Source organism: Eumetopias jubatus, unplaced genomic scaffold (genome assembly GCF_037043125.1).
Source record: "Eumetopias jubatus isolate StellerSeaLion01/CBP00866 unplaced genomic scaffold, mEumJub1_p1.0 scaffold_23, whole genome shotgun sequence".
Classification (NCBI taxonomy): Eukaryota; Metazoa; Chordata; class Mammalia; order Carnivora; family Otariidae; genus Eumetopias; species Eumetopias jubatus.
Window position 1 is genome coordinate 712,504 of NW_028274829.1, and position 72,089 is coordinate 784,592.

The 72,089-nt window shown below is 36.3% G+C and overlaps 1 protein-coding gene across 1 annotated transcript; it reads left to right on the top strand.

The window, feature by feature from the left end:
• The first annotated feature begins 2,349 nt into the window (after window positions 1–2,349).
• Window positions 2,350–27,111, top strand: LOC148162056 (AP-1 complex subunit sigma-2-like). The gene is made up of 5 exons (XM_088020296.1): window positions 2,350–2,641; window positions 4,506–4,684; window positions 12,419–12,527; window positions 13,337–13,474; window positions 26,611–27,111. The coding sequence occupies exons 2-5, from the start codon at window positions 4,506–4,508 to the stop codon at window positions 26,656–26,658; spliced, it is 474 nt and encodes a 157-aa protein (XP_087876422.1). The 5' UTR covers window positions 2,350–2,641; the 3' UTR covers window positions 26,659–27,111.
• Window positions 27,112–72,089: the final 44,978 nt, after the last annotated feature.

Genomic DNA, 72,089 nt, shown 5'->3' on the forward strand with positions numbered 1-72,089 from the left:
CCACCTTCTTACAACATACACAAAAATAAATTCAAAATGGATAAAAGACCTAAATGTGAGAGGAGACTCAGAAATGTAGGTATTAGAGAACACAGGTAGTAAACTCTTTGACATCAGCCTTAGCAACTTCTTTCTATGGATGTCTCCTGAGACAAGGGAAATGAAAGCAAAAATAAACTATCAGGACTACATCAAAATAAAAAGCTTCCGCACAGTTAAGGAAACAATCAACAAAACTAAAAAGGAACCTACAGAATGGGAGAGATATTTGCAAACAACATATCTGACAAAGGGTTAGTATCCAAAATCTATGAAGAAATAATATAACACCCAAAACCCAAATAATGCAATTAAAAAATGGGCAGAAGACATTAACAGACATTTCTCCAAAAAAGACAAGCAGATGGCAACAGACACATAAAAAGATGCTCATCATTACTTATAACAGAGAAATGCAAATCAAAACTATAATGTGATATCACCACATATTTGTCAGAATGGCTAAACTCAGAAGCACAGGAAGCAACATATACTGGCAAAGAGGTAGAAAAAAAGAAACCCTCTTTCATTATTGGTGGGAATGCAAACTGCTGCAGCCACTCTGGAAAATAGTATGGAGGGTCCTCAAAAAAGTAACAATAGAACTACCTTATGATCCACCAATCCCATTACTAGGTATTTAGCTAACAAACAGAAAAACACTAATTGAAAGGAATACATGCACCTCAATGTTTATAGCAGCATTATTTATAAAAGCCGAGTTATGGAAACAGCCCAAATATCCATGAATGGATAAAGATGTGATGATGCATATATGCAATGGAATATTATTCAGTCATAAAAATGAAATCTTGCCATTTGCAACAAGGATGGAACTAGACAGTAGAATGCAAAGTGAATAAGAGAAAGACAAATACTGTATGATTTCACTCATATGGGAGATTTAAGGAACAAAATAAAAAGAAAAAAGAGAGAAACGAACCAAGAACCACCCTCTTAATTATAGAGAAACAAACTAATGGTTTCCAGAGGGGAGGTCAGTGGGAGGATGGATGAAATAGGTGATGGGGATTAAAGGACTTATGATGAGCACTAAGTAATGCACAGAATGGTTAAATCAGTATATTGTAATCTGAAACTAATAAAACACTAGTTGTTACTATACTGAAAATAAAATAAATGCGTAAAAAAAGAATTACTTGTAATTCACTCCCTTAAATATAAGTAAACTTATGATGATGAATGAACATCTACTAATGTATAGAATTGTTCAATTGCTATATAGTACACCTGAAACTAATATTAAACACTAAATATTCATTATACTGTAATTAGAATTAAATGCTTAATTGAAAAAGGATCTAGTTTTGAAAAAAATTCTAATTTATTTTTGGGATATTCAACAAAAAGTTTATGGGCCAACAAGGTCAGCTTTTTGCTTCCTTTTTAAGAAGCATTGATGGGTAATTAGCATTCCACATGGGAAACCTCATGTGTATATAAGGCTCCCCTTTCTTCATGTGTATAAGACAAGTTAGACTTGAGGGATCACACATTTTTCCATTAAAAAAGAAGAGAGAAAAAAGAAAAAAAGAGCACCCATTAGGTAAAAGGCACTATGCTGAGCATTATGGGTTTTAACAAGTCTATTAATTTCATGGTCCTTGTCAGTCAACTGATTTTTTAAAGTTTTTTCCAAATAGTGTAGGAGGCTGAGGTTATAAAATGAATGGTCAAAATGATGTGGTACATAGAGAGAAATGGGAAGTGGGTGAAAAAGAGAGTTTTACAATGTTTGGACAGAGTTTTACAGTGTCTGGATTCACCTCCAAGTTGGACTGAAAGCCAGCATGGCCGTGTCCAGTGCAGAAAGGAATGGGATTTACCGCCGAGAAAAGCCGCTGTTTGGGTTGTCAGTAGAGACCAGTCCGTCACCAGGCAGGACGGGCGAAGCCATCCATAGAAGACGTTTTGTCTCACGTGCAAAACGTACAGCAGTACACACGGGTCGGAGGGGGCTTCCCATTTTTAGTTTCAGGCAGTTTTGTAGCAGAAAAACTTGCAAAAGACACTTCTAATGCCGGCACTAACTACACGAAAGATCTGAGTTCTTTCACCCAGGATAACAGCGCCCTCTCTCCTACCATTCCATCGGGGATAAGCTGCTAGTCTTTTGGGGGCACGGAGAATTACCCGGCCTTGAAACTGTCTCTTCACTTGCAAAGGTACGAAAACCTTCCACTTGAACTAGGACAAATTCCCTCTGGGTCTCCTTAGAAAGAAGTGCGCAGGCGCCCTCCCCCAAAGCTGTTTCCGGGACATGCCTCCTTGTCATTCCGGATTCCTCGGATTGTGAGGTCCGTGCGCAGGCTCCCGAGCCATTGGGGACAGCGGAGCTGCGTCCCGCATGTAGTGCGGTGCTCCCCTCCGTTCGACACAACTCCGGCCCTTCTCTCATCCGGTCCTTGGGGCGGGTTTGTAGGCCCGCCTTCTCCTGGCTGCCAAAGCCTTCCTTCCGCCAACTGGGTCCGCTCCTGACAGCAACACTGCTTCTCTTCCACAGCTTGGCGACAGGGGCTTCCCCTCAACTGCCGCGGGTGCGGCAGAACAAGTTACGGAGAGCCCGCGGCCCGCGGCCGCCGTAAGTCCTGGGGGGCGACTGGGGCGTCGGGGGCCGTAAACGAGTGTTGAGCACCTTTTCCATCCGCGTCACCCCGGGGGATGTGGAAGCCAGTGACTGATGCGGTGTGGCCTAACCCGTTATCTTTGGTTCTGGAATCATTAAATTTCGTGGGTCATATTTGGGAGGGGCTCGCGAACAGGGACGCTGTCGGCTGATGCCTTTATTGTGCACCTTGCCTATCATCTCCCCTGGCGTCCATCATTGGTGAAGCATAGGAGACGACCCGTCGAGGAGAGTTGGACGGCGGCCCAGCGTCTTGGTCGAGCCGGTGTGTTTAATACCAAAATCAGAGTTCCGGTATGCTGTCGTTTTCGGCAGAGTAATAAAAGCATTGCTTTTTAACAAGGCGGGTTATGAATACTTGTATGTTGCAAGTAAGTACCTGTCCATTCTAGGAGAAAATGTATATTTAAAGAAGAGTAAGTTATTACTCCTATAAAGAATAGCTGGGGTTGGTGTGGAGGTGCGGAATACCGGTACCCTACAAGCAGTCTTAGGTGCATACCCTACCTTTCCAAAGCAAATCCGCACCCTCACTTCTGTTTCAATATCCACGAATTTAGGCTCCATTCTTTTCCGAATTCCGGTAGCCAGTTTGCATTTGTATATTGCCTAGTGACACTTATTTGTTGTTCCTTTTCAGAGCTGCTGTGTACAATATTAGGAAGCGAGTTGATGTATACGAATGTTTGTAGTTTGTGCTAATGAATCATTTTCAGTGAAATAAAATGGGTTGGATCGTTAAGACAATACTTAATGTCGCTTCATAAATTTCCAAATGTTTGCTTAATGTTTCTTGGATTATGTGGAAATCTTCGGATTTCTTAGTAGCTTTGCGATTTAGGAGTCATTCTTTTTCTATTCTGGTTGTCTAATTCACCCTTATTCAAATCTAAGATAGTGTGGCAAATATTAATATCAGGCTTGAATTTTATTTTTTTAAAATAAAGAGAAATTTCAGCAAATGAAAAGAAAAGATTACCTACGTAAATTCTGCCTTTAATCTTTGTAGAAATATCACTTTCTGTTTGCAGTTGGTACAACCAGTTGAATTACAACAGGCTTTCTTCAAAAACTAACCATGAAGATAAATCAGATTGCTTTCTAGATTCTAAATAAATATAAACGAAATATTTTATAAATTTGCTAGATTTCAACACCCACTCCATCTGTAGAAGCTGCTATTTATTATTTTCAATGAAGAATTTTGTGTAATGCTTCCAAATTTATATCTTTTGCCTTTTAAAGGCTTATATACTTTTATATTGCATCAACTCAGTTCTTTATTGTATGCATATTTTTTGGATTTTTTTTTTAAAGTGAGATGAGAAAAGGTACCTAAAAATTAGCTTTTCAAGAAAAACCTGTATGTACATTTGGGTTTTTTCATTGATTTTAGATTTTTAATGTTTGCTTAAAATATGCTAGCTAGCATTAACTGAAGAAAGCATTCTAAATGAAAGTCTAAATGATTCTTTCTGGAAGTGGAAAGACCCAAGTGTCAAAAATTGTGGGTCTCTTTTTCTTTTAAATTTGTCTAACTAATTGATGTATACAGTTCTCTTTTGTTTAAATAGAGTATGGAATGTACAGAAAAGATAGAAAATAGTTTTTTAAGTTGCAAAGTTGACTGCAACAGGCAATGCTTTTCTCTTTTCCCCATTCATTTCTTTCCGGATTTAAGCAGACCAAAGTAGGTTGGGAAGATTTTTTTCTACAAGAATTATCTATTTTCATTTTCTTCAAAGGCCTTTTATTTTGTAATCTTAACTTTACTGAATGAAGTCATCAAATGTAACTTTGGTTTTATTTATCTTAACAGATGCAGTTTATGTTGCTTTTTAGTCGTCAGGGAAAGCTTCGACTGCAGAAATGGTATGTCTCACTATCAGACAGAGAGAAGAAAAAAATCACAAGGGAAATTGTTCAAACTGTTTTAGCACGTAAACCTAAAATGTGCAGCTTTCTTGAGTGGCGAGATCTGAAGATTGTTTACAAAAGGTATAATTTTTATTTATCAGAAATTTGGAAGTAGAATCAAATGTTAGGTCATTTGTAGTGTGGAAATTGTAGACTTTTGAGGACGAACATTTATAAATAGTAAAATTTTTGATAAACCTATTTAGGTAGAAACTTTGTTTTTTAAAATAACTTTTTTATTACCCAGATTAAATCTTAAAAGCAGGGGAATACTTTTAACTCAGTTTACAAATAATGTTCATGTTTACCTTCTAGAAAAATTCAGTGAACTCGTTTTCTTGCAAATTATGTAGGGTCAATATTTTAAGTCATCAGTTCTTTAATTTAGGTAAGAATAGATAAGAGAATGTAATAATGCATTCTCCCACTCCACTCCACCTCTCCTTATGACTCTGTAATGATTGATATTGATAAGGCTTTTTTCTTCATTTTCAAGTCTTATTCAATTATAAACACATCTTAAATATGATGTTCAGTCATTTAGTTGTTTAAATACATTTATTTTGTAACTTACGTTTGTGTACAGGATCTGGTTTTTAGGTAGGTTTATTAATTTGAAGTAAAATGAAGCAATGGTAGAAGTGTGAATAATTATCAATTTTGCCACGGATAACTTCTTTAAAATTTGATCTCATAGTCCATCTCATGGATTTCTCTTAACACTGAAGTTACCAAAAATATGCTATCTTAATTATTATTGGAAATAGCATATTCTTTATTAGTATCTGAAGCTTTAAAAAATTTAGAACGAATTTTTAAAGATTCTTCTGAGAAGGTTAAAAGAAATGTAATTTCTTTTATAGAACATCTGGGCCATATTTACTTTGTTTCTTCCCCATTCCTATTCCCTTTAAGCTCTTTAATTTAAAGATAAATAACTACCTTAATGGTTCGGCGGCTGCCTTCGGCTCAGGTCATGATCCTGGAGTCCTGGGATCGAGTCCCGTATCGGGCTCCCTGCTCGGTGGGGAGTCTGCTTCTCCCTCTGTCCCTCCCCCCCCATGTAGTCTCTCTCTCTCTCATTCTCGCTCTCTCAAATAAATAAAGTCTTCAAAAAAATGTTAAAATTAAAAAAAAAATAAATAACTACCTTAATGAGTTCAAGTAAAGACAAGACAGTTTCTGTATGTAAAAAATTGTTTCTTACATGGGAAATGTGCAGGAAACTAATGGTATGGATGCTGTGAGGATTAAAAAGAAGTTTGATTTTTTTTTATCTGCTTTCATTTATTTCACTCGATATGGTTGGTGATATCTTTGTTGGAATGGTGGCAGAACAAATGGAGATTATAGAACATACAGTTTAAATATTCTAACAGAATGAATTTGATCATTTTTGTTTTTTTTTAATATTCAGTGTTATTTTAGTGTTTACTAAGAAAATATCATAGAAAACCATAGAAATTTAGAGCTAGGAGATACCTAGTTAAGATAGAACCTAATAAGTAGAACAAGTAGAAGTGGAGCTGCGATTGTAAAGTCAGGAATAGGGAGCCTGTGCCTTTGTTCAGTTGGCTTCTGTCTTCTGCATAGAGTTTCTCAGAAATCTGTTGCTGTTGATCAAACCTCAAATTCAAGGAGTCTTGTCTGAAGGGTGAATGACATGCCACTAAAAGTCAAATTTTAATCATAGAGATAAAAAGACCTCACAGATAAGGGATCAGATTTATATTTCTTAAAAGATTATTGTAATAAGAAAATAATTGAAGTTGTATACTTCTGAGACTGAGTCCTAAGAGATAACTTAAGAAGATATTATAATGAGGTCCTGAACAAGGACAGTGGCCCTCAGCAGGTGGAAAGGAAAGTTCTAATAAAGGTAAATTTTGTAAGACTTGGTTATTCATAGAAGTAGGGAAGGCAATGAATGAAGGAGGGTAGAGGGGTGATTTCTGGTTCAGCTCAGTAGGAAAATGATAAACTGGAGAACTTGGCTCATTTTTTAGGTGGTTTGTGATGCCTGTGTGACTTGCATTTGCCAGTGTTTAGTTTTCTGATGGAGTGAGTATGCTGAAAAGTATGTTGAAATTTTTGATATAAATTGTTAATTAGCAGCATTTAGCATTTGGCAAAAGGAATAAAAGAAAAAAACCTCCAGAGTGGAATAAAAACGAAAAACAATGAGCATATAATCAGTGTAAAGTCCTGGACTCCCCAAGATTATCCTCACATCTGACACCAGATATAAAATCAGGGTTTTCTAAGGCTACCCTCAGGTTCATAACTCACTTTAAGTTAATTTCATCATAATTCACAAAACTTATTGAAAAGTAGTATATTCATGGTTACTACGGGGAAAGGATCCAGATTACAATAAGCCAAGAAAAGAGGACCGTAGCATACAGTTCAGAAGAGTTCCAGGCTTGAACTTTCTGACTGGTTTCTCTCACTGGAATTATGTGACCTTCTCTATGCTGTAATGTCTAAAAATACATATAAACATTCTAACCAGGGAAGTCGTGGTGACCAGTTTTTATTGGGGTTTGCTTGGTCACATAAACATAACTGAATGGCCTACTTCAGCTGATATATGGTGGCCCAGAACCCCCACTGTAAATGATTCTCAGCATAGACTATGTGGTACGCCCAATGCCTCCAGGTAAACAAAGATACTCTCGTCGGGCAGGGAATTGCAAGATGTTAGATATTAGAGATAATCTTCTAGAACCCAGATGTCTTTTTGGGCAAGGCTGTTCCTCTAGTATACAATCAAAAAGATAATTTATTTAAAAATAAGATTACTAGTTCAAATATGGCTCAAAATGTCAGATAAAGTTCCCAATTAAAATGAAGAAATAATCCATTAGATTTTACAGTGGGGCATTTCATGAATGTCTTTTGCCAAAACATTTTCAATAGAGTAATAGAGGCAGAACTCTCCATGTAGTGAAATGCAATGTGAAGAAATGAAGAAATTTAAAAGGCAAATGTAGACTATTTGGGGGAACTTTGCCATGAAAGAAAAGAAGAAGTAGTATCCACCCATACTCCTAGGACTGGGAGATAGGGCTTCAAAAAGGATTGAGAACCTTAAGCTTGTTTATACATAGAGGGAGTCCCTGTTAAAAGAGGAAGATTTGAAAGTGCTTTCAAGAGAGTAAGTCCCATGAGTCAAAGTTCCTGTATTTGAAGTAAAAGGGCTGTTAAATGGATGAAAGGAGAAGCAGTACACATATCAATCAGCCTGTCCCTTCCTTTTAATAGCTATAGTATGTAATCTATTGTGATTGATACTTGAATTGAGGGAAAATTCACATGAAAAAGTTTTGTGTCATTTGTAATCAGTGTACCTATTAAAATCCCCTCCCCCTGTTTTGTATTGAAGACTCATTTATGCTACTACTTAATGAACTATTTTTTGTTGATATAAACAGGTGATTTGTTTTCTCTAGCCCCGCTGGAAGAGGAAAGATCTTTTAAGCAAGAGAATTACTTTTGAGCATCAGAGAAATTCTGATATTTTGCTGTTCACATCAACAAGTGGTCTTTATATCTTCATTAACTTATACATTGTGTTCTGTCTCATCCATATTCTTATCCTGAATATCTCTTATGCAGATTTTCCCTATTTGGGAAAGAAAGATAAGAGACTAAGGACAATACAGTTGAAAAAAAAAACAACACATTGAAAAGTGTAGAGACTTCAGTTTTATTCCGTTTCTACCACTAGCATTTTCCCTTTGTTTCCTCCTCTCTACAGAAAATGTTCTTAAAGATTGCTTGAAGACAGAATATTGAATGCTTTTTTTTGGGCTGGGGGGAAGAGGCGCTGAATTTACATTTACTATAAAATAAACATACTTCCAAATTATCATTTTGAGAATTTGTTAAAGAATATTGCTGAACAGATTTTCTTTAATAGCAAAACAATTTTTATTAATATACCAGTGGGTATGACATTCAGCTATATTCATGGACAGTCAGTCTATAGATATTTAGCTGACGGAGAAGTCAAGTGTTTTGAATATATGAATAGATACTTCTATATGTTTTTGAAAGCTAATAATTAAAAGAAGCTGTGTTAAAAACAACGCAGATAATTTCTTACTGCTCTGGGTTTTTTTCTTTAACAATTTTGAGATATAACTAGCATATCAGATAAATCAGTCATTCAAAAGTGTATAATACGGTGGCTTTTAATATATTTAGTATATTCACAGAGCTGTGCATCCAGTATGATCAATTTAGAACATTTCCAGTACTTCTCCCCAAAAACCATGTAGCTTTTAGCTGCCACACTACCCAAAATCCATCCCCCTTGCCTTATGTAACTAATCAACGTACAGCCTTATAGATTTACCTGTTGCACACATTTCATGTAAAGGGACTTCTAAAACATGTGATCGTAAAACATGTCACTGATTTCTTTAACGTAGCATTACTTTTCAAAGATTTATTGTAGCATGTATTAGTATTTCATTTCTTTTCCTTGTTACATATATTCTGTTATATGGATAGGCAACATTTTATGCATTAATTAGTTGATGGACATTTAAGTTGTGTTTACTTTGGGGGTATTATAGGTAAAGTGAGCATTTGTGTACAAACTTTTTGTAGACCTAGTTTTTATTTCTCTTAGGTTTATACCTAAGAGTAGAATTCCTGGGTCATAAAGTAACATTTTGAGGAACTGCTAAACTGTTTTCCAAAGCGTATGTACAATTTTACATTTCTAGTAACAGGTTGTGAGGATTCCAATTTCTCCTCACCTAGGCCAACAGATGTTATCTGTCATTTTTTATTATAACCATTCTATTAGGTATAAAATGGTATCCCATTGTGTTTTCCTAGGTTGATATAAAATTCACATAAACCATTAATCCTTACATTATTCATTATTTTTACTGTATTTACAGAGTTGTGCAATTATCACCCAGCTGTATCACCTCTATTTTCATCATCACCAAAGAAACTTCACACATATTAGCAGTGGCTACATATTTATTTCTGTCCATTTCTCTTGTGACCTTAATTTTTTCTGTCAGGGTAGGTTTATCTTCTTCTGGACATTTCAAGTAAGTGGAGTCATGTGAAATGGGCCTTTTGCATATTACTTTTTTCATTTAAAATAATGTTTTCAAGATTTGACCATGCCATAGCACATATCAATAATTCAGTCCTTTTTATGATGCATAATATTCCATAGTATGGATTTACTACATTGATTATTCATTCATCTGTTGGTTGACATTCGAATTGTTTCTAATTTTTGGCCATTATGAATAGTGCTACTATGAACATTCATGTACAAGTATTTTCTTGACTACCTGTTCTCAGTTCTTTAGCGAGCTAGGAGTGGAATTGCTGAGTTGTAAGATAATTTTGTGTGTATCCTTCTGAGGTTATGCCAAATTTCTGTGATGGCTCTAGTAGTTTACATTCCTACTAGAAATGTACAAGAGTTCTGGGGCACCTGGGTGGCTCATTTGGTTGTGTCAGATTCTTAGTTTCAGCTCAGGTCATGATCTCAGAGTCAAGAGATGGAGACCCATGTCAGGCTCTGTGCTCAGCAGAGAGTCTCCTTGAGGATTCTCCTCCGCCTTTGCCCTCTGCCCCTACCCCCTCAAAAAATATTTGTATGTATAAATGTACAAGCTGAGTTTGAATTTCTCTGTAAGTTTGCCAATACTTAATTTGCTTTTTTCCCTTATTATAGCCATCCTGGTGAGTGTGAAGTGATATTGTGGTTTCAATTTGCATTTTTTTAATGACTAATGATATTGAGCATCTTCTTGTGCTTTTTGGTCATTCATTTATCTTCTGTGGAGAAAAGTCTACTCGAGTTCTTTGCCTATTACTTATCATAAAAAGGTGCTGGATGCTTTGTGCATCACTTGAAATGATTATGTGGTTATTATCTTTCATTCATTCTCTTACTGTAGTGTATTATAACAATTTTTTTTTCTGTATGTTGACCACCCTTGAATTTTTTGAAACCATATGTGGTCATAATGTACAGTCCTTTTAACATGTTGATGGATTCAGTTATTCTGTTGAGGAATTTTGTATCTGTATTTATAAAGGAAATTGATCTTTAGTTTTCTTGTGAAATCTTTATCTGGCTTTGCTTTCATGGTAATGGTTGCATCCCAAACTAAGTTAAATTCCTCCTCCTCTCTCTTTAGGGAAGAATTTAAAGATTGTTATTAATTGTTCTGTAAATATAGTAGGATTTACCATTGAAGCAGTCTGGTCATGGGCATTTCATTGTTGGGAGGTTTTGCCTACCAGTTCAGTCTCTTTACTTGCTAGAAATTTATTCAGATTTTCTGTTTCTTTAGTCATTTGACATTTTGTGCATTCCTTTGAATTTTCCATTTTGTCTAGATTGTCTAATTTGTTGGTATTCAGTTGTTTTTAGTGTTCTGATATACTTTTTCATTGCTGAAAGTTAGTAGTAATGTTCCCACTTCTATTTCAGATTTTAGTAACCAGGATCCTCTAGTTTCTTGGTTGACTCTGTTGTTCTTGTTGTTGCTTTTTGCACTTTACGTATGTAGTACCACTGCTGGCTTCCACAGTTTCTGAATAACAATCAGCACTTAATATTATTGAGGATCTGTGTACTTGGTGAGTTTCTTCCCTCTTGATGCTTTCAAGAATATGTCTTTGTCTTTGGCAATTTGAATATAGTCTGTTTCAGTATAGAGCTCTTTGAACTTTTCTGTGTGGAATTGCTAGAGAATATTGAATGTGTAAATTCATTTCTTTGATCACATTTGGAAAGTTTTTGGCCATTTCTTCAAATATTCTCTAGTGTCTGTCCAGGCTTTTTCTGAGTATGTGTCCAGCCATGGACATACATGTGATGTTCTAAACTACCCAAAATACCTCAGGAATCTTAAAAACTCTCTTTCCCCATCATGTCTCCTTTCCCACTCTCTCACAAGCCTTTAGGTCTGCTTTGCTCTGTATTGCTTCTCCCAGCTATTATCTCCTGCCCATTGTTGGTGCAGCCAATAATTTTGCATTTAAACACTTTGGGTAAAAGCTGCCTGTGAAGTTATCCTAGCCCTGTGAATGCTCACAGCTGGGAGAAAAAATCTTTATTATATTACTTACCCTGGGCCCTTTACTTAACTAAGCCTTGTTCTGTGGTTAGGGTCATTGTGGTGTTTCAAATGACAGTATCTTCAATAAATCCTCTATTTTCTTCTTTGCTTACTTGTCCTTTGAACTAATCATGGAGTGTATTTTGTTTTAATTAAGTAAGCGCAAGAAAAAACCTGGATCAGGGTCACCTGGGTGGCTCAGTTGGTTAAGCAACTGCCTTCGGTTCAGGTCATGATCCTGGGATCGAGCCCCACATCGGGCTCCCTGCTCTGTGGGGAGCCTGCCTCTCCCTCTCCCTCTCCCCTGCTTGTGAGCTCTATCAAATAAATAAATAAAATCCTTAAATTAAAAAAAACCCTGGATCAGCTGTGTTTTAAAATACTCATAGAAAGGAGCCTGAAAGAAAGTATAAAAAAATATGTTAGCCTTAATTTCTCTTTCTTCTGTCTTGTAAAAAAAAAAAAAATGTTACCCTTTCTAGTTTATGTGATTGAATGATGTTTCTTCTTTTTCCCTGTGTGTATTTTTCGGAATTTCTCTTAGAAGCATTTATTATTTTTTTAGTCTAGAAGAAAAGTAATCTGGACTATTAGAAGAAAGAAAATTTGTAAGTCTGGGGATTTTCACAATAGTGTATAAAAATGTATTTAGAAAACACAAGTACAGGGTAAAATTTTATCCCACATTTATATTTTGTTACAGATATGCTAGCTTGTATTTTTGCTGTGCTATTGAGGATCAGGAAAATGAACTGATTACTCTGGAAATAATTCATCGTTATGTGGAATTACTTGACAAATATTTTGGCAGTGTGAGTAGTATTGTAAGAAATTGAATGCCATAGTATTTTTTTAACCTTCATGATGAGTTTATCATTTGTTTTACGGATTCTCTTTAAATGCTACTGTTACTGAGAGGTAAAGAATGACTCAGCTTCCTGTAAGTGTGAGTAGTCAGTTAACTCAAATTCCTTTCACCTAGGGGAGAAGAACCATGAGAGACTATGGACTCTGAGAAACAAACTGAGGGTTCTAGAGGGGAGGGGGCGTAGGGGGATGGGTTAGCCTGGTGATGGGTATTAAGGAGGGCACGTTCTGCTTGGAGCACTGGGTGTTAAACACAAACAATGAATCATGGAACAGTACATCAGAAACTAATGATGTAATGTATGGTGATTAACATAACACAATAAAAAAAATTCCTTTTACCTAGAGAACTATTCATTTATTTATAGTACTAAGAATAAGATTTAAGATACTGGAATTGGAAGTTCAACTGCAAATAGTTTACTGTTTTGAAAATGTTTAGTATGGAATTTAGATTTGAATAGCAGCTATATTTACTTGTTAAATAAGTACGGAAACAATAGTTTTGAAGGTAGAAAAATTTTGTTGGGAACATGCAAAATCAAATATTATTTAGCTTGTAGACATTGTGTTTTCAGGTACTTCAAATTTGAAAGGTAAGTTGGTGATGCTTTGACTAGTATAATTGCTATTTTACAAGGAGTTAAGATTGATTGACTGTGTTAGGTTTTATTTTACCACCTAATAGCATATAAGCAAAATTTGCTTCCTTTAGTTTAACATTATTATTATTCTTACTATTTTTGCTTTTTAGGTGTGTGAACTTGATATCATCTTTAATTTTGAGAAGGCTTATTTTATTTTGGATGAGTTTCTTTTAGGGGGGAAGTTCAGGAAACATCCCAAGAAAAATGTCCTAAAAGCAATTGAGCAGGCAGATCTACTTCAGGAGGTAAGCTACTTCTACTAGTCTTCTTTACTAGGACTATCATGTTTTGCTGTTGCTAGAGAAGTCTTGGTCATCATCCTTATACTTTCAGAAAGTACTCAGAAACATAGGTGGAATATAGTGTTCATGTGCAGGCTATTTATTTCTTATAACACATGTTCAGTCACATCAACTCAATTATCAATGGATATTATTCACTTTGAAAATGGTCTGTCAGTGTTCTCTCTGTGCCTATTTTTAGCACTCAGAATATCAGCCTGAGTTTTTAGTAGGTAGACTACATTAAGAAGGGAAAAAAAAGAATCAGTTAACATTAATATTTCAAGAACTTTATTATATATTGTTTTAGTTACTTAAGAAAACCTCCTTTTTTTAGGCTGGGTAATTGAGCCTGGCATTTCTTTCCCAGTTGGTCCTTATTTTCATTTGATGCCTGATAAGTGTAAATGTAGCAAAGCAGATTAGAGTTTTCTTAGGGTTTTTTTTCCCTTTTTTTCACCTTTGAGGAAATGTGTTTCTCAATTTTCTTCATATTTTTCCATTAGTTCTCACAGTTGTTAGGATTTGGTAAATCAGGTATACTCCATTCATGTATTTTTTAAAAATTTAACTTTTTTATTTTCTTAGGGTATATGTAAAATAAAATTTACCATTTTAACTGTTTTGCAGTGCATAATTCAGTTTCACTAATTACATTCACAGTGTTGTGCAACCATCATCACTCTCCATTTCCAGAACTTTTTATCATGCCCATACTGCAACACTCAACCATTAAATAGTAGTTTCATCTCCCTGCTACCCTTTACCAGTCCCGGTAATCTCTATGCTGTTTTCTGCCTCTTTCCGGTTCTACTTCATATTGTTTTGTGTCTGGCTTATTTCACTTAGCATAATGTCCTCAAGCTTCAACCATGTTTTACCATCAGAATTATGGCTGAATAATATTCAGTTGCATTTACATGTCATACTGTGTCCATTCATCCATTCATCCATTGATGGACACTTCGATCATTTCCACCTTTTGGATATTGTGAAAAATATGTTACTATCATGGGTATAGAGGTATCTGTCTGTGCCTGCTTTAAATTTTCTTGGGTATGTATATACCTAAAAATAGAATTGGTGAGTCACGGTAATTCTTGGTTTAACTTATTGAAGAATAGTCAAATTGTTTTTCACAGTAGCTGCTCCATTAGTGCTTTCCACCAGTAAAATACAAGGTTTTCAGTCTGTTCTCACTCTTGCCAGTAGTTGCTTTGTTGTTGGTGGTGGTGGTGGTATTGTTGTTATACCCATTCTAGTAGGTATGAAGTACTATCCTGTACTTTTGATTTGTATTTCCATAATGACTAATGATTTGGGACATCTTTTCATGTACTTGTTCTCAGTTTATATCTTATTTGGAGAAATGCTTATCCAAGTTCTTTGCCATTTTGAATTGGTTTGTCTTTTTGTGGTTAAACTGCCATAGTTTTTTATATATTATGAAAATTACGGGTGCCTGGGTGGCTCAGTCAGTTAAATATCTGACTCTTGATTTTGTCTCAAGTCATCACCTCAGGATTGTGAGATTGAGCCCCAAGTCGGGCTCTGTGCTCAATGGGGAGTCTGCTTGAGATTCTCTCTCTCCCCCTTTCCCACCCCTCCCTGTCTCTTGAAGGAAGAGAGGAAGGAAAGTATTAAATGTATGTCAAGTATATGATTTCCAGATGTTTTTGCCCATTCTGTATGTTAGCTTTTGATCTTGTTGATTAAATCCTTTTTTGCATAGAGGTGTTAATTTTGAAAAGTGCAATTTATCCTCTTTCTTTTGTTAGTAATGATTGTGGTGTTATACCTGTAGATCTGTTGCCATATCCAAGGTCATCAGGTTTACACCTGTGTTTTGCTCTATGAGTTTAAGGTTTTAGCTCTTACATTTATATCAGTGGTCCATTTTGAAATAATTTTTATATATAGTAAAAGTTGAAATGGGTCCATATCTCGTTTTTCATGTGGAAATCCAATGAGTCCAGCAACATGTATTGAGGAGACCATTCTCTAATCATTTAGTGTTCTTGGCACCCTTCTCAAAAAATCAGTTGGCCAACAGGTACATGAAAAGATGTTCAACATCACTAATTATTAGGGAAATGCAAATCAAAACAACAATGAGATATTATGCCTGGCCATCATCATCAAAAAGATAAGAGATAACAAATATTGGTGAGGATGTAAAGAGAAGGGAACCATTGTGCCCTTTTAGAGGCATTGTAATTTGGTATAGCCACTATGAAAAACAGTTTGGTTATTCCCTAAAAGATTAAAATTGGAACTGTTATATCCAGCAGTGCTACTTCTGGGAATATACCCAAAAAAATGAAAACACTTAATTTGAAAAATTATCTGCACCCCTATGTACATAGGAGCACTATTTACAGTAGTCAAAACATAGAAATACAACCCTAAATATCAATGCATGGATGAATGGTAAAAGAAATTGTGAGATAGATGGATAAGTAGATAGATAGGTATAATGGAATATTATTCAGTCATAAAAAAATGAGGAAATCCTGTCATAGGTGACAGTGTGGCTGGACCGGAGGCAATATGCTAAGTAAAATAAGTCAGACAAAGACAGATCTCACATGTGGACTCTACGGGGAAAAAATCATGGAAAAAGAGATCAGAGATCAGATTTGTATTTACTGGGGGTGGAGGAAGGGGGAGTTGGAGGAAGGTGGTCAAAAGGTACAAACTTCCATTTATAAGATAAATAATTATTAGAGGTAGAATGTAAAGCATGATAACTATAATACTGCTGTATGATATATAGGAAAGTTAAGAGAGTAGACGCTATGGTATATGATTACAAGGAGAAATTTTTGTTTCCATTTCTTTTTATTGTATCTAAATGATGATGGATGTTAGGTAATCATTTCACAATACATGTAAGTCAAACTTTTATGCTGCACATCTGAATCTCATACAGTGATGTATGTCAATTAGATCTTAATAAAATTGGGGAAATAAAAAGACTTGTAATACAGATGCTTCTAAGAAAGCTACCTACAAGCTGTGTATATGACAGAATTATTTTACCATTTGGAAGTGATACCCATTCTGTAATGCATGTAGCGCAGCGTTTAAGAAAATTTATAATAAATAGATTACTAATAAAACTGATACAAAAAATCAGTTGGCCCCAGATGTATGATAGGCTTATTTATGGGTTCTCAGTCCTATCTAACTGGTCTGTATGTCTTTTTATGCCAGAGCCAGAACCACACTGTTTTGATTACGGTAGCCTTATATTAAGTTTTGAAATCAGGAAATACGAGATCTCCAGCCTTGGTCTTCTTCAAGGTTGTTTTCACTTTTGAAGATTGGCTTTTGAAGATAGTTTGGTCCTTTGAGATTTTATATGAATTTTAAGATAGATTTTGCAATTTCTGCAAAAGCACCATTGGGATTGCATTGAGTCTGTGGATGACTTTTTGTATAGTTAATCTTAACAATGTTAGTAAGTCTTCAGTTAGTGAACACTGGATATTTTTCCATTTGTGTTTAATTTCTTTTAGCAATGTTTTGTATTTATCAGTGTACAAGTGTTTTACCTCCTTCTTGGTTAGTCTGTTCCTAAATATTTTACTTTTCCTGATGCTATTGTCAATGGCATTGTTTTTTTAAGTTCCTTTTGAAATATTCATTTCCAATGTGTGGAAATAAGACTGATTTTTGCATATTGATTTTTTTTATCTTGCCATTTTGCTGACTTTATTGATTTGATTTTTTTGTGGATTTTGTAGGGCTTTTTCTATAAGATACATGTTATAGCAGACATAATTTTCCTTTTTTCTTTCTAACTTGGATATTTTTTATTCCTTTTTTAATTGCTCTGGTTAGGACTTTAAGGACTATGTTGAATAAAAGTGGAAAGAATGGACACCCTTATCTTTTTCCTGATCTTAGAGGAAAAGCTTTTAGACTTTTCATCACTGAATGTGAGTGTGGACTTTTCATACATACCCTTTATTATCCTTCTGTTCCGGAAATGTTAATTTTTTTAAATCATAAAAGATTATTAAATTTGTCATGCTTTTTGTGCAGCAGTGGAGATGAGTATGTGGTTTTTTTTCTCTGACTTTCTTTTAGTGTGGCTTCTTATGTTGATTGATACTGATATGTTGAATGAACCTGATATTCTAGGAGTAAATTGCACTTGGTGGTGGTATATAATTTTTTTTATTTTGCTTTGAATTGTGTTTGTTAGTAACTTGTTAAGGATTTTTAAATCAGTATTTTTTAGGGATATTCATTTGTGCTTTTCTTATAGTTGCCTTTGTTTGGCTTGGTATCAAAGTAATACTGGCTTAGTAGAATAATTTTGGGAGTGTTTTCTGCTTTTCAATTTTATTGAAGAGTTTGAAGAGAATTGGTGTCAGTTCTTCTTTAAATGTTTGGTGTAACTCAGGTACTGGGCTTGCTTTTCTTTGTTGGGAAGTTTTGATTCCTGATTCAGTCTTATTAGCTACGGATCTGTTGAGATTTTTTATTTCCTTATAGCTCATTGATAGATTGTGTTTCTAGGAATATATACATCTTATTTGGTTATCCAGTTTTGTTGGCACACAGTTGTTCATAATATTCTCTTACAATCCTTTTTTTTATTTTTATAAAAAATCGTTACAATGACCTTTTTGATTTGATTTTAGGGATGTGAATCTTCTGTTTTTTAGTCAATCTAGTTAAAGATTTGTCAGTTCTTTTAAATTGTTTATTTAAATTCAACTTACTTAACATATACTGTATTACTAGTTTCAGGGGTTGTCAATTTTGGTCTCTTCAGAGACCAAACTTTTGGTTTCTTTGATTTTCTCTGTTTTTCCAGCCTCCCTGTTGTTTATCTATGCTGTAAATCTACTATTTTTCTCCCTTCTGCTAACTATGGGTTTAAGTTTGTTCTTTTCCTGTTCTGTAAGGAGTAAGTTTAGGTGTTGGTTTTGAGATCTTTTATCTTTTTTAATGGAAATTTATAGCAAAACCTAGAATTTTAACATTGCATGTTATAATTTTTTTTCGTCTAAAGATAGTTTCTAATTTCTTTGATTTCCTCTTTGACTCATTGGGTATTTAGGATTATGTCATTTAATTTTGTGGATTTATTTGTGGATTTTTCTGATTTTCTTCAGCTATTGATTTCTAGTTTGATTCACTGTGACAGGAAAAGATAATCTCAAATGTATTAAGACTTGTTTGGTGGTCTAATATATGGTCTCATGTGCACTGGAGACGAATGCATATTCGGATGTTGCTGGGTGGAGTATTCTTGTCTTTGTCTTTTAAGTCCACTTGTCTCATAGTATGATTGTTCAAGCTCTAAATTTCCTTATTGAGCTTCAGTCTGATAACACATAGAGTGGCAATAGTATCTTTTCCTCAAAGTAATTACTTGAAAAATGTAAATGGGGATGCCTGGGTGGCTCAGTTGGTTGAGTGTCCGACTTTTGATTTCGGCCCAGGTTATGATGCCAGGGTTGTGAGATTGAGCCCTGCCCTGGGCTCTGCATTGGGTGCGGAACCTGCTTGGGATTCTCTGTCCCTCTCTCTTCCTCTAGTTCTTTGAGCTCGCTTTCTATTCTATGTCTTTGTCTGTAATCTGCAGGCACCCATAGGTCTGCAGCATCCCTACAATTCCTCACACACCATGGCACCTGCCATTATTTTAAGTAGCCTCCAACTTGATATCCAAATTATGCCATTCTTCCCATCATCATTTTGAGTAAGGTGAGGAGATACCATTTCATGGAGTAGCCCCATACAAACCAGAATGTTGCAAGCAAGTTCCACATTTTTTCTTCTAACTCAAGGGAAGACCAGAAATTGGGTGGCTTTGTTCCTACTGGGGTTACTACTGGTTTTAGCCCTGCTGGGGAAACATGTAGGTTAAGGGTAAAGTGAAGATGTCATGAAATTTCTTAGTATTTGAGTTCAGCTTTTGCTTATTTCCGTGTTTGCTTGGTAATTGCAATTTTCTAACTGGCTCTTAGAGTTCTCAGTGATACTTTGGTTTGTGTTATTGTTTATTGGTGTAATAATGGGAGAACAAATGCCTGGAGCTTTCTAGTTCACTGTCTCTTTTATCCCTCTCAAGATGTCTTTATCTGGCTTTGGATCAGAATAATGGTGGCTTCATAATATAAGTTAGGAAATGTTTCCTTCTCTTCTGTTTTTGCAAGTCTCAGTTTCCCAAAGAATCTCCTATAGCTTTCCCTTAAGGCCTTAAGTAGTCAGTTGTAAGTCTTACTTTTGCCCCAAGCACTGCGGTTAATTTGCTTTATATTGTTTTTGTCCAAAGTCTACATGGAAGCCCTTTTGCTGCATGAAAGAACTGAGTGCCTTACATGAATTCTTCAGAGAGCCTGCACACAGTTTAGTATAGATATAGACAGTACTTTACAAAGAAGTTCTACTTTGCTCCTTCCAGAGCCAGAAGGGTCCTACACTAGAAGCATGCCTATCTGTACTTCAGAACTGCCACTGTGGCCTATAGGGAGTGGGTGGTAGTATAGAAAATGCTACAAAGCTTTCCTACCACTTTCAAGTTACCTTTTTCTTCATTCAGAACTTACTTAGTTCCTGTAAACTTGACTGGTTTCCAGTGTCCTGACAAAATTGTTTTTTTTTTTTTTTATGTTATGTTAGTCACCATACACTACATCATCAGTTTTTGATGTGGTGATCCTCCATTCACTGTTTTTGTATAACACCCAGTGTTCCATTCAGTACGTGTCCTCCTTAATACCCATCACCAGGCTAACCCCTCCCCCCACGCACCTCCCCTCTGAAACTCTCAGTTTGTTTCTCAGAGTCCATCGTCTCTCATGGTTCATCTCTCCCTCCAATTTCCCCCCTTCGTTTTTCCCTTCCTTCTCCTAATGTCCTCCATGCTGTTCCTTATGTTCTACAAATAAGTGAATCCATAAGATAATTGACTTTCTCTGTTTGACTTATTTCACTTAGCATAATCTCCTCCAGTCCCATCCATGTTGATGTAAAAGTTGGGTATTCATCCTTTCTGATGGCTGAGTAATATTCCATTGTATAGATGGACCACATCTTCTTTATCCATTCATCTGTTGAAGGACATCTGGGCTCTTTCCACAGTTTGGCTATTGTGGACATTGCTGCTATGAACATTGGGTGCATATGGCCCTTCTTTTCACTACATCTGTGTCTTTGGGGTAAATACCCAGTAGAACAATTGCTGGGTCATAGGGTAGCTCTATTTTTAATTTTTTGAGGAACCTCCACACTGTTTTCCAAAGTTAGAATACTTGCCATTCTAACTGGTGTAAGGTGGTATCTCGATGTGGTTTGATTTGAATTTCCCTGATGGCTAATGAGGAACACTTTTTCATGTGTCTGTTAGCCATTTATGTGTCTTCTTTGGAGAAGTGTCTGTTCATGTCTTCTGCCCATTTTTTGACTTGATTATTTGTTTTTTGGGTGTTGAGTTTGAGAAGTTCTATATAGATCTTGGATACCAGCCTTTATCTGTAGTGTCATTTACAAATATCTTCTCCCATTCTGTGGGTTGCCTCTTGGTCTTCTTGATAATTTCCTTTGCTGTGCAGAAGCTTTTTATCTTGATGAAGTCCCAAAAGTTCATTTTCGCTTTTGTTTCCCTTGCCTTTGGAGACGTGTTTTGAAAGAACTTGCTGTGGCTGATGTCAAAGAGGTTACTGCCTGTGTTCTCCTCTAGAACTTCGATGAATTCCTGTCTCACATTGAGGTCTTTCATCCATTTTGAGTTTATCTTTGTGTATGGTTTTACAGAATGGTCGAGTTTCATTCTTCTGTATATAGAAGAATGATTGGTTTTTGATAGTTCAGCTTGTTTCTTGATGTTTCTTTGAGGGAATGACAGGTTGGCACTGCCTATGCTACCATTTTGCTGCTATCACTCCGTAATTCTTCTTATTATTTTTTTTACTCCCAAGATGTATTAATGTCATGAAGACCCAGAATACTAAATTTATACTTACCCCATTATATTTTCTTGATACATGAGAGAACAAAATGAGTTGATTAATTGTCGGGCTTATATATCATTTAACTAAAACTCAATCTTAAATATTTAAATGTCATTAACGTATTTATTTTTGGCCGAGTCTTTCAGAGATTTCTTTTAAGGTTGTTTTCTCTTACAATGAAGAGGATTTTTCTCCCTAATAAAGGAGAATGGCCTTCATAGCTAATTAATGTTAATCTTTTATTTTAGTAGAATGATTATTGCCTGTGAGGAATACTCTGGCTTATTATCAATCCTTGCCTAAAGAAAAAGATCTGCTCATCTATGTAATTGTAGGGTTGGCTGAGACTATCACATTTTGTAGGTGTTCATACAGGGTTGTTTATTCTCTTTCATAATAAGTCTCTTTTAGGATTTTGAGACTGGATAATGAGTTAATATCCAAAATATATCAAGAATTCTTAACAACTCAACAAAAAACTGATTTTAAAAATGGGCAAAGGACTTGGTAGACATTTCTCAAAAGAAGACATACAAATGGCCAACAAGTGTATGAAAAGATGCGTAATATCCCACCACTCATCAGAACTGAAAAGCACAGTGACATACCACCTTATATGCGGTAGGATGGTTGGTAACAAAAAGCAGAATCTAACAGCTGATGATGAAGATATGGAAATTGGACCCCTTATACACTCAATGGGAATGCTAAATGTACAGTTACTTTGTAAAATAGTATGGAAGTTCTTCAAAATATTAATAGTAGAACTACCATATAATCCAGCAGTCCCTCTTCTGTGTGTCTATCCAAAAAAGAAGCACTCTTCACAATAGCTAAGATATGAAAGCAACCTAAATTTTCATCAGTAGATGAATGGATAAAGGAAATGTGGTATATACATACAAAGGAATATTTAACCTTAAAAAAAGAAGGAAATTCTCAATATGGAACAGCATCATTAACCTTGAGGACATTAGCATATATGAAATAAGCCAGTCACAGAAACACAGATTAAAAATTTAAAAACTAGTACAATTTGTGAAGTCCATTTGTATTTATAATTTTGTCAGGTTTGCCATTTATGTTTTCATATTACCTGAAAAGTCTAATTGTATCACAAGAGATAGCCCCAAATATTTCATTAAATTGTTACTTTCATTGGGAATTTTGCCCTGTTAATTATTTTTATTGGAAATTTTCCCCTGTAAATTAGTATTTTTATTGGAAATTTTGCCCTAATGTGTTAACATCAGAGCTTATAATGCAACTTTTCTAGAGAGAATATTGAAATAGATCCAGAATTTCACTGGAAAAATATTTATTCATAAAATAATATGAATCACTAATGGCATTGATTAAAAAATAGATTCCCCCCAGAAAGTAAGATCTTTTGTAAGAGAATGAATTGCGTTTGTGTTTAACTTATTTTAACTTACAGCTTCATTCCATTACAAGTGGAATGGAAAAAAGAGGTAAGGTAAATATCTCTTTAAAATGTTGGGGAGTGGACTAAGGGTTACTATTTAACTGGCTTTTCTCCATTTAATTGTTTTGTAAGTTTAGGTTGAAATGTATCTACATTTTTTTAGAGTACTTTACATAATTTCATACCTTAAGTATTCAGTGTTTGTGGTTAAATATTAAAGTGAAATACTTTAAAAATACTTAGTATGCATTGCTTTTTAAAATTAATAGTTTTAGCTTTGGGTATTACAGGTATTTTGGGCATGACTCGGAAGAGCCAAGGACCCTCTGCCTAGAAAAAAAATGTACATAATTTTGTCTCTAATGTTAAGGGTTTCTCGTATTACTAGAATTTCATCCATAGACTTTATAAGGGACAGTAAAAAGGTGGTTCTTTTTTCCTGTGGAATTGAGAGACATGTTTTTAAATTTGTAGGCTTGGGCATCTAACACATCTGTTTGGGGAATTCTTTAAAATCTGTGGAGTGTTTTGTTTATTTTCCTAAAGTAATATCCTTAGTTTCAAAGTCATTCTTTTGGCTTTTGTTGTTGTTCATAGCTGAGTTTAATAGTTAGAAATCTGCATTACTATTTAAAATGGCTGATGAGAAACTACTTTTCCTTGGGAAAAATTTTCCTTGGTGATCTGTAGGAGTTTATGATCACATTAAGATGTAATGATTATTACAGTGTAGTAATTTTCATGAAGGCAGTAGTAATAAGATCCTGCTTAACTTAATCCTGATAAACTGGCAGAGTGGATTATTCTAATTGAATTTTCAGTTAACTCAGTATTCAGCAGATGACTATACTGAACATATTTCCATTATTTTTAATAAAATGCTTCATGGTTTTGCGGAAGGTAGGTTGTCATTTTGAATGAGTATCATGATATACATTAAGATAGAAATAGTAAAATGAATCTGAATTCTTGAGCGTTCTTTTAAAGTTAAATATTCAATCATTAAAAAAAACAGCAAAATTTGTTTTTGTTTTACTGTGCACTAAGTGTTGTAGAAGTCTTACTGTATGTCAACTTAATGTATTCTATGTAAGAACATGCCCATTTCTTTTTCTGCCACATTATGAATAGTCTAATAACTGGTGTGCTAAATAACTAGTCATCTTTTTTAAAAGAAACATAAAGAGCTGACACACTTATGAAAACCTACTTATGAATGAAGATACACTCAGCTCAGTGTAGATCTAGTATTTTTACAAGTATATATTTCCCTCTCTGCAACTCTAATCCTACTTTTTTATTTTTATTATGTGTGTGATCTTCATATACCTTATTCCTGCCCACAGTTGACATATTTCCTATTGAAAAAAATTTTGACCTATGAACATTTGAGGAATATTTCTTTTTAAACGCATATGTTTCTAAAGATGAAACATCATGAATTTCATCATAATGAAATTTTTTTTTATGATTGAATACTTTAATCTTTGGTTAACCTTGTAAGATTAAAATCTGCAATTATTAAAATGTTTACTAAAGAAAACGAAGAGTTGGAAAACTAGGTTAGCATAAGTAGTGCCATAATCAACAGTGTAGTTTGGTCTCCAAACCAATAATTGATATATTTAAGAACATTAAAACTTAAGTTGTAGGTTTTATGTTACATCCATTCTGTACAAGCTTATGTGTTATCACTTAGTTTCGTCCCATAATAATAGTATGTGGAAACAGTATTCAAGTAAAATTAATTTTTCCATTATATAATGTTTAAGGTAAACATTTCTTAGCAATTTTAAGGATTTCTAATGCCTCATTCATTGAATCATATTTTGCTATATAATGGTATTAAACGGTCTCTCTTTAGGATCTCAAAACTGTCAGAAAATATACAATATATGTTGCTTAGTAGTAAGTATCACTTTAAAGGTATTATTACTAACTTTATTTATAGAGTTAAGATATCATCTGTTTTGGGGCACCTGGATGGCTCAGTCAGTTAAGTGTCTGCCTTCAGCTCAGGTCATGATCTCAGGGTCCTGGGATCCAGCCCTTTGTTGCGCTCAGGGAGCTTGCTTCTCCCTCTACCTTTGCCCCTCGCTTTGCTCGTTCTCCCTCTCTCTCTCTCATCTCTCAAATAAATAAAAGCTTAAAAAATATATATCCATCTGTTTAACTAAGTATTTTTACCAAAATATGGTTTTGGTTTTGTAATATAGTTTAAGTGTGTTTATAGTTAATGATTTCTAGTTATGGTTTTATATTATAGAATATTAAAACCAGGTTTTTAATATTGTATGTGCTTTTATTAAAACATGCATCACATTCAATATAAAAGGAAAAATACCAAATAATTCATTGTTTATATCTAGGGAATTTAATGTCTGATTTAAGTAAGTTATAATTAAACAGTAAATTCAAAAGTTAATTAAACTGGTTTACCACTAAAAGAGGGCTTTGAAAGTTATTTCCTAAAGTCTAATATTATGGACATATACAGTAGATCCTTGAACAACAAGGGTTTGAACTGTATAGGTCTGATTGGTGGATTTTTTTCAATAAATACAGTATAGTCCTTATGATTTTTAATAATACTTTCTTTTCTGTATATAATATGTAATACAAAATATGTGCTAATCAATTATTTATGTTATCAGTAAGTTATTAGAATTATTTTATTTGATAATCTAAATGCATGACGTAAGTACTGTTTTTGTTTTCCACATAAGGAAACAGACCATCCAGTTAAGCAGATAAATAAGATTACAATGTTTAGTGCTCTAAACACATTAAATCTAATGTTTTAACAATTTGTGGTTTTATATAATTTGTATTTTCTTTTTTTTGTGCTATACCATGATTAGGATGCAAAAGTAAGTTTATGTATTTAGTTGATGGATATTATAAAATTAAACTGTTTCTTCCATTAACGTACAGTTCACCTTTAAATTACAAAACTGTCGGTGGTAAAATCTAAAATTTGACTTACTTGGTACCTTTTTCTTTTTTTTGTAATGTGCAAAACCAGCCACAGCAGAAATTTTTCAAAATTTTTCTTAATATTCCTGCTTTGTTTTGTCCTCTTGGAAATTTAACAATGACTACCAATTGTTAAATACGCCTTTTTTGTCCCAGAGCATTATTTCTCTATTTTGCTTCTACCATTGCCTTTGGTTGCTTTTGAAAGGCTTGAGGCAGTAACTCTTTTTGAAGGTTTGCCTATGAATAATTAATTTAACAGAATTTTTTTAAAAAGTATATTTTTATAAAAATGTGACCCAAGAACAGCACAAAAAATAACTTTTGAAGATTTATGGAAAGAAACACTTTTTTTTTCTTTCAATTTGGAGAAGAGGAGTTTAGTTTTAACAGTTTCTCTTTCCTGCATATGTCAGTAGTAGTGATTTCAGAAATTGCTGGTCAGTTTGCAATTTTGTGTTATTAGTATGGTAGGTAATCATTAGGTATTTAAAGAATGCTGAAAATAATTTTTCTGTGATCCCAGGTGTTTTGGACCCCAAACACTAAATAACCACTAGCTATCACTAGTAGAGAGCTCCTGTAATCCTGAGGAGTTTTTTTAAAGGTTGTTTCCCATTTTGCTTTCTTTATTCTCTAAAACATGTACAACCTGCCATGTCAATTTCACACTTTTAAGCCTCTCTAGATCTCCTTACTAGTCTCACATTTTCCCTCCACAGAAAGCTGAAACCCCACGTAGTGTTCTTGAAGAAATTGGACTGACATAACTCTTCTCCCTTGTTGATGACTTCTTGTGGCATTTCACACACTGTAGATGGTCATTGCTGTAATTGTCAAAGTTACTTAATAGTGTTAAATGATGTCTTGTCAGTGTTACTGTTTCATATGCCACTTCTTCAAATCTACACAGAAACATTTTTTGTGCTCCCCAGAGAGAACTTTGGTTAACTAATAAATAAGTTACTTTAAATATGAATTACTCTGATGGAGCACAGAAAAGATACCTTTTATGGATATTTTAGTTTGAAAGTCAGTTCTCTTAAATGACACACCCATATATATATTTTTAAAAGTTAGGTGATATGCATTTATTACATTACTGTTTTTGGCAAAGGAAACTGAAATTATAATGTGAAAGCTGGTACAATAACTAAAAACCGAAGAAGCATTTCAGTATATATTGGTAGACATGTTGCAAATTAAATTAATGAAATTTTAACTCTGCTAGAACTTAAAAAGTACATATATATATATATATATATGTATATATATATATATATATATTACACTCACATATGTATACATATGAAAGACCTATTGGAAGTTATGTATCTTACAACACAACCAGTTCCGCATAATTTAAGTGACTTTGTTAGAACAATGTTATTTTATGCTAAATTTATCACTTCAGGATTCTGAGCCTGGGGCAAGATAGGCTGTTTCATAACAGTACTTTTTTTCTTCCTTTCTATGGCAAGGACATAGGACTATGAAAGGTTCTTTGTGGTTATATCATTTGATCACCTGTTTTGACATTCCACGAAAAAGTAGAATGGTTGTCAGGAATTCTTCATAACACTGTTTTGACAAAGCACATTGTTCTTACCACAAAGTGTTACAGAAGTCATTGTTTAAAGCATGAATGCTCCTTTGGGGGTGCTTGTTACAGTCAAATTTATTTTGCCTCCTATTGCTTCCCTCCACACAGAAGTACTGCATACTTTACGGCAGTATCCTTCTGTGGCATATGACACTTTGCTAGTTATCAAAAGGCTTAAAAAAAAAAACTTTCAAGTGAAAGAGTTGAATGACCTAAAATAGCATCAGTAGTGCCTATATTTTTTAAAGTTCTATAATTGTTTCACTGTCATTTTTATAAATACTTGTATGTACGTAAACATATCTTCACAGTTTACACTTTGGCTTGTATATGCTCTGGAGGTATTTAATCATTCTTGTGATTGTGCTGATACTCAGTCTATGTAGCATTGTCTTGCCACATTACCAATTAGTTGTAATGTTTAACATTCACCATTCTCTGTTTTTATGTGTTTCCAAAAGTACTTAAGCTAGGGAGAGTTTGCTAAAGAAGAATTTTAATTTTTTCAGTAAAATGTTAAATACTCATTTCCATTTGAATGTAGAGTTTGTTGTAAGCACACACAAGTAGGGATTTAAGGCGTTTGTGTACACATCAAGTTCATTAAAAAATGTGAATTCTTTGCTACCAGAAGTGCGTCTATGTATTTATTTTCAGTCAATAAATGCCTCTTTTAAAACTTTGATGTAATTGACTTTTTTGAATGAATAACTTAGATCATTATTTTATTGTTATGTTAATCACCATACATTACATCATTAGTTTTTGATGTAGTAATCCATTGTTTGCGTATAACACCAAGTGCTCCATTCAGTACCTGTTCCTTGATACCTATCACCAGGCTAACCCACCCCCCGCCCCCCTCCCCTCTAGAGCCCTCTGTTTGTTTCTCAAGAGTCCATAGTCTCTCATGGTTCATCTTGCCCTCTGACTCCCACCCCCTTCATTTTACCCTTCCTGCTATCTTCTTTTTTTTAACGTATAATGTATTATTTGTTTTAGAGGTACAAGGTCTGTGATTCAACAGTCTTACACAATTCACAGCGCTCGCCCTAGCACATACCCTCCCCAATGTCTAGCACCCAACCACCCCATCCCTCCCACCCCCCACCACTCCAGCAACCCTCAGTTTGTTTCCTGAGATTAAGAATTCCTCGTCAGTGAGATCATATGATACATGTCTTTCTCTGACTTATTTTGCTCAGCATAATATCCTCCAGTTCCAAACTCATTGTTGCAAATGGCAAGATTTCATTCCTTTTGATGGCTGCATAATATTCCATTGTGTATATATACCACATCTTCTTTATCCATTCATCTGTCGATGGACATCTTGGCTCTTTCCACAGTTTGGCTAATGTGGACATTGCTGCTATAAACATCGGGGTGCACGTGCCCCTTCAGACCTTCAGATCACTACATTTGTATCTTTGGGGTAAATACCCAGTAGTGCAATTGCTGGGTCACAGGGTAGCTCTATTTTCAACTGTTTGAGGAACCTCCATACTCTTTTCCAGAGTGGTTGCACCAGCTTGCATTCCCACCAACAGTGTAGGAGGGTTCCCCTTTCTCTGCATCCCCACCAACATCTGTCCTTTCCTGACTTGTTAATTTTAGCCATTCTGACGGGTGTGAGGTGGTATCTCATGGAGGTTTTGATTTGGATTTCCCTGATGCCAAGCGATGATGAGCACTTTTTCATGTGTCTGTTGGCCATTTGGATGTCTTCTTTAGAAAAATGTCTGTTCATGTCTTCTGCCCATTTCTCGATTGGATCATTTGTTCTTTGGGTGTTGAGTTTAAGAAGTTCTTTATAGATTTTGGATACTAGCCCTTTATCTGATATGTCACTTGCAAATATCTTCTCTCATTCTGTCACTTGTCTATACCCACTTCTTTTCATCCATTTTGCCCATCCTTCCCTTTTATCTCTGGCAGCCATCCTTTTGTTCTCTGTATTTATAGGTCTATTTCTGCTTTTTATTTGTTTATTCATTTGTTTTGCTTTTTAGATTCCACATATGAATGAAATCATATATTTGTCTTTTTCAGTATGACTTATTTCACTTAGCATAATGCACTGTACATCCATCCATGTTATCACAAAAACAGTATTTTTTTAGGTTTGCACAATATTCCATTATATATACACCATGTTTTCTTCATCCATCTAACAGAAGACATTTAGGCTGCTTGCATATCTTCACTATTGCAAATAATGCTGCAGTAAATAGGTGTACACATATCTCTTCAGACTGGTGACTGGTATTCCCATTTTCTTTTTTTTCTTTTTCTTTTTTAAGATTGATTGATTGATTTGATTGATTGATTGATTTGACAGGGAGAGACACAGTGAGAGAAGGAACACAAGCAGGGGTAATTGGAGATGGAGAAGCAGGCTTCCCGCTGAGCAGGGAGGCCAGTGTGGGGCTCGATCCCAGGGCCCTGGGATCATTACCCGAGCTGAAGGCAGATGCCCAACGACTGAGCCACCCAGGCACCTCTGGTGTTCCCATTTTCTTTGGGGAATAATTGAACTGCATGGTATTCATATTTTTAATTTTTTAAAGAACCTCAAAAGTTTTAATTAAATAGAATATCACAGTTCCACACTGGATTATCATTCAGAATACAGCAGAACAATTGGTGACCATATCATTTTTTTCTAGAATTTTGCCATACCACTAATTGACATTACTAACATTGAAAAATTAGCCCTTGGAGGGTGCCTGGGTGGCTCAGTTGGTTAAGCGACTGCCTTCGGCTCAGGTCATGATCCTGGAGTCCCGGGATCGAGTCCCGCATCGGGCTTCCTGCTCAGCAGGGAGTCTGCTTCTCCCTCTGACCCTCTTCCCTCTCATGCTTTCTATCTCTCATTCTCTCTCTCTCTCAAATAAATAAATAAAATCTTAAAAAAAAAAAAAAGAAAAATTAGCCCTTGGAGTCCCTATGGCAGTGTGCTTTGAGGGCACAGTGGTGGCAAGACAAAACTACTAGTCAAAAGAGAGAGCCTATTAAAAAGAAGTTTAACACTGGCCTAATCTTTAAATTTACCAAGTTCTCTTAATACAGAAGATTCTTGTCAAAATGAAACCTGTTTGGCTAATCCCTTTGGAGCTTTTAACCTTTCTTAAAAAGCAGTAAGTTCTCCAAATATATAAAACAGTGAAAGATGAAATAACTTTCTCTATGACATTTTTATACACAAAAATTAACTCAAAAATGGCTCTTAGACCTAATGTAAGACATGAAAGTTATAATATTCTTTAAAGACAAAAAGTAAATTTTTCTAACATGGGGAGAAGCAATGGTTTCTTGGATATAACACCAAAGTAATAAGCAACAAAAAATAGATGAATTGGACCTCATTAAATATTTTTGGTGCTTCAAAGAACAGTACCAAAAAAGTAAAACAATAGGAGAGAATATTTGCAGAGCATAAAACTGTGATAGGGAATTTGTACCTACCTTATCTAAGACCACTTACAACTCAATAATAGAAAGGCAACAACAGTTTAAAAACAAGCAAAGGAGTTGAATTGACATTTCTCCAAAGATATAAAAAATGAACAACAAGCTCATTAAAACATGTTTAACATCTGAAGAATGGTCAGGCAGCTTCTCAAAATATTAAATACAATTAACAGCCAAGAAAACACTCATTTCAGACCTAAGGACATCTTTCTAAAGACAGAAAATGAGGGATTGGAGAAACATCATGCAAATGGGCAGACATCAAAAGAAAGCCAGAGTAGCCATGCTTATATCAGAGAAACTAGACTTTAAAACAAAGACCGTAACAAGAGATGAAGGAGAGCACTATGTCATAATAGAGGGGACAATCCAACAAGAAGATCTAACAGTTGTAAATATTTATCCACCCAACATGGGAGCACCCAAATATATACAATAATAACAAACAAAGCAACTCACTGATTATACAATAATAGTAGGCGACTTTAACACCCCACTTAAATCAATGGTCAGATGATCAAAGCAGGAGGAAATCAACAAGGAAACAAGGAACCGACAAAACCAACCAAGGATTGACACACTGGGCCAGATGGGTTTAACAAATATATTGGGAACATTTCATTCTAAAGTAACAGAATACACATTCTTTTTGAGTGCATATGTACAGAAATCTATTGCATTTCCATACACCAATAATGAAGCAGCAGAAAGAAATCAATTCCATTTATAATTGCACCCAAAACCATAAGACACCTAGGAATAAACCTAGACACAGACATGAAAGACCTGTACTCTGAAAACTACAAAACACTGATGAAAGAAATTGAAGATGACACAAAGAAATAGAAAGATACTCAATGCTCATGGATTGGAAAAACAAATATTAAAATATCTACACTAGTCAAAACAATCTACACACTCAATGCAATCCCTATTAAAATAACACCAGTATTTTTCACAGAAGTAGAAAAAAGAAATCCTAAAATTTATATGGAACCAGGAAAGACCCTGAATACGATGCTGGAAGTAAGCTTGAAAAAGAAAAGCAAAGCTGGAGGCATCACAATTATGGATTTCAACTTATATTACAAAGTTGAAGTGATCAAGACAATATGGTACTAGCACAAAATAGACACACAGATCAATGGAACAGAATAGAGACCCCAGAAATGGACCCACAACTGTATGGTTAACTAATCTTCGACAACGAGGAGAGAATATCCAGTGGGAAAGAGACCGTTTCTTCAACAAGTGGTGTAAGGAAAATTGGACAGCCACATGCAGAAGAATGAAACCGGACCATTCTCTTACACTAAAGAAAAGCAAATTCAAAATGGATGAAAAGGCCTAAAATGGAAGACAAGAAACCATAAAAATCCTGAAGGAGAACACAGACAGTAACCTCTTTGACATCCACCATAGAATTTCTTTCTAAATATGTCTCCTTGGCAAGGGAAATGAAAGCAAAAATGAATTTTTGGGACTTCATCAAGTTAAAAAGCTTCTGTAGAGCAAAGGAAATAGTCAATAAAACTAAGAGGCAGCCCATGGAATGGGAGAAGATATTTGCAAATGACATTACAGATAAAGGGCTAGTATCCAAAAAATATAAAGAACTGGTACAACTCAATACCCCAAAACAAGTAATCCAATTGAAAGTGGGCTGAAGACATGAATATACATTTTCCAAAGAAGATATCCAAGATGGCTAACAGACACATGAAAAGATGCTCAACATCATTGATCATCAGGGAAATACAAATCAAAACTACAATGAGATAGCACCTCATACCTGTCAGAACAGCTAAAATCAACAACACATGAAAGAACAGATGTTGGCGAGGATGTGGAGAAAGGGGAACCCTCCTACAGTGTTGGTGGGAATGCAAGCTGGTACAGCCACTCTGGAAAACAGTATGAGGTTTCTAAAAAATTTAAAAATAGAGCTACTCTATGTGCCAGCAATTGCACTACTGGGTATTTACCCAAAGGATATGAAAATACAGATTTGAAGGAATACAGGCACCCTGATGTTTATCGCTACATTATCTACAATGGCCAAATTATGGAAACAGGCCATGTGTCTATTGACTGATGAATAGATAAAGAAGATGTGGTACAACATATACACATTGTGTACATACACACCCAATGGAATATTACTCAGCCAAAGTTCAGAGTCACCGAAATACATAATGAATTATGAAGATTTTGTCTGAATTAAGAACATTTTAGAGTCAATTCAACATTTTGTAGGAGCATGTTGTGTGCAACACAGGGACAGTACTTCAGAGACAGAAGGAAAACACTGCTGCATCTCAGAAAACACTGCTGCATCTCAGGTAAACTCATTTTCTGTTCTCTCCAGGCATCCAGGAGGAATACATTTCCCAGCCTCTGTGTGGTTGAATTCTGGCTAATAAGACTTGAGCAGTGGATTCTCCTTCTAGGTTTGGCCCAGAAAAATCACAAGGACAGGCCCTTGAGATGCAGGATAAGGTCCTTAATCACGACCAGGAAGGTTGTTCACCCACTATTGATTAAACTATAGGGCAAGGAGACATTTTTTATTATTGTGTTGAAGCACTTAGATTTGAGGTTCCTTGGGTTCCCTACTTAATGTAACTATTAATTAACTGTTGCTAGAATTGTATGTTTATACAAAGATTTCACATATCAGACCACTCTGGTAGCCACATTGTGAATAGCTGAGTTATTTTTTTTTTATTTCAGAGAAGCTGAAAATGATACTTACTGAGTTTTGAATTATTTAATTATTATCACATATGTAGGACAAAGAGTAAGGATTCTAAATCACTAATTCTCAAATTTACAAACACTAGTTGATATAACACTAATATGAAAATAAATCTAATGCAAGACATTTGATCAATATAGACAGGATATTAAGAAAACCACGGAAAGGAACTGGTAGTCCTCCTAGTGCATGAAGTCACAGAAGACTCAAATATTCTATGTAGGATTTGTGATGTTTTCAAACTGACAGGAGAAATGGAGAAGTGAACATGGAGAGTTTCTGTAAGGTTTTGACTGCAGTTTGAGTGGACAGTTGGCATTCGTTCTAATATTTCAAAGGAAGTGGATCAAGTAATACAGTGTTACCTAGGAAAACAGGCACTGGTACTTCAACACAGACAAAAAATATTGAGTACCTGACAGGCGAGTGTCCTTCAAGAAGTGTAACAAGGATACAGAGAGGAGAGTATAGGGGCATAGCTTTTGTTTTAAATATGCTTTCAATCTATTAGAGGAATTTGTCCTAATGACTATCACACAATGTCAAATAAAGTAAGCATCAATAAAAAGATCAAGTTGATTGGTTTGAAGGGACAGAAAAATAACATGAAAAGTAACGTAGGAAGAATGCAAGAAGAATGGGTAAATCTTTACACAGAACATAAAATGTCAATACTGACTTTAGAGGAGGTGCCTGGCCTGAGTATGCTTATGAGAGTACATGCCGGTCACAGATATAATCCCTTTTGAAGGATTTCTTCAACATTTTGAGCAAGCACACTGCTATATGGATAATTAAATGACTCAAAAAAGTGATCATTGTTTAGGGGACAAGAAAATGGAATTTATAATCTTGGTATGTTTGTTTAAGAGTGGAGTCACATAATTCTAATAAACTCAAGTGCATTGAAATTTCTATTCCTACTGAAACTGCCTAGGTTCCGAAGAATTCAGACAAGAGGATGGTGTGCTTGAGTTTCGTTAAGCCACCATGTGGTGATTGATAGGCAATTCCCCAAGATGTTTTGCCAAAGAAGGGCCACCTGCCGTGAACTTTTTAATTTCCAATCATTTTCTGCACCACAGTGATGATAGCTGTGTTCTCCTTAGCCTGTGCCAAACTCCGGTCTGAGAATTCTTTGATAACTTCTGCTTGTGAAGCAGCTTGAGTTCAAATATGGTGTCCAAGCTTAGAGAAGTCATTTCCTTCCAAGTCATCTAGGGAGAAGAGAACACAAGAACTGTTATATTTGCATTTCCAAATGCTGGGTGGTTCAGTAATGAATGGAAACTTTTTTCTTTCCATTTTTCCCCTTCATCCTCCCTGCACTTTTTTTCACTAATTCTGAGATTGAATTCATAGCCCAGAGGCCATCTTAGGAGCATATTGAGTAAAAGTTTGAATATTGAAATTTTATTGTGAAGTTGGCATTATACAGAATTTCTATGTACTATCTGTGGTTAAGATTTATTGATGTCCATCCTTCCATTCATCAATTTATCCATCCATCCATGCACCCATCCATCCATCCACCCATTTTTCCTCCTATCCATGTATTCATCCATTAATCAATCCTCCCATCATCTTTCCATTCATCCATTAAATCAGCACCTACCATAGGCTAGACATTTTTCATGGTTTATATTTGTTTTAAAAATTTCCAAAAATAATTGGAATACAGTCTTTAAAGACCTGATATCACAGTGAGAAAAATAAATTTATCACTTACAATATCAAGTAAAATGTATGAGGCTATCAATTTTGGGAGCTCTAAGGACATTACTTCAGAGGTGGTGGTATTTACACAAAATCTTGAAGAAAGAACAGCTACAGTGAAAAGCAGAGGCTCTGGGACCTGGCACATATCAATAATGGGGAGAACATAATATATAAAGGCAAAACATGTAAAATATGTCAAGTTTCCCTGGGAAGCTCAATATGGCTGAGGGTTCGGCGGAAAAGATAGTCAAGGGTCACCTAAGAAAATATTCTGTGTATTACAGAAGGAGTTTAGATCTAGGTTAATGATCTAAAGCCAAAATGATTCCTCACAGAAGAGAATGGAGATTGGACTTGCATGTTAGAAAGAGTAATCTATGGCCCACATAGATGAAGCAAGACTACCTGGGGAACACTGCAGTAGTCTAGGTTATAGCAGCTTGGGTCAAAAATAAAAAAATGAGAGGTGAAGAACAGTTTCTGAAGTTATAAGCAGAGAGTAGAATGAAGGAGTAATGCTGAGAGTCACTGGGCTTCTCACTAGGAACTGATGACCACAGAGCCATTGAACAAATGAGAGAATACAGGTTAGTGAGTAGGTAGAGAGAGATGGAAGGTAATAAGTTCAGACTGAATAGAGTTGAGTGTGCACCATTTCTGGGAAAGCCAGAGAGGTGTCATGGATATTTATTTATTTACTCACTTAATAAGTAAGGTATAGTTGACGTGCAATGTCATGTCAGTTTTAGATGTTCAACAAAATGATTTGACTATTCTGTACATTACCCAGTATTTGCCACAGGTGTAGCTATCATCTGTCACCATGCAAAGTTACTACAATATCATTGCCTATATTCCTGATGCTGTACTTTTTATCACTGTGACTTGTTTTATAACTGGAAGTTTGTTTTTCTTCATTTATTTTACCTATCCCTTAGGGGTTTATATTCAAAATATATAAAGCACTCATACAACTCAACATCAAACAAAAATCCAATTTAAAAATGGGGAGAAGACTTGGATAGATATTTATATTTTCAATTTTAATTTTCTGTTTTTATAAGCAATGCTACAAAAAAACATTCTGAAAAGGCATTTTTTGAACTTGCTATAGTAGTGTCTTGGAAGGAATTCCTATAAATGGAACCTTAAAAGGCTTAGAAATTTGTTTGTTTTCTCTATTTTTGTGTCTAGGGCAGAGTTTAACATTTGTATCTGCATAAAGAGAAGCAATACCCAATGTAGACAGCTGGAGAGTAGTGAAGAGTAGTGAAGTTGAAAAGCAAACCCAGGCAGCCCCATTTTCTTAATTATGACCATGCACCTCCCACTTTTCATCTTACTTGGCAGACACTTACTTGACAGGATGGGGTGAAGAGGTACTTTGTGGGGCCCAAAGTTTAAGTGGCACCAAAAACATAATCATCAGTATAAAAAATATTTTAATGCAATACACTAAAAAATTAATGTAAAAAAGACATGATCAACAAAATATCAAAATTTTAATAAAGGAAACATCTGACGGTGCTAGACTTTGTAGAACTCCATCTTTACTGGAAATTTTATTATTTTGTTCTTCATAGATATTTTACATTCATTGATGTTCAAAAATATTACACTAAAACACTATCTCGATTATTGAGATTGATAGGTCCTTTAAAGCAAAGGCATCTACTCAAAGGTGTCTACAAATACCTCTACTATTTGATAAAATATCTATTTTTTTTTTCAGGAAATCACTGATTGAATAGTGAATGACTTTTCTCATACCTTTCTCTTTGACATCTTTAAGATCCCATGAGCTAATGATATATTTATTTTGAGCACCTAGTAGAAAAAAAAATCAAAGCATTTGTCAATAGGACATGCAAGACTCCTCTAGCTCCATTTTCTTTCTTCTTTCATCCTTCTTTTATAAAGACAAGTTTATGTAGCAAGGTGCTGGCAGAGACTGTGTGAGTGTCAAGTGTCTCAATACACTGAGTGGCTCATTTGTCTTTCATTTTGCAATCCATAAGACTATCAATCTAACAAATAGATAACATGATTAGCACAAACTAACAAACAAGTAAGAGAAAGCATTAGAAAATATTGTTTCTTGAACTATATTTATATTTTCTCTACAGTCAGCCCATTCTGTCTTTTTAACCTGATAATGCAAACTAACATAATAAACAAAAAAACTGTTTCATTGTTTTCCCTCCATTCTATTTTTTAAATATTTATTTATTATTTATTATATTTATTTATTTATTTATTTATTTATTTATTTATTTATTTATTTTAAAGAGAGAGAGAGAGAGAGCAAGCACACACGTTGGGGGGAGGGGCAAAGAGAGAATGTCAAGTAGATCCCCCACTGAGCTCAGAGCTGATGACACAGGGCTCGATCTCATGATCCTGAGATCATGACCTAAGCCAAAACCAAGAGTCAGACACTCAACTGACTGAGCCACCAGGTGACCCTCCTCTCCCTCTATTCTTATATTCTATTGGAAGAGGTTTAGCTAACTTCCCTTGCTATGCTGTGCTTCTGCAGTTTACTCAATCCCTATATACTCTTCAATGTATCACTTAAATATCCTCAGTGAAGTCATTCATAACCTTTGTAGGCTGTAGTCATTATATATTTCTCTTAAGTTCTAATTTTGTGTACATATATATATATACACATATAATATATACACATATACATATCTGAAGTTCTTAAAAATATAATATTTTTTTTTTGTCAAACTGGTTTGCTAGTCACTAAATCAACCTGACCACTATTCAATAAGTTGACTTTGTGTAAATTAGAAAAAGAAGCCCTTTCCTCAAGATATTTTCCTGCCATCTTCTCGGATATTGTCCTACTAACTCTGCAAATCTGCAGTGACAATGGGGTACATGGGCCTCCCCCAGAGTTGTGAAATGCACAAATGTGCAACAAGTGTGGGTGGAGCTCCTTATGAGACACTGCATAAATTACTAAGCTTCTCTAGGTCTCAGTTTCCACCTCTGAAACATGGGGCAATGATATCTATCCCGCACGTTAGAATTACTAAATATAATATGTTAAGCCCCTACACTCAGCCGGCACAAGGAAGGAGGTATACTAATGGTAATTACTGTTTCTGCATGCTATTTCATTTGTACTTATTCAAAAATTTTCTTGTCTTTGATATAGGCAATGAAGTTTTGTTCAGCATTTGGACTGAAAGAGTGTCTGAAAATGATTCTGAAAAGAGAAGAGTGACTTCAATTGAAACTTGTGTTTTACTCAATGCCTTCTTAATCAGTATTGAAATAGTATTTCAGAAGCAACAGGGAAGGAATTGACATGCCTAGGAACACAGACTCTCTGTCTCTACCCAATGATTAGGCAGATGATTGTACAGTCTCTGTTTTATCTATAGCTGATAAAGGATGACACCCAGATGGGTAATATAATTACTCAACAATTATGAGAATTATAGTATATCCATGGAAGAGTTGTGTCTGCTGAAATCAGGTGTCCATGCCAGATTATGAAACCTGAAGCCAGCAGTCATTATACTAATTATATATACTAATCATTTCACTAATTATAACTATTATAGAGATAAATTACTAACTCAGGAAAGTTCCAGTCTCACACTGACACACTGAGAATAAGAAAAGCAAAATTGTCTTTTTGGATTAAAGTAAAAAATATATATATGACCAAAATTACATGGGGCTATTATACATAGTCTTTGGGAGAGATATTTGACAAACACAGAAATGAGTCCACAATAGAGCAGAGTTCTGCTTAACAAGGATTTAAAAGAAAATGTTTTTGTGGTTAACTAGTTTGGAATACTCCTGGTCCCTTCTTGTTGATTTATAATGAGCGTTAGCATAGTAAAGAGTCTTCTCAGATCTGGGGAATCCAAGATCAAGGAGAAGTACGCCTGCAGGGTAACAAAAAGGGAAACAGGTGGTGAAAATTAAATGGGTTGCTCACTAAATAGTCACCTTGAAGCATATGAGTATGACCAAAGAGAACTAGAGCCCAGGACCTCAGATAGGCAGTGAGTGGGATTATCCTGGGGCCAAAGGGGGTAACAGTTTCAATGAGAACATCCCAGGAGGGCCCATAGAACTGTGCAGAATCTGTCTAGCTCTTGACACCATGTGGCATCAAGATGCATGGCAATGATTCAGCTGATCAGACCTTCTAGTTCTTTCTGCACTGGTTTAGAAAAAGGACTGACCGTCCATTGCATTGAGCCAGGGTATTTTGCAGGGAGGACTTCAGGGGAGACAGGACCTCTCAAAATAAGGATACTAGACTTCTAGCTCTAAGGCAGTTGGGAGCTTGAGGAACAAACTGGCAAAATAAAAAGGTGATATATTTGGGTTTCAAGTTAAAGAAGCAGATCAAATGAGTTACAAGGACAGTAATCTTCCTTACCATCATTATTCCATTTTTTTAAAAGATTTTATTTATTTATTTGACAGAGAGAGACACAGAGAAAGAGTGAACGCAAGCAGGGGTAGTGGGAGAGGGAGAAGCAGGCTTCCCCTGAGCAGGGAGCCTGATGCAGGGCTCGATCCCAGGACCCTGGGATCATGACCTGAGCCGAAGGCAGATGCTTAATGACTGAGCCACCCAGGCGCCCCCATTATTCCATTTCTCATAATTGTAAACACCTCTGTAGTTCATTTTCTTCTTCACACAAATGAAAATTCAAGGTCTTGAGTAAAGCATCATCATGGAAAATGACAGCTTCATTTGGAAGAATTCTTGAAACACAGGAAGTTAATGCCCTATGTACTCTGAGAGACAGACTATCTTTCCAGACACAACCCTGCATTAGTTCTCTTCCTGCACAGACAACTGGGTCAGGAAAGGGCATGTTTCATTTCCTCCATGTGAAATGTTTAACAAGTTGATGGCCCACTCTTTTACAATAGAGTCTACGGCAGCAGGGGTACATACGTCTTGCTCATCATTGTCATCGGCATGCCTGGCCAGCATGGAGAGGAACTGTAGGTGGTGGTGGAGTGTGTCACAGTTGCAGAGAGATAGAAGGCAGAGGAGGAGCTTCAAGATGCCCAGCTCTTCCTTTGGCTCCAACATTAAACAACTCAAAAGAGACAATCTAAGAAAGTAAAAGGGGGAACTCCCATCATTCAGGCTCAGAGGAGAAGCCCCTCTCAACAGGAATTTAGCACAAGGCTGTTCAATATCGATTGAAACAAGGACTTCACAGGCAACATGATGACAATAAATTCATATCTTTCAATAATCACTCTCAACATGTATGGCCTACATGCTCCCATAAAGTGGCACAGGGCTGCAGATTGGATAAAAAGACAGGACCCACCATATGCTGTCTACAAAAGATTCATTTTGAACCTAAAGATACGTCCAGACTGAAAGTAAAGGGATGGAGATCCATCTTCCATGCCAGCGGACCTCAAAAGAAAGCTGGGATAGCAATTCTTATATCAGACAAATTAGATTTTAAACATCCCGAATTCACCACCTTTACACCTCTTTCTGAAACCAGAAAGAGCAGCCAATAATGCCTAAGCCATGCATTAGAAGAGAAATAATTAAGATTAGAGCAGAGATCAATGAATTAGAATCCAGAAACACAGTAGATCAGATCAACGAAACTAGAAGCTGGTTCTTTGAAAGAATTAATAAGATCGATAAACCACTGGCCATACTTATCCAAAAGAAAAGAGAAAGAACCCAAATTAATAAAATTATGAATGAAAGGGGAGAGATCACGACTAACACCAAGGAAATAGAAACAATGATTAGAAATTATTACCAACAACTATATGCCAATAAACTAAGCAACCTGGAAGAAATGAATCGCATCCTAGAAACCTATAAAACTCCCAAGACTGAAACAGGAAGAAATTGACAACCTGAATAGGACAATAACCAGTAAGAAGATTGAAGCAGTGATCAAACACCTCCCAAAAACAGAGTCCAGGGCCTGATGGATTCCTTGGGGAATTCTACCAAACATTCAAAGAAGAAATAATACCTACTCTCCCAAAGCTGTTTCAAAATATAGAAACAGAAGGAAAACTTCCATACTCATTCTATGAGGCCAGCATTACCTTGACCCAAAACCAGGCAAAGACCCCATCAAAAAGCAGAATTTCAGACTGATATCCCTGATGAATATGGATTCCAAAATTCTCAACAATATCCTAGCTAATAGGATCCAACAATACATTAAAAGGATCATCCACCTGCAAGGGTGGTTCAACATTCGCAAAACAATCAATATGACAGAACACATTTTAAGAGGAGAGAGAAGAACCATATGGTCCTCTCAATTGATGCAGAAAAAGCATTTGACAAAATATAGCATCCTTTCCTGATTAAAACTCGTCAGAATATAGGGATAGAGGGAATATTCCTCAAGTTCATAAAATCCATCTATGAAAGACCCACAGTCAATATCATCCTCAATGGGGAAAAGTTGAGAGCCTTTCCCTTAAGTCAGGAACACAACAGGGTGCCCACTCTTACCACTATTGTTCAACATAGTACTAGAAGTCCTAGCAACAAGCAGTCAGACAACAAAAAGAAATAAAAGGTATCCAAACTGGCAAAGAAGAAGTCAAATTCAGTCTCTTCCCAGATAGCCTGATACTTTATGTGGATACTTTATCCAAAAGGCTCCAACCCCAAATTACTAGAACTCATGCAGCAATTCAGTAATATGGCAGGATACAAAATCAATGCACAGAAATCAGTTGCTTTTCTATACACTAACAATTTACCTGTAGAAAGAGAAATTAGGGAATTTATTCCATTTACAATAGCACCCAAAACCATAAGATACTTCAAAACAAACCTAACCAAAGAGGTAAAGGATCTATACTCTAGGAACTACAGAACACTCATGAAAGAAATTGAAGAAGACACAAAAAGATGGAAAAACATTCCATGCTCATGGATCAGAAGAATAAACATTCTTAAAATGTCTATGCTGCCCAGAGCAATCTATACTTTCAATGCCATCCTGATCAAAATTCCAATGACATTTTTCAAAGTGCTGGAACAAACAATCCTAAAATTTGTGTGGAATCAGAAAAGACCCCGAATCGCCAAGGAAATGTTGAAAAGAAAAACAAAGCTGGGGGCATCACATTGCCCAATTTCAAGTTATATTACAAAGCTGTGACCACCAAGACAGCATGGTCCTGGCACAAAAACAGACGTATAGACCAATGGAACAGAATAGAGAGCCCAGATATGGACCCTAAACTCTATAGTTAAATAATCTTAAACAAAGCGGGAAAAAAAAATGCAAAGGAAAAAAGACAGTCTCTTCAATAAATGGTGCTGGGAATTTTGGATAGCCACATGCAGAAGAATGAAAATCGACCATTCTCTAACACCATACACAAAGATAAACTCAAAATGGATGAAAGACCTCAACGTGAGACAGGAATCCATCAAAATCCTAGAGACGAACATAAGCAGTAACCTCCTTGACATCGGCCACAGCAAGTTCTTTCAAGATACACGTCCAAAGGCTAGTGAAACAAAAGCAAAAATGACCTTCTGGGACTTCAGCAAGATAAAAAGCTTCTGCACAGCAAAGGAAACAGTCAACAAAACAAAGAGGCAACCCACAGAATGGGAGAAGATATTTGCAAATGACAAGGGCTGGTATCCAAGATCTATAAAGAAGTTCTCAAACTCAACACCCAAAAAATAAATAATCCAGTCAAAAAATGGGCAAAAGACACGAAGAGACACTTCTCCAAAGAAGACACATAAATGGCTAACAGACACATGAAAAAATGTTCATCATCATTAGACATCAGGGAAATTCAAATCAAAACCACATTGAGATACCACCTTACACCAGTTAGAATGGCAAAAACTGACAAGGCAAGAAACAACAAATGTTTGAGAGGATGTGGAGAAAGGGGAACCCTCTTACACTGTTGGTGGGAATGCAGGTTGATACAGCCACTTTGGAAAACAGTGTGGAGGTTCCTCAAAAAATTAAAAATAGAGCTACCCTATGACCCAGCAATTACACTCCTGTGTATTTACCCCAAAGACACAGATGTAGTGAAAAGAAGAGCCATATGCACCCCAATGTTCATAGCAGCAATGTCCGCAGTAGCCAAACTATGGAAAGAGCTGAGATGCCCTTCAACAGATGAGTGGATAAGAAGATGTGGTCCATATATTCAATGGAATATTACTCAGCCATTAGAAAGGATGAATTCCCAACTTTTACATCAATGTAAATGATGTACATGTACATGATGGTTGGGACTGGAGGAGATTATGCTAAGTGAAATAAATCAAGCAGAGAAAGTCAATTATCATATGGCTTCACTTATTTGTGGAACATAAGGAAGAGCATGGAGGACATTAGGAGAAGGGAATAATGAAGGGGGGGGGGAACTGGAGGGAGAGAGGAACCATGAGAGACTATGGACTCTGAGAAATAAACTGAGGGTTTTAGAGGGAAAGGGGGTAGGGGATGGGTTAGCCTGGTGATTGGTATTAAGGAGGGCATGTACTGCATGGAGCACCGGGTGTTATATGAAAACAATGAAGCGTGGATCACCACATCAAAAACGAATGATGTATTTTATGATCACTAACATAACATAATAAAATTAAATTTAAAAAAAAACCTCCCCAAAAACAAGAGTCCAGGACCTGATGGATTCCCTGGGAAATCTACCAAACATTTAAAGAAGAAATAATACTTATTCTCCTGAAGCTGTTTCAAAAAGCAGAAACAGAAGGAAACTTCCAGACTCATTCTATGAGGCCAGCATTACCTTGATCCCAAAACCAGGCAACGACCCCATCAAAAAGGAGAATTTCAGACTGATATCCCTGATGAATATGGATTCCAAAATTCTCAGTAAAATCCTAGCTAATTGGATCCAACAATACATTAAAAGGATCATCCACCACAACCAAGTGGGATTTATCCCCGTGATTCAAGTGTGGTTCAACATTGGCAAATCAATCAATGTGATGGAACACACACTGGAAGAGACATATGGGAAGAGAGATGTATGGCCAGTGGTTTATCGATCTTACTAGTTCTTTCAAAGAACCAGCTTCTAGTTTTGTTGATCTGATCTACTGTGTTTCTGGAACCATATGATTCTCTCAATTGATGCAGAAAAAACATTTGACAAAATACAGCGTCCTTCCCTGGTAACTCTTCAGAGTGTAGGGATATAGGGAACATTCCTCAAGTTCATAAAATCCATCTATGAAAAGCCCACAGCAAATATCATTCTCAATGGGGAAAAGATCAGGAATATGACAAGGATGCCCACTCTTGCCACTGTTGTTCAACATAGTACTAGAAGTCCTAGCATCAGCAATCAAACAATAAAAGGAAATAAAATGTATTCAAATTGGCAAAGAAAATGTCAAACTCTCTCTCTCTTCATAGATGACGTGATACTTTATGTGGAAAACCCGAAAGACTCCACCCCAAATTACTAGAACTCATACAGCAATTCAGTAATATGTCAGGATACAAAATCAATGGACAGAAATCAGTTGCTTTTCTTTACACTAACAACTTAACCATAGAAAGAGAAATTAGGGAATTTATTCCATTTACAATAGCACCAAAAACTATAAGATACCTTGGAATTAACCTAACCCAAGAGGTAAAGGATCTATACACTAGAAACTACAGAACATGCATGAAAGAAATTGAAGAAGACACAAAAAGATGGAAAAATATTCCATGCTTATGGATTGGAAGAATAAACATTGTTAAAATGTCTATGCTGCCCAGAGTAATCTATACTTTCTACACCATTCTGATCAAAATATCAATGGCATTTTTCAAAGTCCTGGAACAAACAATCCTAAAATGTGTATGGAACCAGAAAAGAGCCCTAATTGCCAAGGAAATGTTGAAAAAGAAAAACAAAGCTGGAGGCATCATGTTGCCTGATTTCAAGTTATATTACAAAGCAGTGATCACCAAGACAGCATGGTACAGCACAAAAATGACACATAGATCAATGGAACAGAATAGATATGGACCCTCAAGTCTATGGTTAAATAATCTTAGACAAAGCAGGAAAAAAACGCAATGGAAAAAAATACAGTCTCTTCAATAAGTGGTGCCAGGAAAATTGAACAGGTATATACAAAAAAAAAAAAAAAAAAAAATGAGGGCGCCTGTGTGGCTCAGATGGTTAAGCGTCTGCCTTTGGCTCAGGTCATGATCCCAGGGTCCTGGGATCGAGTCCCACATCAGGCTCCTTGCTCCTTGGGAGCCTGCTTCTCCCTCTGCTTCTCTCTCTCTCTCTCTCCCTCTGTCTCTCATGAATAAATAAATAAAATATTTAAAAAAAAGAATTAAAAAAAAATGAAACTGGATCATTCTCTTACACCATACACAAAGATAAACTCTAAATGGGTGAAAGACCTCACTGTGAGACAGGAATCCATCAAAATCCTAGAGGAGAACACAGGCAGTAACCTCTTTGAAATGGGCCACAGCAACTTCTTTCAAGACACACCTCCAATGGCAAGGGAAACAAAAGCAAAAATAAACTTTGGGACTTCATCAAGTTAAAAAGCTTTTGCACAGCAAAGGAAACGGTCAACAAAACAAAGAGGCAACCCACAGAATGGGAGAAGATATTTGCAAATGACACTACAGATAAAGGGCTGGCATCCAAGATCTATAAAGAAGTTCTCAAACTCAACACCCAAAAAAGCCCAAATAATCCAGTCAAAAAATGGGCAGAAGACACAAACAGACACTTCTCCAAAGAAGACATACAAATGGCTAACAGGCACATGAAAAAATATTCAACATCGTTAGCCATCAGGGAAATTCAAATCAAAACCACTTTGAGATACCATCTTACACCAGTTAGAGTGGTAAAAATTAACACGGCAGGAAACTGCAAATGTTTGAGAGGATGTGGAGAAGGGAACCGTCTTCCACAGTTGGTGGGAATGCAGGTTGATATAGCCACTTTGGAAAAGTGTGGAGGTTCCTCACGTCGTTAAAAATAGAGCTACCCTATGACCCAGCAATTGCACTACTGGATATTTACCCCAAAGATACAGATGTAGTGAGGAGAAGGGGCACATGCACCCCAATGTTCATAGCAGCAATGTCCACAATAGCCAAACTGTGGAAAGAGCCAAGATGTCCATTGACAGATGCGTGCATAAAGATGTGGTCCATTTATACAATCGAATATTACTCAGCCGTCAGAAAGGATGAATAACCAACTTTTGCATCAACATGGATGGGACTGGAGGAGATTATGCTAAGTGAAGTAATTCAAGCAGAGAAAGACAATTTTCATGTGGTTTCACTTATTCGTGGAACATAAGAAATAGCATGGAGGACATTAGGGGAAGGAAGGTAAAAATGAAGGGGTGGGGAATCAGAGGGCGAGAGGAACCATGAGAGACTATGGACTCCAGAAACAGCAGAGTTTTAGAGGGGAAGGGAGAGGGGGATGGGTTAGCCCGGCGACTGGTATTAAGGAGGGCAGGTACTGCATGGAGCACTGGGTGTTACATGCAAACAATGAATCATGGGACACTACATCAAAAACTAATGTAGTGGTGTATGGTGACTAACATAACATAAAATAAAAGCATTTCCTTGAATAATAGTGAAATTGGATATGAATATTGGCTGTGTTCTGTATATGATACCCTTTGCTATTTTCCTACTGTCCTGTTTTCTTAAGGTTTTCATAAAGATTTCCTTGTTGAAATCAAGTTTTGCCATTTCAAAAGTGTGTGGAGCTTATCAAGATGACATTATGAACAAAACTGTTATTTATTATGACTTCCACCAAAGGGCAGAGAGTAGACCAAAAGGTTTACTTTCATGTCAGTTCGCAAAATATTAGAGTTTTTCCTTCTTTGTTCCATAGTGTCTGAGAGAGTTTATATCTCATGAAAATACTATTTCATATTGTCATGTCCCAGTCACATTTTGCTCTTCTTGCTGTCTCCTATAAATCTTCCAGAGGCCCTCGCCCATGTGTCTTCCGTTTGCATGCAATATCAGTTATAATTATATGCAGATAGATTTCCGCATACCTGTGCATTCAGGCCTCAGTTCAAATAGATTACTTCCCGGTAGCTGGAGGATAAAGTAGTCAAATCAATGAGTTCCCACTCGGGAGTCCCAGAGGAAGCCCCGAGCAGTGCCGGCCACCCTGGAGCGCCCGACGCCGTGTTCGAGCCCTAGCTACAGGCGCACAAAGTCCGGGCGCTGACGTCATCGGCCCCCAGTGCTGGCGGAGCCGCGACGCGCTCCCACCCCCTCCCCGGAGCCAGGAGCGAGCCGCCAGCGGCCCGCCCAGCAGCTCAGCCCGCCTGTGCCACGCCGGCGCACGTGCCCGCCAGACCCGCAAACTTGTGCCACCGGCTCTGCTCGTGCCCGGGGAGCCCGAGCGCCCGGTGCCCGCGCCGCTCCCACCCATCTCCAGCCATGGGTAAGCGAGCGCGTTGGCCCAGCGCCACGGCCCCGGCCTCGGCCCCGCGCCCCGGCCCCGCGCCCCCGCCTCGCGCCCCCGCTCAGGTGGGGCTCCCGGGGGCACCTGCGCTCCTGGAGGCCGCAGGTGGGAGGGGCGCTACGCAGGTGTCCCGAACGCCTAGGTGCGCGTCTCTGCCCGGTGGTGGGGGTGTCCGCGTCCCCCCTGCGCTGAACCACACCACCCCGCGCGTCCGCCATCCCCAGCAGGACTCTGGAAGTCCAGTAGCGATTGGTCCTCTCAGGAGTTGAGGCAGCAGTTTGACAGCTGGGTATGCCCTTTTTCTAAGCCTTTTCGGTTCGGGTCTGCCTGCCGCTTGCTGCTCCCCTGTCCGCCGGCTTTAACTAGATAGCTGTGGGGATTTGCACTCCCTGGCCCGCAGCTCCTGCTTGATAGAGTACATTCTTGTTCATTTCCCAGAACGATCACACGGTAGCGCGAGCTCCTAGCTATATGAGTCGCATCACGTCCGGACTTCGCCTAACCCAACACGAAACAATCGCCCGGTTCCCCAAGGCTGGGGTCTTCCGAGAGCTCATCTGGGAACCATGACCCTTGATACCAGGAAGGGGGGAGGGGAGAGGGACAGGCTGGGTCAGAGGGTGAGTCTCTTTTCTTTGTCCCCCGTTCCAACTATCAAAATGCGGACCTGGGCGCAGGTGGACACGGTTTGCCAAGCGGATTCGAGTGCAGCTGGGGGTTCGACTAGTGACGGTGAAAGCCCAGTTCTGGAGACTGAAAATCTCCAACCTGGCCCGGGGCGAATGTTAGGCGGCTGTGGGAGTCTTTCCGTCCCCTCCTAACACCCCGAAATGCTGCCGTCAGCAGCATGTCGTTAAATGGGGACTCCATCGGAAGGGAAACTCGGGAATGCTGTGGAAAACGACCTAATTCCGCCGCACCCCGGGAAATGTCTGAGGGCTGTGATTGGGAAAGGGCTTCTCTCCCTGCTCTGTTATCCTTCTCTGCAGCCAGACTGCGGCCACAAGCGCCACAAAAGCCACAGACTGAGGAGCCACGCCGAAGCATTCCTAATGAGGAGCGCCGTGGGTTTAACCGTTGCGGGTTAATGGTCGGGGCTTGGGACTCCCTGCCCGTCCCCCCACTGATCTTTTATCAACCCCACCCCTACTGCTGTTTATTATGTCGGGGACGGAGATGGGGACTTTATGTGCTAATTAAAAATTGAAGACGAATAAGAAAAACATGTTTAACATTTAAAACGAAACTGAGAGTGTTATAATTAAATATATTTTAATAAACATTTACTAGACTATCAAAATATGAAAGGAAATAAGCCTCCTGAATATAAAAGGAAAAAAGTTTTTACCGTAATGTTAGGGAGGAGCAAGGATAAAATCCTTCTAAAAAGGGCAGAATTTTGTTACCTGTAATTCTATTCTCAGTTCTTTTTAATACCCCATGTGAGTAGTGGCATCACTTAATGTTCACTTTTAAGTAAAGTTCATATACAAAAATTAGATAATGGCTGTCTTTCAGACTGAAACAACTTTGACAATATTTACCAAAACATTTTGAAGTTACAGCAATGCAGTGGTTTTTTTTTTTTTTTAAGTTTTTATTTATTTGAGAGAGAGAGAGAGAGAATGAGAGGGGGGAGGGTCAGAGGGAGAAGCAGCCTCCCCGCTGAGCAGGGAGCCTTTGTGGGACTCAATCTCGGGGCTCCAGGATCATGACCTGAGCCAAAGGCAGTCGTTGAACCAACTGAGCCACCCAGGGGCCACACAGCAATGCGGTATTGAGGAAATTGTTAACTAAGTTCCTATAATAAATTCTTTTCGTTTGTTTTGTTTTGTTGTTAATGCTAGGCCTACCGGTGCCATTTAGATTTGTAGCACTCATAAACAGCATTAGATTACCACCTAGAACCTTCCTCAGAGTGACTTCACAATACGGTGGAGTTAATTGGGAACAGACTTTGTTTTATTTTTTTTTAAAGATTTATTTATTTATTTGTTTGTTTGAGAGAGAGAGAGTGGGGAGGGGAAGAGAGTGACTCTCAAGCAATTGAGCCACCCAGGTGCCCCAGACTGTTATTAACTTTTGAATCAAAGTTGTGGTAACGTATGCATTACAGTGTACAATTCATTGACATTAATTACACTTATAATGTTGTATACTATTACCACCATTTCCAAAACTTATTCATAATTCCATACAGAAACTGTGTACCAACTAAGCAATAACTTTCTTTTCCTCTGACCTAGGCTTGGTAACCTCTACTCTAATTTGGTTTCCATAAATTTGCCTGTTCTAGGTACTTCTGTAACTAAAATGATACCATCTTCATCCTTTTGTGTCTGGCCTCTTTCTCACTTAGCAAGTTTCACCCATGTGTTATACATATCAGAACTTTATATGTATCAGAACTTATATGTATATATGTTTATGTATAAATCTATATTTTTTTAAGTTTATATATATAAGGTTCTTTATTTGTATATATTCACTATGTTATAATTACCAATTCATTTGTCAGTGGACACTGAAATTTTTTCTACCTTTTGGCAATTATGAATAATGTTGCTATGAATTTTGGCATACAAATATATGTTTAATTCCCTGTTTTACATTATTTTGGGTATAAAGCTAGGAGTGGAATTCCTGGGTCATATATTAATTCTGTATTTAACATTTTTAGGAACACCAAATTGTTCTCTACAGTAGCTGCACAATTTATATTCCCACCAATAATGTATGAAGATTGTAAGCTTTATTTTTAAATAGGTGAAAGATAGACTTCTCATGAATCAAGTACCCAAACCAGATGCCTGTTCTCAAGGAAATATTTTGCGTCTTGAACAGTTGTCAGTTCAGCACATTAAAATTGTGTTAATTTGTGCATATTTTACTGGTTCTGGCAGTATGCTTGGTTTTAGTTTAGTTTTTACATTACAAAACAAAACAAAGTGTTGCCTGTAGATCAAAAAGGAAACATACTAATTTCCTTTGGGAGATTTTTAGTTCATACACCAGAAGACTATGAACTATTTCTTTGGTTTCATGTTTTAACAACTGAACTTACATTTATGAATATTCTAATTGAAACTATTTAATGTTAGAAAAATTCTGCCCTGAGGACCATGGGAATAGGACTTGTAGGTCTTATATAAATAAGTTACTTCCCTGACTTGATTTCAGTTAATTTTCTGGTAAATAGGTAGAGTTTTTGGAAAGGAGAGTCTTTTAAACTCAAATTTTTAAGTATTCAAATCTTGAAGCTGAAAAATAAACTATTGAGCAGTGGTGGTCTTTACTTTTATTTAATGCATATTAAAATAAAACATAGATTTTTGATTATTAAACCAACTCATTTTTCCATTTACTGAGACTTATATCCCACAGAATTCACCCATTTGAAGTATACAAGTAAGTGGTTCTTAGTATATACACAGAGTTGTACAACCATCACCATTATCTGTTGTTGGAACATTTCGTCACTCCAAAAAGAAACCCTGTATTTATTCACAATCACTCCCCATTCTCTCTTCCTTCTACCCCACCCCACCATAGACAATGGTAACCATTAATATTTGTATGTCAGTACATTTGCCTATAGCTATTTCATATAAATAGAATCATATAACTAATTGATATTTGAAATGTTTGCTTAGTAATTTTGGTTCTTTTGCACACTGGGACAGTACACACTGAAATGTGTGTATAAAAACCAATTATTATTCATGTGGCTGAAACTTTCCACATTAGGCACCCTCATACACACATACATACACACACATTCTCATTGTTACTCTGGTTTTTCCTGATGGCATTTCATGTTGCCCAACAAAATTTTGATTCTGTTGCCTTCTTTATAAACTTCAAGCTTTAGCAAATAGATTCAATGTAATAACTTCCTCTAAGGCATTTGTGTAATATTCATCACATATGTATTCAGAGAGAAATTCTAATTTTGTTTAATTAGTTGCCTGTAATTTTAAATGAAAATGGTAAGTAAAATTAACAGATATAGCAAAACAGTTGAATAATCATTTTTAACCATTTTGTGGTAAGGACATTTTTATAAGGATTATGAACTTTAATGTTGCCAATCATTGCACTGAAAGCTTTTAGAAAAAACTGATTAAAAGTAGCCCTTCTCAAACTGTAATGTCCATGTAATGTCAATGTGCATTGAATCATCTGATGATCTTGCTAATAAAGTAAGATTTTAATCTAGTGGGCCTGGATTGGGGCCTGAGTGCTAAAAAAAACAAAAGCTTCCAGGAGATATTGATACTCCAGATCTCAGAAGATGCTTGAGGAACCAGGAAATAGAAATATAACCAAGATTATATTACAAATTAGTAGAAGAGCTGGAGAAGGGCACGCAGGCCTCTGGCTTGCCATGCTTTTCGACACTATTTGCAGACGACATGATATTAAATACAGAAAACCCAAAAGCCTCCATCAAAAAACTATTAAAACTAATAAAGGAATTCAACAAATTGTGAAATATAACTATTATATACACAAATCTGACGTGTTTCTATATACTAATAATGAACTGTCAAAGGGGGAAATTAGAAAATAATCTCTTTTAAATTTCACCAGAAGAATAAATACCTAGAAATAAATTTGACTAAGGAAGTATAAGACCTGTATTCTGAAAACTACAAGACAGTGATGAAAGAAATTGAAGACAACACAAACAAGTGGAAAATATTACAACTCATGGATTGGAAGAGTTAGTGTTGTCAACAAGTAATCCTATATTTGTTTGGAAACACAAAAGAACCTAAGTAGCTAAAGCAATCTTAAGAAAGAAGAACAAAGCTGTAAGTATCAGACTTTTATATTTCAAACTATATATCAAAATTATAGTTATCAAAACACTGTGGGCACAGAAATAGACAAATAGATCAATAGAACAGAATAGAAAGGCCAGAAATATACTCCCCAGTTCAGTGGTCCATTAATCTATGACAAAGCAGGAAAGAATATCCAATGAGAATAAGCCCGTCTCTTCAACAAATGGTGTTGGGAAAACTGGACAGCAACATGCAGAAAAATGAAACTGGACCACTTTCTCACACCATACACAAAAAAACTCAAAATGGATGAAAGACCTAAATGTGAGACCTTAAACCATAATAATCCTAGAAGAATATATAGGCAGTAAGCGCTTTCACATTTGTCTTAGTGATGGTTTTCAGGATCTGTTTCCTCAGACAAGGATAACAGAAACAAAAATAAATGGGACTACATCAAATTAAAAAGCTTTTGTACGGTAGAGGAAACCATCAACAAAATGAAAAGACAACCTACTGAATGGGAGAAGATATTCTCAAATGATACATAAAATCAAAGATTAACTCCAAAATATATAAAGAATTTATACAACTCAGTATTAAAACAAATAATGTGATTAAAAAATGGGCAGAAGACCTGAATAGATATTTTTCCAAAGAAGACATTCATATGTTCAGAAGCATATGAAAAGATGACAACATCACTCAGCATCAGGGAAATAGAAATAGAAGTCAAATGAGATACCACCTCACACCTGTCTTATGGCTATGACGAAGAAACAAGAAACAACAAATAGGGAGGCTGTGGAAGAAAAGGAACCATCTTGCACTGTTGGTGGGAAGGCAAACTGGTGCAGCCACCATGGAAGACAGTAAAAGTACAATTACCATATGATCCAGTAATTCTTTGGATGTTTATAGCAGCATTATCAACAAGAGCCAAACTATGTAAACCGCACAAGTGTCCATCAACTGATGAGTGCATTAAAAAGACATGGGTGGGGACTGGGTTAAATAGATCAAGGAGATTAAGTGGTACAAACTTTCAGTTATAAATGAGACATACAGATTTAATGTACATCATAGGGAATATACCCAATATTGTAACAACCTTGTATGGTTACAGATTGTGATTAGAGTTATTGTGGTGACTGTTTTGTATTAATATGTTGTACACCTGAAACTAATACGATATTGTATCAAATATTTCTCAATTTAAAAGGAAAACATTAAAAAATTGTTTTCTTAGTCTCACTTTAGTATAAAATAAAAAGATTTGATGAAATTTCTTTGGGCCCTTCCAGATTTCAAAATGTGTAAGTTAGAAAAAGATAATAAAATGGTAATGTTATGCTTGGAAAAATATCAGAATATAGACCTCTAGTTGCTTAAACATTTGGTTTCTTAAAGCTAGCATGATTTGTTTGCAACATTTATTGTTGTCTTAAATGCTGGCATCTTCAATGTGCTTCCTACGGGAAGATTGGCAACTCACAAATGTGGGACAGTGTGACTCAGTTCAACAAAAGACCATGAAAATTTGAATACCAAAGTTTATTTCTCACAGATTCTGGAGGAAGTACACAGCAAGCATATAAAGGCATGCTGCGGGGTCAAGGCAGGATTAGGCAGAGAGACAGATGGGACCTGGGCACATGCCTTTATTAGGGCTTGAGTGAGGATTGATTTGGGGCTCCTGGGCTAATGCTTCATTGGTCAATTCAAATCAGTAAGAGCACAGTTTTGGAAACACAAAGAAAAGGACTTTGAAGGTGGGGAGACTAGTTATCACAAGGGCTGTTGAGAAACCATATCAAGAACATATATTTTCTTGTGACTCCTGGGCTACTATCTAGGGCAGGTGCTTGCATGAAGGGGTCAGTATCCATTTAAGGCCTCCGTAGGCCACATGTATCCCAACACTCTCCTAGGAAATTAGTGGAGAAAACTCTAATGTTCATCCCGTTTAACACTTTGATTCAAAAGGAAATAAACTGAAGAAGTGAAGTAGCAAATTACAGGACACTTCACTCCCTTAGAAACAGTGAGAACCTGGCAAAAACTGGCAGAACTACAACAACTCTGGAAGACAGAAAAAGCTTTACAGCAACCAAAGAATGTTTATTCTGGAGAACAGCCACAAACATGGTAGAAAACTTTCTTATGTTTTAAATTACCCTGCACTACTCATGCTTGGTTGGTAGCAGTCTCAATAACAGCAGTCCTTGTTCCCCACACGGGTACCTAGTTTGTTTGGGAGGAGGATATCAGACAATGTGGGAATTGTGTGTGTGTATTTTTTTATCTGACTGCGAGTTCACAGAAGGAGTAACCCAGGGTCCTTTGTTCACTTAACTCAGAACTTTTGCGGGGTGAAGTGGCTCTGTAGAGGACATTCCTTGAAAACATTTGAGGCAAATGAACAGGTTGCTGCCTGGCACAAAACAGAAAAAACAACAAAAAACAACAAACCTTTCGGACAACAACAACAACAAAAAAGACACATGAAAGTCTAGAGGGAAACCTAGCTAATGATAGTGGGTTAAATAGAGCTTTGAAAAACAACCACATCTATCAGTGAGTTTAGAAAGCCAAGTGAATGCCAGGGGTATGAATCCTGCTTAGAAAGGAGCCAAGACCATAAACTTTTACTTTCATTTTCACTGATTTATATGCACTGCAGCAACAGAAATTGTAAGCTAGAGCCAGTTGTGAATGGTTTCACTAAACATTGAAGAAGTGCCCCAACAAAGACCCATTCTTCAAAGACCTGGAAGGTAGGATTTTCCTTACCCTCTCCCTTCCTCTTTTGTTCTTACTTCCTCCCTCCCTCCATTCCTCTCTTCCTTCCTAATTTTTTTAATCCCTCCTACTCCTATTTTGTCTCCTTCTTCTTCTTCTTTGGCTCCAGATGTTTAATTAAATTTTATAAAATTTTATAAAATCATGACACAGAAAAGAGATTTCAGAGACCACACATAGTAAAGAACACAGTCGTTATAAGAAAACTTTAGAAAATCACTATACAAAAAAACAAAAAATAGCTAAATCCATGAGCAGCAAGAAATACTAAAGACATGGGAAAATTTGATTTCCAGAGTAACTACAGCACATAATTCAAAATGTGCAACTATTAAAATAATTACAAAACATACAAAGAAACTGGAAAGTATGGCACATTCACAGGAAAACAATCAACTGGTCAGAAACTGTCCCTGAGGTTGAACAGATACTGCGTTTTCTAGGAAAATATTTTAAATCAATTATCTTAAATATATTCAATAGATAAACCATGTCCAAAAAACTAAAGTAAATCAGGAAATGGGATGATGTCTTAACAAAAAGAATATAAAAAAAAAGAAATTATAAAATAGAACCAAATAGAAATTCTAGAGCTGAGAATTACAATAATTAAAATGAAAAAATAATTTTGGGGCTGAACAGCACAATTCAGTCTTAAGAAACAATGAACCTAATGAATCATTGAACACTACATCAAAAACTAATGATGTTCTATATGCTGGCTAATTGAACATAATAATAAAAAAATGAAAAAAAAGAAAGAATGAATCTAACTGAATGAGAGTCAAATGAAATTACCCTGTCTGAAAGGGACAAAGAAAAAAAGAACAGAGGAAATCAACTGAGCCTGAGACCTGTGATACATTATCAAGCACATGCAAGGAAAGAAAAAACAATTTCATTGAAAGTTTTATGCATCAGAGTATTAGAACATGAAAAGATAAGTTACAGAATGGGAGAAAAAAATTGCAAATCACAGATCTGATAAGATCTGAGACTATCTAGAATACACAAAGAACTCTTAGAACTCAACAGCAAAAAGGCAGCTTAAAAATGGGAAAAAAAACTTGAATAGACATTACTCCAAAGAGACAAATGGGCAACAAGCACATGAAAAGATGGTGAATGTCATTGGTCATTGGTCATTACAGACGTGCAATACCACTTCCCATCCACTAACATAAAGACAATTCTTTAAAAATAGAGGATAGCAAGAATTGGTGTGGATCTTGGAAACTAGAAATGTCTTTCTCTGGCACTACTGGGTATTTACCACAAAGATACAAATGTAGGGATCCGAAGGGGTACGTGCACCCCGATGTTTATAGCAGCAATGTCCACAATAGCCAAACTGTGGAAAGAGCCAAGATGTCCATCGACAGAGGAATGGATAAAGGAGATGTGGTATATATACACAATGGAATATTATGCAGCCATCAAAAGGAATGAGATCTTGCCATTTGCAACAACGTGGATGGAACTGGAAGGTGTTATGCTGAGTGAAATAAGTCAATCAGAGAAAGACATGTAACATATGACCTCACTGATATGAGGAATTCTTAATCTCAGGAAACAAACTGAGGGTTGCTTGGAGTGGTGGGTGGTGGGAGGGATGGGGTGGCTGGGTGATAGACACTGGGGAGGGTATATGCTATGGTGAGCACTGTGAATTGTGCAAGACTGTTGAATCACAGATCTGTACTTCTGAAACAAATAATGCGATATATGTTAAGAAAAAAAGAAGAAGAAGATAGCAGAAGGGGAAGAATGAAGGGGAGTAAGTCGGAGGGGGAGACGAACCATGAGAAACCATGGACTCTGAAAAACAAACTGAGGGTTCTAGAGGGGAGGGGGTCGGGGGATGGGTTAGCCTGGTGATGGTATTAAAGAGAGCACGTTCTGCATGGAGCACTGGGTGTTATACACAAACAATGAATCATGGAATACTATATCAAAAACTAATGATGTAATGTATGGTAATTAACATAACAATAAAAAATAAATAAAATAAAATATTATGTTAAGTAACAGAAGACAGACACAAAAAATCAAAAACTCTTTGATTATACTTATGTAAAAAATCTAGGATAAGTAAATCCTTAGACGCAGAATGATGAAGATGTGTGGTTGTCAGGAAACAGACCAGGGAACAATGGTAATTGGCTATTTAATGGGTTTGCGATTTATTGGGGTAATGAAAATTTGGGGCACTAGATGCAGATGGTGGTGGGACAAAGATTTTTTTAAGTTTTTATTTAAAGTCCAGTTAATATATCGTGTAATATTACTTTCAGTTGTACGATAGAGTGATTCAACACTTCCATATAACATAAGCATAAGTGGTCATTAGAACAAGTGCAATGCTTAATCCCTCTCAACTATTTAACACATTCTCCACCCACCTCCTCTTTGGTAACCATCAGTTTGTTCTCTAAAGTTGAGTCTGTTTCTTGGTTTGCCTCTCTCTCTTTTATATAGTTTTCCCTTTGCTTATTTATTTTGTTTCTTAAATTCCATATATGAGTGAATCATATGATATTTGTTTATCTGACTGATTTCACTTAGCATAATACCCTATAGTTCCATCGATGCCATTGCAAATGGCAAGATTTCATTCTTTCTGATCGCTGAGTAGTATTCCTTTGTATATATGGACCACATCTTCTTAATCCATTCATCTGTTGATGGACATCTCGGCTCCTTCCGTAGTTTGGCTATTGTGGACATTGCTGCTATGAACATTGGGAATGCAGGTGCCCCTTCTTTTCACTACATCTGTATCTTTGGGGTAAATACCCCAAAAGATAAATACCCAGTAGTGCAATTGCTGGGTCATACGGTAGCTCTATTTTTAACTTTTTTTTAAAGATTTTATTTATTTATTTGAGAGAGAGAGAGCATGAGAATGGGGAGGGTCAGAGGGAGAAGCAGACTCCCTGCCAAGGAGAGAGCATGATGCAAGACTTGATCCCAGGACTCTGGGATCATGACCTGAGCCAAAGGCTGTCGCTTAACCAACTGAGCCACCCAGTCACCCCATCTATTTTTAACTTTTTGAGGACCCTCCACACTGTTTTCCAGAGTGGCTGCACCAGCCCACATTCCCACCAACAGTGTAGGAGAGTTCCCCTTTCTCCACATCCTCACCAACACCTATCATTTCCTGACCTGTTAATTTTAGCCACTTACTGGTGTGAGGTGGTACCTCCTTGTGGTGTTGATTTGCATTTTCCTCATGAGGAGTGATGGTTGGACAAAGTTGTTAATGCAGTGTACTTTACATTTTTTAATTCTTAAAATGGAGTCTTTTATATTATATGGAGTATCCCACATTAAAAAGAATTCAGTATTTATAATCCTAATGAATAAGTGGGCACCAAATATTCCTAAAAAGAGTGGCCTCTCTTTGATTAAAGGGTTGATAAAAGATTCCAAGCTTGGGTCTTTAAGAAAGCTCCTTTTTAGTCTTAGGATGAAAACTAAAATTTAGTGTAAACCTAGTAATCCTGTACCATCAGGATGTGCCAGTCTTTGTGCATCTGAGTTTTTACATGCCTTTGCACCATTAAGGCTCTCAGGGAAATTTATAAGATGGGTTGCTCACTCAAGAAGCATTCACAGAGTCCTTCTCTATGAGTCAGGCACTGTGTTAAGGTTATAATCAATAAAGAAGCAAACATAAATAAACAAAACCTAGCCTTGTATTCAAATAACCATAGGTATTTAAAAGAGGCAAACAAGTAATTATAATAAAAATCACTAGGTCCTATAGCATAGAGAAAAATAATATCTGAGGTTAAAAGAGGGCAGTGGTGATATTTCAGAGAGGTATTCCCAAAGGAAACAGTTACCCCTGATTTGAGTCTTAAAGATGAACACAACGACAGGGGTCAGATTGTCTGGGAGAGGACATCCAGGCCTGGAGTTCAGATAAGCAGAAGCAGGAGGTGTGGCAGAAATTGCCCAGGAGTTGGGTGTGGTCTAAATGGGGAAGTGAGGAGAACGGAAGTGAGAAGAGGGGCTAGGCCACAGAGATAAAAGCAGAAAAGAATCTGATTATTGCCTTGATGGTCACAGAGAATCACAAAGGGATTTAAAGCAGGGAAGTAAGAGCTGGGAAAAAATGACAACCTACCCAAAGGAGATAAAAGATTCTACCTTTCAAAGTGTAGAGTGGTGAAGGAAGTATGAAGCTTTCTTGGATGGTTATGAATGATATTTGATGTGATTCCAGAGGAGTTTAGACATTGAAATGGAACATGGTTTTTGTGCATTTTTTATTATTAATTTTTTGAGACGGTTAATTTTAGGTGTCACCTTGACTGGGTATGGTGTTGGTAAACATTACTGTGGTTGTATTCATGTTGGTGTTTCTAGATTAAAAAAACATTTAACTGAAATAATGAATAAAACAGATTACCCTAGGTCATAATTAGATCTCTTGTAGCATGTCTGCCTGGGGTGGCATCATTCAATCTACTGAAGACCTAAACCAAGCAAAAAAGAATGAACAAGAATTTGTTATTACTGCTTGAGTGTCTTTTACGCCAGGACATCAGTCTTCTGCCTTCAAACATGGAGTGGGACTGCAATTTACATTCTTTGTCCTCCCCAGTCTCTAGGTCACTGCTGATCTTGGACCTTTATTTTTGCATAACCCAACTCATATAATCATAAAAGTGTATTATTTCTTCCTTAACTTTCATTAATGAATTTATTAATGAAGTCATCTGGATCCAGAGTTTTCTACTGGAAGTGTTTAAGTTATGAATTCTATTCAGAAGGGACTATTCAAATTTTCTTTTCCTTTTTGTTTCCAATTTGATAAATTGTGTTTCACAAAGACTTTTCCAGTTTATCTACATTATTACATATATTGTCATAAAATTTTTCATGATATTCTTGTATTACCTGTTTAACTGTTGATTGTAGGACCTATAATGATGTCTGTTTTCATTTCTAAAGATGTATGGAATCTGTATGTTCACTTTATTTTTCTCAATCTTGACTGTTAATAATTTGAATAGCTTCAAACTCACACTTAATAATTACATCACACTGATGAATTGACCATTTAATAAAAAAAGGAATACATTTTCTACCAAGCATGAAATACTATTTTAATGTCTGGAAGTGTATGTTGCATTAGGGGAAAAAAGCACATTATAATCTGATCCTAGAATTGTACTCTTAATGACTACACATAATTTAGTATATTCAAATTTAGTATTAAAAAATCTATTGTGGGGCGCCTGGGTGGCTCAGTCGGTTAAGCGACTGCCTTCGGCTCAGGTCATGATCCTGGAGTCCGGGGATCGAATCCCGCATCGGGCTCCCTGCTTGGCAGGGAGTCTGCTTCTCCCTCTGACCCTCCCCCTCTCATGCTTTCTCTCTCTATCTCATTCTCTCTCTCAGATAAATAAATAAAATCTTTTAAAAAAATCTATTGTGAATGATCTTGCTTAGTATTAGTATTGGCTCATGTGTTTGCTTGTTTCTGTAGGATTGTTAAATTGTATCTTCTTTGGAAAAGCTGGATATAAATTGAAAAAAAAAAGGTGGTTTCCTTTGTTTACATTTTAAGGGTATTTTTAGAACAGGATGTCTCTATCTCAGCACTACTGACATTTTGGGCTGGATAATTCTCTGTCATAAATTTGCAAAATAATCTTGTGCCCTGTAGGATATTTAGCAGGATCCTTGGCCTGTACTCACAAGTTGCCAGTGGCCCTCTCTTTGTTGTAACAGCAACAGTGTCTCCAGACCTTGGCTGAGCCTCCTTTCTACTCACATTCCTTCAACACCTTATTAAGAACCACTGTTTTAGATTAGAAGGGATTGAAAACAATCTGTGGGTCCCCATATCATAAAATCTGAGTAGTATTTTATGGCTGAACACATCCTCAGGATGCTTGGTTTTTCTCTGTGAAGGAATTAAAAAAAAAAAAACTTTCTTAAATATCATTAGAGAATCTGAAAGTATAATAAGGAGCATTGCAGATGACCTCATTCACTATTTGGACTGTTTCAATAATGAGACCGCACACCCCTGAGAATAGATAGTGCCTGGTTTTGCGGTGTTTTACAACTCCCTGAAAAGGAGGTTTAATTGGAGGTATTAAAATTGGCAGCTAAAATTCAGACATCTGTTCCTTCCTACAAGGAGCAGAAAATGGAGATGTAAGTACCAAAGAAATTCAAACCCTTAAGATAACTTCATTCAATTTAAAGAACAGGGAACTCGCAGGCAGCACTTCAGAATCAAACTGCAGCATCAACTCTTCTCCAGTCGATAGCCTCTCAGCTACCCTGCAATTTTTGGACTTACCAGCCTCCACAATCATGTAAACCAATTCCTTAAAAGAATATACATGGGCATATATACACACATACACACACACTCAACCTATTGGTTCTGTTTCTCTGGAGAACCCTGACTATACAGGTTTTGGTAATTTTTTTTTTTTTTTGGTTGAAAAGCATTTATTTGAAATGGATAAATGTGATGGTCCCTCTATAAACACTCTGCCCCCAACAAAGATACTGTCTATCCCTAAGCGGTAGAGTATAAAATCACTCCCAGGAGACCATGAGAGGGACCTTTCTGTCTGCAAAATAGCACAGTCACTTGCATCATATCTGTTTCTGGGCCATTCTCCCTCCTCTTCTTCTGGGTCTCCAACTAAAGTTTGATCTTCTCGCTGAGGCCTAAGGTTTCTTAATTTCTAGGGTTTCTGGAATTGAGTTTTTAGTCTGATTAGATTTAAAAGCTCTAATGACTCTATTTACAGTAGTAAAGAGAACACTGATAGTTGCTGACGTGATCTGGCAAAAGAGATATGCCAAATATCACAACTGGATACTCCTGATCAAATATGGATAAGACACAAAGTTCTGAGTCATATATATATGATACCTCCAAACATTTTTGTCAAACTGAGGTATAAATGAGATTGACTGGTCATTTTCTATTACCATAGGACAAACTGGGGAAAGAAAAGGAAGAGCTAAGGCATTTGAATTCCCAGCATAAGAGCTGCATAAATGAGTTAAAAGCTGCTATGTCTTCTTTGAAAGAGACTCTTATCTCCTAGAACCACAGAACTGAGATCACTGAAAATAAAACCCACATCTCATCTAGCAAAGGCTGAATTGCAACATAAATTTAATTCCCAATTTCACTGAGTATGTACTGTTAGAGTGATGTCATTTATTGGAAAGAGGACAGGGGTGAAGGGAAATCCTTCTAGTTGGCAAAACTTTGGGCCATCTACCTGGTTGTGCACTGTGATTGGTAGGAGAAATGGCCAGACATGAGATAATATATTGATTCATAGCCTGAGGCCAATGGTTTTGCACAATGGCCAGTGACTTGGAAGGGACATGATTAGAGTATTGATGACAACAAATTTTGGTGGAAGGCATATAGGTAGACTTCTCTGAATGGGGGAAAAATGAAAAGTAATGCTATTTTTGTCCATTTGAATCCCTACCAAATAGTGACCTCAGCAGAGGATGATTTTAACCTTAATAATCAAGAAGTGTGATTACCCATTCTGTGGATGCCACTCAGTCTTTTCCCCCAGCCACCCCTGTCTTTCACAGTGAGCTTATGAACAAAATTACCATGATGGCAGGGATGAAATTTATGCATTGGCAACCCAATACATGAACTCTCAATCACTGAGGATGACCTGGCTGTGCCCATCATTGGGATGCACAGTACGCCAGAAGCTGAGACCAACCCTGAATCCTTTAAATGGCACCATTTCCAGTGTGATCTAGTATCTGGTAGCCAGCTCTCTGGTAGCAAATTGTTTACATTGGACCACTGTCATCATGAAAGGGGCACGGTTTATTCTTACTGGAATAAACTTTACTCTGGATACAGGTTTGCCTCCTCTGCTCACAGTGCTTGTGCCCAAACTACCATCCATTGACTTCAGAATGTCTTTTTCACTGTCATAATACTCAATGAATCATTGTTTAAGATATGCACTTCATAGCAAATGAAGTATAAGCAATGGACCCATGCTTGTGGAATTCACTGGTCTTACCATGTTCCTTACCTTCCTGAAGCAATTTGCTTCATGGACTAGTGGAATGACTTATGGAGACTCAGTTACAGTGTCATCTACATGGCAATATTTTGCAGGGTTAGGTAATCGTTCTCCAGAGGCTATATATGCTTTAAATCAGTGTCTAATACATGCTGTATTTCTCCAATTACCAGGATTCATAAGTTCAGGAATCAAGGAGTAGAAATAAAAGTAAAGTTTCCACCCACCATTGCCCTTTCTGGCCCACTGGCAAAATTTTTGCTTCTCGTTCCCAATGCCTTCTTTTCTGAGAGTCTGTATGTCCTAATAAAGGGAAGAGTGCTTTCACTAAGAGATACAACAATGATTCCACCGAACTAGAATATGAAACTGCTACTGGCAACTTCAGGCTCCTCATGTCTGAGTCAACAGGCAAAGAAGAGTGTTTCTATACTGGCTGGGGTGATTGATCCTGACTACCAAGGGGAAGTTGCACTACTACTCCACAGTGGAGGCAAGAAAGGATATGTCTGGGAGGTCTCATTATAGCCAATCTGCTCTCTTGTTTGACTTTATCTTTTTATTTTATTACAGTTAGTACCTCTTTAAAGCATTCACATGGCACACATACACCACTTAATAGTGAATACATATTCTTTGTAAAACTTAAGTGCAGAATGCTGCATTATTTTGCATACAATAGTTGGAGTGAGTACCATGAGTTCTACCTCAAGAGGGAAGTACATGAGATTAGTGAAAGCTGTTCACCACACTGTTCATATTTGACTGTTTTGCAAATGAGGCTTCTAAAACATTTGAAATTCTGGGTAAGTGGGACATTACAATTTATGTAGATCTAGTCATGCATAAATTCCATCTTATAACCACATTATTTATTTAAACATGAATCACTTAAGGAACATATGAAATGATAACTTCAACTTTTTTTAATATCCATTCCAAAAATTTGGGGGTTGTATTAGAGGTGAGCACAGATGAGTACTGTTTCAGTTGTAAGGTTTTGTTTTATCTGTTGTTCCCTTTCATTGAGAAACTGTATTTGATATTACTCTATGAGACTTTTTCTTTTGATGGTTCAAATAAGCTCCCTTGGTCACTGAAAACATAAAATAAAATTATAGAGACTGCCTTAAATGCCCTTTCTTCTAGCTACCCACAAGTCAACATTCTGAAATTTGGCCAGAGTAGCTAAAACTCCTGCTGGGCCTTTCAGAGCCCCATAAGGAATGTTTAAGTAGTAAACACACTTAATTACTAGATATATTACAAATACAGGAGAATGAGATTTTTTCACTCTTTTCAAGTTTTTTTTTTAAAGATTTTATTTATTTATTTGAGAGAGAGAGAGAATGAGAGACAGAGAGCATGAGAGGGAAGAGGGTCAGAGTGAGAAGCAGACTCCCCGCTGAGCAGGGAGCCCGATGTGGGACTCGATCCCGGGACTCCGGGATCATGACCTGAGCCGAAGGCAGTCGCTTAACCAACTGAGCCACCCAGGCACCCATTCTTTTCAAGTTTTAATAAGGTTTTGGCCACTTTATATTTTATGAACCATCTTGGTTTCCAAAGAAATCAGAATGTATATGTGTATCTGTCGGGAGTAGAATATATATAGTGGCACCTGGGTGGCACATTGGGTTAAGCAACTGACTCTTTGTTTCAGCTTTGGTTGTGATCTAAGGGTCATGAGATCCAGCCCCGCTTCAGGCTCTGTGCTCAGCAGGGAGTCTACTTAGGACTCTCTCTCCTTCTCCCTCTGCCTCTCCCCTCCCCCACTTTCTCTCTGTCTCTCTCTCTATATATAAAATAAATAAACAAATATTTTTTAGAAAGATGAATGTGTGTATCTGTTTATATATGTGTGTGCATGTGTACACCCATGCATATGTATGTACATACCCACTATGTGTAAACTAGATATGCTATGTAATTTATGTATAACATATATGTGCAGCAGACATAATGCATGTGCATATGTTATACATACATGATATACATACACACTCACGTATCTTTCTATATGTATATATAAATCACATTTATTGAGTCATCCCTTGCTATGTATAGGCACTGTGCTACTGCCCTACCTCAATCAATATAATCCTCACCATTTCATAGCTCTGAGCACTAAGGTCACAGAGTAAGAAAGTACAAAAGCCAATATTTGAACCCAAGCACCCTGCCTTCATTTCTGTATTCTTCATCTCCTCTTAATGGACTCCACCTGGTGAAGTCAATATCATTTAAAGATAAAGTTGATTTAGTTTGTTGGAACTCACAACCACAGAAGACTTCTGCAGAGAGAGATAGAGAGACAAAGAGAGAGAGAAACAAACAGACAGACATTACATCTTGGGACCCAGTAAAATAATGCAAATTGTTTACTCTCTCTGGTGGTACTTTCAAAAGAAGACGAGCAGCATCACTGGATCCCATATGAGTTGGAAGAGCAGTTCTTTGAACATTTTCAGTGGTTATTTTTAAATATAACGAAACAGAGAGACAATTTCATTACTTTGTTATCATGCTGCATTAGTTGGAATATAGGTGTAACTACCATTAATAAAATTGCTATAACAAAGAATAAGCTAGTATGATGGCTCTCCTCAACAAACAGTTCAGGAACATAGGCTCTTTCTGTCTTCTGCAGTGATTATCAAGACTTGTCTTTCATTTCATACTCCATGATAGCTGCTCCAGCTCCAGCCATCACATTCACATTCTGCTAATTTATGAAGAGAAAAGAGATAAACCTACTCTTTTAAGGCCAGGCTGTGCGGGTTCTGTACATCATTTCTGCTAATATCCCATTGGCAAACATCCTATTTGGTCTCACCTACCTGTAAGGAGTCCTGAAGGTGTAATCTTTAGCTGGGATTCCATGTGTCCACTAAAAATATTGTTGCAGAAGAAAGGATTTAGATTTAGGGAATTCAGATTTAGGGAAATAGCAAGCTGTGTATGCCTTACATTTTGCACATTAAAAAGAAGACAAAAACTATTAGAATACATAATGTAAACTTTAAGATGTTTCCTTTTGGTCTTAAGGATAGGAATAATGTGGTTTCTCTTTTGGTTACTCATGGTGCAGAACAATGACACCCTTGTAATATCCATGTTCCAAATTATCTTTATAAATATGAAATTTAAAAAAAAAATCCATGCATGTAGCTTGTAACTATTAAGAAATTCATGGATGGGAAATGAGGATTTTTCAAGTTGTTGAGAGTATTAATGTATTTTGAATATACATTTCTTTACTTTCTGAAATGCTCCAAAATTAAGATTTTTAACAAGCTTGAATAAGAAGATACTGAAGTGTTTATGGTTTACATTTGAAATTGGCTGATCTGCTGCTTTTGCTTAACATTTTGGCCAGTATAAATTAAGGAAGGATATATTTTATAATGAAAAAATATGTTAATTTAAAGTTACATTTAAACTTAGGACCCTACCTCAAGATCAAGTGTAATGGTCTAGAAAGAATGGAAGAACTGGGAGGTGCTTTGATTGTCTTGGAATTTTCATTTAAAGTGATATTAATATATTGTTATACAACAATTATAACCATATAGCTTTCAGTCATGTAAACTTTTGATTTTAAATGCATAACACTTTTTATGTAAATGATATATAACTAAGGTATACTATGTGTGCCTCAGAAAGATGAAAGAAATAAAGTTGATATTCAGTCATAGTATAATCCCACATGCTATTTTCTTCAGGCCAAGATTTGAAAAAAAATAGTTTAAAGTGAAAATTTTAAATATTCCCCTTACAGTAACCATAAAAGGAGTCAATATTAAATAGCAAAAATTATATCAAGTTCAGAAAATGACAGTTATCCTAATGGCCCTTTTATTACAATGTCCCACTAATGAAAGCAGGAAGTTTTGCTCTCTTTAAGCCAAATATCCCAATTGTGCAGAAGTTTTGGTTGGCTGATAGCAGTTGTGGTTAGGAATGTACACTTGGAAACTGGTCCTATTTTTGAATCCTGATTTTTTTTGTTTCTTTTTTTGGTGATCAGTAGTAAGTCTCTTAGCTTTTCTGAAGACCATTTTAGTGATCGTCTCTATTTAGTTGACTCATAAAATCCACCAACATAGTTTCATTATTGTGAGAGTTAAATGAGATGGTTAATATAAAAAAGTGAGTACAGCACTTGGCCCACAATAAGTAATCCATAAATTCATGCTCAAAATCAAATTGATGTTCATTTTATCATGTAAAGAAGCTTCCTAAAGAGCCAATGGGGTCAGCCGCATCATGATCAGAAGTATATAGGGTTGGACTTGCTGTGTTCTAGGCTGAGAGATACCCACAATCAGTACATCCAGAAGAGATGGATTAGAATGGCAAAGCATCTAGGATCTAAGACTTATATACTGTGAAAAAGAGCACTGAGTGTGTATGTGTTTTGGGAGGATGGAGCAGTGATTTTATATTTTTTTATTTGTGTTTGAATTTGATTATATTTTTTATTTCACACATGAATTTCATGCTATTTAAAAAATTTTTCATTACATTTTATATATTTATAATTTTGTGAAAATATCAACTTCATCTCATTCTAAGAATTTTTCCTTCACGCTGAAGGAAATCATATGATCATTAGGCCATCACGCCCAACTCTCACGTCACTCCAAAGCCAGGCAACTGCTAGTCATCTTTCTGATGAGTTTATTTCTTCTGGATATATCATAAAAAATGGAAGAATACAATATGTAACTTTTTGTGTTTGACTTCTTTCAACTAGCATGGTGCTTCTAGTTTTATCCATATAGTAGTCTGTATCAATATTTCATTCAGTATCACTCTGCACAAATGTGTATCATCTCCCAGAGTCCTAATTATCTTGTTTACTTATTGGAATGTCTTTAGAATCGAGACAAAAAATGTCCACTAGAAACCAAAAGGGAAACAATTTGAGTTATGGTACCTTTAAAATAATGAACATTATTTTAGGGCAGCCATGCAATGAATCATTTTATTAAATATCTGATGAAGGAGACATTAATTGTCCAACAATACTATTGTCTAAATTTTCAAAAACAGAATCTTTTGTATGCAAATGACTCTATTGCACAGGTAATGGGAACTAAGGATATGCAAGAAAAACCCAAGACTTTTTTGGATCTGATTTAAAAGTTCCTATAAATTTAGTTGTAGTTAAGTCTGTGTTAAAATCTCCTTCTAAACTCAGGATGCAAATAAATTACTCTGCCGGCTTATTTTTTTGCCAAGATCTTGGTTTTTTTTTAAAAAGCTTTATTGAAGTATAATTGACAAATGATATTGTTATATTTAAAGTATACAGCATGATGATTTGATATACAGATAAATTATGAAAAGATTTCCCCCTACCTCCATGTGTTAATTAACGTATTCATCATGAATTCTTGGTCTTTTACCTACTTTTAAAATCTAACAGTTTCCAATTAGTGCTCCTCAAAAGTTATTTTTTAAATTTAATTTAATTAAATATTTTTTAATTTATTCATAACATAAAATCAAGGATTTAGAATGTATAATTCATTGGCATTCCATACAGTTATAATGTTGTGCAGTGATCATCTCCATCTAATTTCAAGAGATTTTTACCACCGGAAAGGGAAACTCTGTGCTCATTAAGCAGTCCTTCCCCACTAATTCCATTCCAAGCTCCTACCACTAATCTGCCTTTGTCTCTATGGATTTATCTATTTGGGATATTTCTTTCCTTTTTTCCCCCTAAAGATTGTATGTATTTATTTGAGAGAGAGAGAGAGTGGGGCAAAGGGCATAAGGAGAAGGGGAGAAAGAAATCCCAAGCGGACTCCCAGCTGAGTCTGGAACCTGTCATGGGACTCTATCTCATGACCCTGAGATCATGACCTGAGCTGAAACTGAGAATCAGATGCTTAACCAACTAAGCCACCCAGATGCCTCGGGATATTTCATATACAAAGAATTACATAATTTGGGACTTACTATGTCTGGCCTCTTTTACTTAACATATTGTCTTTGAGGCATCTGCCTTGTAGCATGTACCTGTATTTTAATCCATCTTATAGCTGAACAATGGTCTGTTGTATGGATCTGAATAATGTTCATTTGTTTATTCATCGGACATGTAGTATATGTCTGCCTTTTGGTGACTCTGCTATGGGCATTCATGTACAAGTTCTCCTCATGTACAAGTTCTATTTGGATCCCTATTTCTGGTTCTTTTGGCATATATCTAAGAGAGGAATCACTGAGCCATATGACAGTTGGTTTTATTTATATGATGAATGATCAAGCTCTTTCACAGTAACTGGAAAGCTTTACGTTTCTGCCAGCAATGTATCAGGTCTAGTTTTTCACATTCTCACCAAAATCTGTGGGATTTTTTTTTTTATGGCTAAAGTAATGTCTATGCAGAGTTAAATCACTATGGCTTTGACTTACACTGACACTGGCATCTTTTCATGTGCTTGTGGTCATGTGTATACATTTTTTTTAATTGTTGAGGTACAATTGACATTAATTTCAGGGGTACAACATAATAAATTGATATTTGTATACATAGTAAAATAATCACAATAGTCTAGATAACATCCATCACTATTCATAGTTACAAAATATTTTTTCTTATTTTTTTATGATTTATTTATTTATTTGAGAGACAGAGAGTATGAGGGGCAGAGAGAGTTGGAGAGAATCTTAAGCAGACTCACTGCTGAGCTAAGCATGGAGCCCAACTCAAAGCTTGATCCCATGAGATCATGACCTGAACCAAAATCAAGATTCGGACGTTCAATTAAGTGAGCCACCCAGGCACCCCAAACATTTTTTCTTTATGGTGAGGACTTTTAAGACCTACTCACTTACCAACGTGCAATTATGTGATACAATATTACTAAATAAAGTCACCATGTTGTACATTACTTCCTGATAATTATTTTATAACTGGAATTTTGTGCATTTGTACCTATTACTCCTATCCCCATCCCTCCCTTTGACAATCACCAATCTGTTCTCTATCTATGAGCTTGTTTTTGTTGTTTTTAAGTTATACATTTAAGTGATATCAGTCACTGTTTGTTTTTCTCTGTCTTTTGTCTTTAATTTACCATAATATTCTTAAGTTCCATCCATTTTGTCATAAATGGCAAGATTTCATTCTTTTTATGGTTGAGTAATATTTCATTGTGTATATATATACCACATCTTCTTTAGCCATTCATCTATTGATGGACTCTTGGGCTGCTTCCCTATATTACCTATTGTAAATAATGCTGCAGTGAACATAGGGGTGCATATATATTCTCAATTTTGTGTTTTTGTATTCTTTGGCTATATACCCAGAATTAGAATTGCTGGATCATATGGTAGTTAAATTTTTAATTTTTTGAGGAACCTCCATACTTTTTTCCAGAGTGGCTGCACCAGTTTCATTCCCACCAACAATGCATTTTCTTCACATCCTTGCCAACAGTTGTTATTTCTTGTCTTTTTTGTAACTGTTCTAACAGGTGTAACGTAGTGTCTCATTGTGGTTTTGATTTGAATTTCCCTGATTAGAGATGTTGAGCTTCTTTTCATGTACGTGTTGGCTATCTGTATATCTTCTTTGACAAAATGTCTATCTGCTGCCCGTTTTTTTAAAATAGGATTTGGGTTTTTTTTTAACTATTGTTTTATGAGTTATTTGTATTTTTTGGATAATAAACCCTTACCAAATATATGGTTTGCAAATGTTTTCTCCTATTAAGTATGTTATCTTTTAATTTTATTGATGATTTCTTTTGCTGTGCTGTAGCTTTTTAGTTGGAGGTAGTCCCACTTGTTTACTTTGGCTTTTGTTGACTATGCTGATGTCAGGGAGCTAACCACCTATGTTATTTCATCCAGGAGTTTTATGGTGTCAGCTCTTACATTCATATTCAAATCCTCAATCAATTTTGTGTTATTTTTGTGTATGGTTTAGAATAATAGTGTAATTTCATTCTCTTGAATACTTCTAGTTGGGTTTCCCAAGAGCCCGTTATGGAAGAGACTATCCTATCCTTTCCCTATTCTATATTCTTGACTCATGTGTAATGAAATATTTGATCATATATGTGTGGGTTTATTTCTTGTTTGTTATTCTATTCACTGATTCACATGTCTGTTTTCACACCAGTACTATCCTGTCATAATTACTAAAGCTTTGTAACATAGTTTGAACTCAGGAAGCATGACACCTCTAGTTTTGTTCTTCTTTCTCAAGATTTCTTTGAGTATTTGAGGTCTTTTGTGGCTCCTCACAAATTTTAAGATTGCTCTATTTCTGTGAAAAATGCCAGGGGAATTTTGAGGGATTATATTGAATCTGTAGATTGTTTTGGGTAGTATGGAAATTTTAACACTGTCACTCTTTTAATCAATTACTATGAAATATGTTTCCATTTATTTGTATCTTCATCAATTTCTTTCCTTAATGTCTTGTAGTTTTCAATATACAGGTCTTTCACCTTCTTGGCTAAATTTATTTTTAGGC

Coding starts and splice junctions, on each gene's coding strand:
- LOC148162056 (XM_088020296.1), top strand. CDS start 4,506: ATGCAGTTTATGTTGCTTTTTAGTCGTCAGGGAAAGCTTCGACTGCAG. Junction 12,528..13,336: donor TTGACAAATATTTTGGCAGT/GTGAGTAGTATT, acceptor TTTGCTTTTTAG/GTGTGTGAACTTGATATCAT. Junction 13,475..26,610: donor AGGCAGATCTACTTCAGGAG/GTAAGCTACTTC, acceptor TTCCCTCCACAG/AAAGCTGAAACCCCACGTAG.